At 35.3% G+C, this 71,500-nt stretch overlaps 5 protein-coding genes, 1 long non-coding RNA gene and 1 other non-coding gene across 14 annotated transcripts; 4 read left to right on the forward strand and 3 right to left on the reverse strand.

The window, feature by feature from the left end:
- The first annotated feature begins 5,496 nt into the window (after positions 1–5,496).
- On the forward strand, positions 5,497–6,447 carry LOC149987539 (uncharacterized). Its single transcript, XR_016497904.1, has 2 exons — positions 5,497–5,699; positions 5,832–6,447. It is a non-coding gene; the product is annotated as an uncharacterized LOC149987539 (long non-coding RNA).
- A 3,432-nt stretch (positions 6,448–9,879) lies between these two features.
- LOC112294455 (beta-glucuronosyltransferase GlcAT14B) lies at positions 9,880–13,462 on the forward strand. Its single transcript, XM_024544880.3, has 4 exons — positions 9,880–10,954; positions 11,169–11,244; positions 11,537–11,652; positions 12,210–13,462. The coding sequence occupies exons 1-4, from the start codon at positions 10,303–10,305 to the stop codon at positions 12,719–12,721; spliced, it is 1,356 nt and encodes a 451-aa protein (XP_024400648.1). The 5' UTR covers positions 9,880–10,302; the 3' UTR covers positions 12,722–13,462.
- Positions 13,463–14,123: 661 nt separating this feature from the next.
- Positions 14,124–18,561, reverse strand: LOC112294456 (eukaryotic peptide chain release factor subunit 1-3). Of its 6 annotated transcripts, none has more exons than XM_073540218.2 (7): positions 18,022–18,290; positions 17,420–17,621; positions 16,944–17,289; positions 16,332–16,731; positions 15,723–15,846; positions 15,437–15,559; positions 14,124–14,259 (listed from the first exon to the last, which is right to left on the reverse strand). In XM_073540218.2, the coding sequence occupies exons 1-6, from the start codon at positions 18,144–18,146 to the stop codon at positions 15,437–15,439; spliced, it is 1,320 nt and encodes a 439-aa protein (XP_073396319.1). In that variant the 5' UTR covers positions 18,147–18,290; the 3' UTR covers positions 14,124–14,259. The 6 variants fall into 6 exon arrangements, with proteins under 6 accessions (XP_073396319.1, XP_090099818.1, XP_090099819.1 ...); XM_090243692.1 differs by lacking the exon at positions 14,124–14,259 and adding an exon at positions 17,808–17,940 and having other exon boundaries at positions 15,237–15,559; positions 18,022–18,531; XM_090243693.1 differs by lacking the exon at positions 14,124–14,259 and adding an exon at positions 17,738–17,908 and having other exon boundaries at positions 15,237–15,559; positions 18,022–18,448.
- Positions 18,562–21,278: 2,717 nt separating this feature from the next.
- LOC112294150 (DNA polymerase epsilon subunit C) lies at positions 21,279–24,135 on the forward strand. The gene is made up of 5 exons (XM_024544353.3): positions 21,279–21,919; positions 22,557–22,918; positions 23,160–23,244; positions 23,481–23,522; positions 23,785–24,135. The coding sequence occupies exons 2-5, from the start codon at positions 22,649–22,651 to the stop codon at positions 23,847–23,849; spliced, it is 462 nt and encodes a 153-aa protein (XP_024400121.1). The 5' UTR covers positions 21,279–21,919; positions 22,557–22,648; the 3' UTR covers positions 23,850–24,135.
- A 4,130-nt stretch (positions 24,136–28,265) lies between these two features.
- Positions 28,266–36,404, reverse strand: LOC112294762 (alpha-N-acetylglucosaminidase). 3 transcript variants are annotated; one of them, XM_073540297.2, is made up of 20 exons: positions 36,251–36,404; positions 35,061–35,344; positions 34,757–34,836; positions 34,216–34,427; positions 33,856–33,977; positions 33,230–33,321; positions 32,912–33,006; positions 32,706–32,787; positions 32,313–32,419; positions 32,014–32,044; positions 31,747–31,864; positions 31,481–31,531; positions 31,248–31,357; positions 30,943–31,045; positions 30,535–30,633; positions 30,150–30,260; positions 29,709–29,908; positions 29,299–29,536; positions 28,878–28,956; positions 28,266–28,667 (listed from the first exon to the last, which is right to left on the reverse strand). In XM_073540297.2, the coding sequence occupies exons 2-20, from the start codon at positions 35,274–35,276 to the stop codon at positions 28,393–28,395; spliced, it is 2,421 nt and encodes an 806-aa protein (XP_073396398.1). In that variant the 5' UTR covers positions 35,277–35,344; positions 36,251–36,404; the 3' UTR covers positions 28,266–28,392. The 3 variants fall into 3 exon arrangements, with proteins under 3 accessions (XP_073396398.1, XP_024401341.1, XP_024401342.1); XM_024545573.3 differs by having other exon boundaries at positions 36,215–36,401; XM_024545574.3 differs by having other exon boundaries at positions 36,123–36,351.
- On the reverse strand, positions 30,772–30,843 carry TRNAH-GUG (transfer RNA histidin (anticodon GUG)). The gene has a single exon. It is a non-coding gene; the product is annotated as a tRNA-His (tRNA).
- A 10,688-nt stretch (positions 36,405–47,092) lies between the features above and the next one.
- On the forward strand, positions 47,093–50,338 carry LOC112293995 (gamma-glutamyl hydrolase 1). Its single transcript, XM_024544046.3, has 10 exons — positions 47,093–47,236; positions 47,514–47,890; positions 48,059–48,151; positions 48,375–48,464; positions 48,605–48,699; positions 48,991–49,141; positions 49,280–49,342; positions 49,480–49,568; positions 49,708–49,803; positions 49,913–50,338. The coding sequence occupies exons 2-10, from the start codon at positions 47,555–47,557 to the stop codon at positions 49,947–49,949; spliced, it is 1,050 nt and encodes a 349-aa protein (XP_024399814.1). The 5' UTR covers positions 47,093–47,236; positions 47,514–47,554; the 3' UTR covers positions 49,950–50,338.
- The last annotated feature ends 21,162 nt before the right edge of the window (positions 50,339–71,500 follow it).

A 71,500-nucleotide genomic window follows, 5' to 3' on the forward strand; every position in this document is an offset into this window, starting at 1 on the left:
ACTTTGAATACCTATATCTCCTTCACAAAAACTTGAAATCACACAAACTCTTCACTCAAATTATATCCAAAACCTTGAACTTGTTGATTCTAGTATCCAAAGCTCGAATGAATTCGAAAAAAAAACCCTAATCCCTAATAAGGCCTCAGGCAGCCTCCTTGAAGTCCATTGGGCATGGCCTTCGAACAATAGGAATAAAGTTTCCTATTCTTTGCCTTCATCCAACCATACCTTAATTTCATCCCTTCCAATAAGCCTTCTATTAATTAAGATTTTCTTCTTTAGGTCCCAACCTTCTCTTAAGCTTTATACTAAATATCTAAATCCTACATGATATAAATACTTTAATCAAAATAGATAAATCTCCAAATATATTTTCTTATATCAATTTTCTTTAATTTTATTTACTAACAACTCTAATCTATATCAAGATTTATAAATATATTATATGTCTTAATTAATTTTTACATACCATAAGTAATTATAGTACGACAATGTTCTCATCTTATATCAAAAGAAAGAAAAGCAGCTTTTGACCAACAAAAGATAATTTTATTGAAGCCAAAACAATTTCATCTCCAAGCAATGAAATCAACATTGACTGTTGATTTGACTTTTCTCAAGCAAATTCAAGCAAGTATGTCCTTAGACCTTCTTGTTTATGTTATTAAAAAAAATTCCTCTAAGTCTCAAGATACTTCCAAATTTGAATTTAAAGAGAATCTACTCTATTTTGAAAAATGCTTATATGTTCCAGAAGGAAAAGTACAATTATGTGCTCTTGAAGCTCATTACAATTTCTTTGGATCAAAACATTTTGGATATAATAAGACTTTGGAGCTTATATCTAGAGATTTTTGGTGGCCTCAAATATGAAATGCTATTAAAGAATTTGTATAGATATGTGATGTTTGTTCAAGATCAAAAACTCCTTATCATCGACCTTATCGACTCCTCCAACCATTATAAATACTAAAACAACGATGGTCTTCTGTTTCTATGGATTTTATCTCGAATCTTCCAATTTTAAGTTCATATGATTTCATATTTATAATTGTAGATTATTTCACTAAGATGGTACATTTTGTACCATGTACAAAATCTATTACAGGTGAAGGAACAACTAAACTCTTCTTTGATAACATCTATCACTATCATGGATTACCAAGGGATATTATATCAAACAAAAGTACATAATTTTTATCAAGATTTTCAAGAACTTTTTTTAAGATATTGAAGGTCGATATAAAACTATCTTTCCACCCTCAAACTGATGTGTTCTATGTGTCTTTATTTGAGCCATACAAGACAATGGATATACAAAGTAAGAGACAAATGCCACCACCTTCTATAGAAATGGATAATAATGAAGAATTTGAGGTAGAAGAAATCTTTGATTCAAGGCGGTGCCAAAATAGATTAGAATATCTAATACATTGGAGTAGATACGACATTAATGAATGCACATAAGACCCATCCACGAATCTAACAAATGTAACAACCAAAGTTAAAGCTTTTCATCAATGACATCTATCAAAACAAAATGAAGAGTAAAGAAATTCTTTGTTATAAAGCAAAGCAAGCCCAATGGAGATTTCATTCTATTTTGTATCATTTTTTCTTTAGATTTATTAGTGCTTAGAAGATGAAGAATCAACAACCAGCAGATTCAATTCAAGAGCTATCATTTGTTGAGCTACTAGATAAGATATTTCAACTATCACAACCTTCAAGATAGTGAAATTGAGATGAAGACCCTCAAGAATGACATGTTCTTTTTTGAATAGATGGCAAGATACAATACATTTGGTACCACGACCTTGGGAGGGACTCCCAATATTTAGTGATACTTTTGGAGATAGGAACCACTCTTGATGGAATTATTAATGTTTTATTTGAAGGAAGTTATGAAGGCCTCAATAATGATTAAATATCAGGGTAGTCTTTTTGCCTTGATATGGGATATTATCGATGGTTGAAGGGACCTATCAACTACCTTCGAAGGGAACAAAGATCAGAGTATATGACAAATATAGTTTGATGCATCTTGGACTTCATCTATATGTAATCGCCGCTCTTCGTGGAACTCGTCCCTAGAAGAGAGGATAATGTCACAGACATACATATTTATCCTAATAATTATATAGATAATAAGAATATGTAGAACTAAGTCAAAGTAGATAAATATGATAATATCTTGTAGAAAGCTTCCTAGAAGCTTCATAGACGCTACATTGTCTTTATACATGTCTATAAGTGATTGATAGGTTGAAAACTTGGCCAACAAGGAGGCCACATGTCGACATATTGACCACTTGTAGTATAAGTTGGACATATGGTGCACACTTAAGAAACTTGCCTTGCAAATTAAACATGTGTATTACAAGTTGGACATATATTAGAAATCCTATAGCATGTCGCTATTCCTTAGTTAAGTAGTATATATAAAGACAAGAGTGAGGCCTTCCTCACTCTTATCAACTCCTTTCTTGCTTATTTGTCTAGTTTCAAGAGTCTTATGTTTTCTAGACTTTGGCAATAGCCATTCTAGTTCTTCCTTGAATAGACATACTTTCTTCTATTTTGTCACTTTTCTTTTGATATAGATTCCATGATTTTATGCATCTTCTTCTAGTTTGTATCTTTTACATAGACATAGAAGGTTTTTGATTGGCCATGAAGAAAAAAACTTTAAAAATACATAGAACTTTGGAACTTTGAGGAGAAGAAATTGAAAATGGAAGAATTGTGAAAACTAAAAAGGTGGAACTTGTGAAATATGAACAAGAGAATTGAGATGATGGAGGGAGTAAGAAGGAAGACATAGGATGGAAGAATGAGATGGAGAGATAGTAAGAATAAAATAAAATTATATATATATATATATATATATATATATATATATTTACATCCAACAATATAGTTTTCTTTTGATTTATATTAAATATTAGAAATAATAATATATACAAAATTATGTGCAATCAAAACATTTAATTTTCTTAAAATTCATAGTAACAAATCCAAAGGAATCTTTATCTTAGAAGTTTAATCTTCATTATAAAACAAATTTCTGATGTAAGCTTTTAGAAGAAATTATAGTAGCTATCGGACATTTTTAAAGCTTAATGAATCTTTAATGGAAACTCTTTAAAGAGTATAGAAGGTTTTTAGATCTTAGAGATGGTTTTAAAAAAAAAAAAATACATCCTTAGAATAATACATAAAAAATAATGAGATTATTGAAATTATTTTAAATTATTTTAAAAGGTGTTTAGATGTTTAATACATTATATCTTTGTAAAATTATCTCATCTTTCAATAACAACATCTAAAAAGAATTCTAATAATCTTTGTATTTATATTTTAAAATTAAAATTAAAACCAAAGATAAGTAAAAAATTAATAATTGATAATTTTGGTTTTAATTTTTATATATTAATTAATTTATTATAACTAAATTTATTATTTTAATGTCTTTAAAATGTATTCTAAAATAAATTTTAAAATAATTATTTTATAATGATTAATTTATAGAAAAATTACTAAGACTTAAGTATTTTTTTTAGTATTTTTATATCAAAATTGCTTGTAGCAAAGTTATACTTAGCATTTGATAGAACTTGCTTCATTTTAAGAATGTCTATATGGTGGTGAAAGTTGTTATAATTATTATGGTTGGTCTAGAAATTGCAAAAAATATACCTCAAGTTCAAGATTGTAGGACTTTATAAAGAATTTTAAACTTAATATATTAAAGTTGCAAACATAGTACTTAAGAGCCTTGATTTGCAAGAGAGAAATTAGATCATTATTTTTTGTTTCTATTTTTAAATATTAATGAATAAGAATGTATGTATGTATTTATTCATTTAATTTTAGTTATTAAAAATATGTATTGGATTCCTGATTTTTAAAACTTTATACTTGATTCTATAACTTTTATTAATATAATAATGGTAATAATTTTATCTATTTTTATATTATATTTAAGAAATTATATTAGAAGTAAATTTAAAAATAATTGGTGATTCTAAAGAATAGAAGACTTTTCTTAAAAAAATTCAATACACATCAAAATTATATGTAAATTATGACAACCTTGACGACTTTGAAAACTTCTAAATATTTAAGATTTATTTTCAAGTTTATCTTCTTTAACTATCATTATTTTATTACTAATTACTTTAATTATATAATACTCTTTTTAAGTTATAAATTTAAGAGGGATTAGATAACATTAAAAGAAAACCAAAAAAGAAAACCAAAAATACAATATTACATGATGTTTGATCAATTGTAATCACTTCCAAATGTTGTATTTCTTCAATAGTATTTCTCTGAGCTAAAAGAAATCTTTTAATTAATCAATAGATATTAAAATTTTCTTATTATATATGATAAAAATAATTTATCATAAAATCATATATTGATATCTCAATATGGAGTTTATTATCTATAATTATTTTTTAAAAAATACGTTCATAAAGTATTTTACTGTGTATGAAAACTTTTTAATAAAAATTGAGATTTGAGAGTAAAAGAAATGTGTTTTTAATAACATAATCGCAGTGCTTAGATGTATGGGTCTTTAGATTATTTTTTTTATTGTTTTTCTAGTAAGACAATATTACCACGTAATATTACCAGTTAAGCTCTTAATATTTCTTTTTGAATTTAATACTATGAAATAAAGTTTGATCTACAACAACAAAATATCTGGTTTATCTTGGTTTTTGTCATTATTTTTCTTTTTGAATTAAAGATTTGAACAAATTATCATCAAATTGTATTGTATCATTTTGATGTTGCAAGTGATTACTTGTAGTGTTAGTTGTTGTTGACATTGTGATTTGACATACACTACTAAATTCAAATTGACTCTTTTAAAACTAAAAAACAAAAATTAAAAAAAAATCATTTGAAATTTCTTGCACAATAAATTTATTTAAAATATAAAAATGCAGAATCGTAAAAATATACTTTTAATATTGTCGTCTAACCAAATTTTAATCAATTAATAAATCTGATTTTCGAATTATCAAAAATATATATATATATATATAATTAAATTATTATTATTTTAAAAGTGTACTTCAAAATCTATTCTAAATGTTTTAAAATTTCAAATATTATTATAATCTATCTCTAAATATGATACAAACCAAGTCAACATAGTATATGCAGATATTTTAATTACAAATTTAAACTTCTATTTTTTTATTATCTTATTGCATATAGTAAAGAATCTTATTATCTTAATGCTTTTAGTGGTAATAGATGCACCAACATTAAAAACGAACAACACAAAAAAGAAATCCTCGGCCCATATTTTCATCCACGAGTCTCGTCAGCATTGTCGTTATGAATTATCATTCATGGGTGGCACGACTGCGACCAGAGGTCTGGCAAGCAAGTATGAAGCTTCCGCTGGACGGCGTCCAGTCTCTCTGATACCTCAGTGACCTCGAAGGCTTTCACTTGCTGCTTTGCCAAGGAACTGATTTCCTCTGAGAATATATAGAACTTGAATTATCCAGGTATTCGTAAAATGGGTTGCGATTATTCCAGGCGTGTTCACATGCGCTATGAAGAATTTCACGACTTCGTGGGAAAGTTTAGCCTCTAGTTGAGTTCGCTGTGTTTCTTGGCTATGGAGATGTAGATTCAGGATTTTGCGGATATCCTCGATCGTCTTTATGGTCAGTACGAAGAACTTCCTTTAAATTTTCTTGTATTTCTTCAAGTAGTTTTCTTACTGACTTCACTTTCTGGTTTCTGCCAAAAACTGTGGTCTGAGAGAGCAATATTTATGACTAACACTGGTCGTTCAGTTGCTATTCTCCGCCAGTTGAAACAGCTGAGGCTGCCCCTCTCCAATGATGCTTAAGGTCACCAGTGCATCACTCAAAACTGTGCCGTTGGGAACTACTATCCACTGCCTAATTGGAGAGTGTGCTATGAAAGCGCTATTGATGTTTAGTTGTGTCTTAAACTTCAATGTGCGACCTGTTGAGTCGGGGGTAAAGATTTCTTATATTTAGATAGTTGTAGCAAGGTAATCTTTAGTAATCGAAGCCTGCTTGTTGGGAGGATTATTTTTTTGCAGATTGTTTTGTTTGGACTCGTGATGAATCTAAGGTCTGTAGAAAGAGTTTAGCGTAAACCTTGCGGAATACCCATTACAATTCAGAAGCCTTGCTGTCCGCTGTGACAATGGCCATGACTGTGGGAAGATAACTCCAATGTCACTTTTCATGGACGCCAGCATATGGAACTTGGCATAGTTGCGAAGTGAAGCTGCAGTTTACAGGGACTCCAGAGCTTTGGGCACTTTGTTTTTAGGTATCAATGATATGTTTGGAATCGGCCATTAATCCACCAATATTTGCAAATTTCCTTTCCTTCGGAATTTCAATTTTATAGCTATCCAAAGCATGCGCTTTCCTACGTACACTTTTTAAGCTTCTGTGCATTCTGATTCTATCATGTGGATCAAGTAACAATGACGTAGGGAGTAGCCTAGGATTATCAGTACAAGAGCGAAATAGATTTAAAAGGACACAGTAAAATGGCATTTCGTACACGAAGTGTGAAACGAAGAATATTTGCATGTGTCCATAGCCTCATGAGCTGAAAGACCTAAATTGAGGTCGTGCCTTATGCATGCAGCTAAACAACGTCAGCAAGGATTCGGTGGTATAGAATCAGCACTCCTAGCAATTAGGCTTGGCACTCTCTTGAATACCATAGAAATTTGAATTTTTTGTATGGTAGTCTTTCGAAACTTGGTACATTATAATCTCACACAGTATCCAATCGAGGTCTTAATGTGCAACGCGTGGATCAGCACTCTTTTCTTTCATCTACGTTTTCAACGAATGAAGCAAGTTTTAAACTGGGTGTCGGCGTTTTTGAATTATGAACTTCAGACGTACTTCTGAGTTGGGAGTGCTCTATTATTAGATACGTCTTGTAAAAGTGGAAATCATGGCTCTTTCACAAGCAGGTTAGCCTTGCAAGAGTGCCAGGAATTCATATCCAGATCGTTCCCATTGGAAAGTACCTATGTGGTGGCATTTATTTTACAGATATGTTAAGACCCCTAGGTATATCTCAGGACGTTCTTCTCTGCAAAGACTCAGCATCGCAGCATATCTATCAAAACACACTTCGTCGATCAAGAGGAAGGTTTGGACAACTGGTACCCATCGATGAAGAAACTTGTTAGTAAGTGCCAAGCTATTGTCTTTATGCCCTATACTTCAGCCTCCATTCGACACATTCTTTCACGAGTGATCTTTTATAATACCAGCATCCGTTTTATGTGAACTACATATGATATGAATATGAGTAACAGTCAGAATTGTGTTTATGATTCATTGAACCACTTGGCCGAAGCAATCAAAAGGTCCTGCAGGCGAGAATGAATATTGAGAAAACCACTTACTGCAGGTCTGTGTTCTTACAGACGCCACACTTGCTTTCGCGATCCGCTGCTATTCCCTCACAACAATTATGAGCATAACGTGATACTTTGATGTATCCACACAACAAACCCCAAACCCTAGACTCTGAACCATGAAATCAGTTCCATGCAGTCAAGATCGGACAGTAATAAAACGATGTATTAACTCAGCAGATGTCTTTCCTTGTGAACACCTCCTTCGATACCTAACGCAGTGTTTCTGCGCGTGCCACTTTGGGACCCTCACGCAACCAACTCATTCTTGTCGGTGTCTACAAAATCAATCCAGCGTTCTTGTGTTGGTATAATACCTATTTCCCAATGTGTACACACAAGAAGAAAAATTTGGGGGGCTTCAGTCTATCTGTGCTGCTTACATCTGGTTACCTCAATTACAACATAGCATGCTCATTTCCCTTCACGTTGCTAGACTGGCCTAACCCCCTAAATCCGAGGCAGTGAGATTGTAAAACTGCGGGGCGTGAGAACCTTGCAACTAGCGGTCAACTTCTTCCCTGTTTCCGGATTCACAGAGGGAATGCTGGTCAACTCCGAAAACACGTGGTTTCGCGGCGGATAATTTTATTTCCTTCTTCAAACTTCTTTAAAAAGTTATTCTATTCCACTTTGTTGACAAATATGGGAGCCCAGTTGCATCGCAGACGCTTACCAATGCAACCACCGCAACAATAGACACGATAGACCCAGCTCTCACATTGACGCGACCCCCATCCCAGCCCCTACCCCAGCATAGATTCCCTCCCTATCTAGGCAAAAAATCTCCGTCAAAGGAGATCCTTGAATGCAGTCGGATCTGTGCTTATATACAAATATATGGTGAGAAGCCCCTTTATTTCGGGGATCCCGCTCACTTCCTAATCTAACCCCCGCTGCCTAGCAGACTTGATACACCAGATTCAACGTCATCCATCATAGCAAGCAAAGGATGTCAACTAAGACACATAACGTACCAGGCCAAACGTCTTAGGAGAGAGGTGCAAAAGCTATACGACTCGGCGCTCAATGCGTGCGCATTTAGAATGGAAAATTCGAGGCCTCATCCTCCGAAATGAGAGAGAGAGTAGGGTCCGTGAGGGTGGGGACTGCGGACTAAGACCGACGGCGACCCCTCTTTCCTGGGAGCTCGTCAAGTCAGCGGTCGCCGTCTTCTTCCGTCCATCATCCAACCAACGGGGCCTGGTCCTCCCCTCCCCCCCCCGCGCGGCCCGGCCCGGCCCGGCCCCCGCCCCACAGGGTCATAGGGTCCGTGTCCCAAGACCGCTGGTGCACCATGCTGATACGCGGCCATGGATCTTGTGTTTAATGTGTGATTTGTGGTTCGTATCATTTCGGGGGTCTTCATAACAAATGTATTGAGGCATTGAGATTTTCGTGTAGCTTGAGTGTGGGGTTTTTTTTCAATTATTGTTGGGGTGGATTCATTGTGTCATGCATGCTTGATGGTGGTTCCAATGGGGTGTTTCAGAGCCATCCTAACAAATTACTTTTCATTGATGCTAAAGTGCTTGTATTGAAGATGGTAGTTGGAAAAATAAAAATAAAATAAAAAATAAAAAATTATAGAGAAAGAGAAAGCGATAGTGGAGCTCAGAAGAAGTGTCTGAGGAGGATGAATGTTTGAGTATTTTGTTGATTATCTGAGAAGGACACATATTTAGTACATGTTTGAAGCAAGAGTTTGGACAATAGTAAAAGAATCTATTCAACCAAATTTTGTTATTCCTGCTACAGGTTAGTTTTTCATTTTAAATTATTTTTGTACTGCTTTATTTTTTTATAAATATAATCGTTTTATGTTTCCAAGAATACTCATTTCGTCAATTTTTAAAGACATTCTTAGAACACTTCAAATTATGAGTGGTTGGGTGAATGTGCAATAAAAAGACCGTAAAAAAAATCAATTAAAATGCAAAGAAGTAAAAGTTTAGAAAATGTGGGTTAGGAATAACATTTATATCACATGTAATTTATATCACATGTAAAGCCAATTGATGTTGCAAACTAATTCTCCCACCTTTCATACTTTCTCTTTTCATTTACCATAAAACATCAGTTAAGAAATTTTACCAAATCATACCTTCAAGAACAAACCTAAACAAAAATGGATGTTTATGATATTAATCATACACACACTTGTGTGCAATAGTAACTTATGGCAAAAAAAAAAAAAAAAAAAAAAAAAAAAAACTTACATATGTTATTCTCCAACAATTAACAACATTGTGGAATTATGACAAGCGTAATTTTTACTTTATTTTTATAATTCCTTTCTCCGCTTGGTGCTTCACGCTCCACGCTTGAAGCGGTAATGGAACACCCGACTTGGTACGGTGGTGGTCACCCGATAAGACCGAGAATGGTGGTACCGGGTATGACCGAGACCAGGGCGGAAGCACGGAGCACGAAGGAAGGGAGAAAGGCGCGACCTAGACTTCGACTTTGGTCGCTGGACTTGCGGGTGTATGCGAGACGACTGACTACCTCAGCGTCGACGATTAGATGGTAGCGTCGTTGTCGTTGTTGTTGTCGTCATCGTCGTGGGTCCTGTCTACAATCATTCTTGTCAAAACTCCATCGCCGATCTTTCCTCACAATCCTCATCAAGGTCCTCCTTCTAGTGAAGAAATTGGGTCGCTTTAGCTTGGGTGGTTTCAGTACTGCTCCGATTGACGGGTCTCGCGGCGATTGTAGTAGCCCTAGCACTGGAGCTCGCGTTGGCGGAAACATCCGGCGAGAAGGGTATATGGGTACCCGTAGAGCAGGGATTTGGGGAACATGTTCGAAATCATTTTGGTGAGGGGAAAGAAGTTGTGGTGATGAAGGGAGCTCTCACTCATATCGACTTGCCCATCCGGGCTCGTCTCTCTCGGACGTCGCAGCGCGCTGCGGACGGAATGAAGAAGCTGATGCAGGTGCCGTTCTCCTTGGCCACCATGGAGCGTAAGTGGCTGTCACCACTGTTGGCCAGTACTATGATCTCAATTCTGCTGCTGCTCTTAGCCACGCTCAATTTGGGCTACCGCGGCCACCACCCTAGCATTGGAACCAACCGGATGGATCCTAGCCGGGCCCAGAACGTGCAGGAAATCACGGAGGAGGAGCAGATGGCAGGGCTGCCTCCCCCGCCCAAGCTCGCCTACTTGATCTCAGGCACTAAGGGGGACGGCTTTCGGATGCAGCGGACACTCCAAGCGTTGTACCACCCGCACAATTATTACCTCTTGCACTTGGACCTTGAAGCTCCCGAGAAAGAAAGGATGGATTTGGCGGTGTACGTGAAGCATGAGCCCGTGTTTCAGGAGGCGGGGAACGTGTTTGTGGTTGGAAAAGCCAATTTGGTGACTTACAAGGGGTCTACGATGATTGCTACGACGTTGCACGGGGCTGCTATCTTGCTTCGGAAAGCTAAGGATTGGGATTGGTTTATTAATCTGAGCGCGTCCGATTATCCTCTTATTACTCAAGATGGTGAGCCTGAGCGTGATTTTCTTTATGATCCTGCATTTCTTTGAGTGGTGTGTTGGGATTGTTGTCCGTCGTTGGGTCGGGTGATCGGTGGGACATCTATTCTGAGGTGAATGAAATGGAACGCAATCACGTTTTAACAGCTTATGGAAGTGCTCTGTCCGTAGAGTTAATTTGGAAAATCTCTGATTGAATTTTGCCCACTGGATGAATGCAGATCTTCTCCATGTTTTCTCCTACTTACCGAAGGACCTTAATTTCATTGAGCACACGAGTGACATCGGCTGGAAAGAGTAAGCCCAACATGTTTTTTTCCCCCAAACTTCAGCGAAAAAAGAGTAAAAGAACCGAGGACTCTCGATAAATTAGAATTTGAAGACAGTTTTGTAAGTTGGGGGACGAATCTTCTTTGTAGAATGCGTTGGTGTCCAAAACATATAATACCTTCTTACATTCACTGTTGCTCTCGTTTATGGCATTTTGAAGTCCGTATATTATCAATTCCCTTATTTGAACATCTGATAGAATGTCCCACGAATATGTTGTAAATATGAATGACGATGATGTGGTTAAAATGAATGATAGGGAGCAGCGGGTGAAGCCCATCATCATCGATCCTGGGCTATATCAGAAAACCAAAACTGACATCTATTGGATGACACAGAGGAGAGCTGTGCCTTCTGCATTTCGTTTGTTTACAGGTAATTAACCTCCTCGTTCGGGGCTGATGGTTTTCTTCGTTTGGGATTCCTAGAGCGCCACGACAGTTCCTGATTAACTGACTAGTTTTTGCGTACACAGACTAAAACTTAGATTATCAGTGATACCAGTTCCCGCAAGCCATATCACATCTTCTGCTAGCTAGGTTCTGTTTCATAGAATGTAGTTCACTAGCTTGGAGAGGAGTTCAAGTTTTGTTTTTAGGTTGAGCGAATTAGAGAATCAAGTCTTAGTGCAACCATACTAGGGACCAGATCCTACAGGATCGTCAAACCTCGAAATTCAAGATTATCTTCGTTTGAGATAATGTGGGTGAAACTGATGGAGAAAGGAGTTTGACTTACCTCTTTATTTTTATTTTTATTTTTGTCTATTTGTTTGTTGTTTGGGTTGTAATAAATTTTTTCTTATTTCTTTTTTATACTCATCTTTTGATTCTTTTCTCGAACTGGGGGTTTGAGAGGGCTTGCAGATAGCTTGTCATTCTCCAAGCAACTACCTGACAACCATTCAAATGTTGCTTGTATTGTGAAATCAGGCTCAGCATGGGTTGTGCTCTCTCGCTCTTTCATAGAATACACTATCATGGGCTGGGAAAATCTTCCACGCACGGTACTGATGTACTACGCAAACTTTGTGTCATCACCCGAAGGCTACTTCCACACTGTGCTTTGTAACAGCCAGGAGTTTCGCAACACAACTGTAAACCATGACCTTCACTTTATTGCCTGGGACACCCCTCCCAAGCAACACCCATTGTCTCTCACTGTCAAATTCTTCAAAGACATGAGCAATAGTGGGGCGCCTTTTGCCCGAAAATTTAACAAAGATGATCCGGTGCTGGATAAAATCGACGCTGAACTTTTACACCGGAAGAAGCATGGATTCAGCCCTGGTGGCTGGTGCGTGGGACCAGATGATAATCCGTGTTCAGTTCGGGGAGATTACTCGTTACTGAAACCTGGACCCGGTGCTCGCAGGTTTGAGGATCTTGTTGTCCGCCTTCTGTTACCTGAAAACTTTCGATCCCGCCAATGTGTCGGGGTTTGAAGGTCCAGCATTAGAAGGTGTTAGATGAAGTTCGCGTTTCTCTGGGAAAAGGGGGGTTTCTGGAGGACGTGGACTTTGGAAAGGAGGAGGTATGGTTGCCTAAGCATCTTCAGAGGGCTGTTGCATTCGAGGTGGAATTGAGAAGTTAGAATTCCTCAGGCTCGTGTGGAAGACTCTCTGCCTCCTAGAGAAGAATTTGCACTCTCTCCGGGTTCTATGCACCTTCAATCAACTTCGTCGTCTGATGCCTGCCATGAACAGATTATGTCGCAGATGTTCCAGCACCCTTTGGAGTGCTTGCGGTGATGACTGCATTCGCTTACTACACCTTTACTCTTCACTTCGATGAGCTCTTAGTGACTGCCTCAATAGGCACGAGTTTATGATTGTAGATTCCATTTTCTCGCGTATCTTGCGTAGTTCATTTTCCGCATGAAGTGCCTGCTATGAAGTGAAAGCAGGTGCGAGGAAGAATGCACAAGTACTATGTTCATATTATTATGTAGCGGATAACAGAATATTTCCTGAAGATGTTTCACTTCAGAGTGTCAGGAGCATCAGCTGCAAGCAAGGCAGAAGTATACAAGGAAGTACTTGTGGAGTGGTTATCACATTTGGTCAAGAAATGCAGCAACAATCAACATATTCTAGGTTCCTCCTCCAATTCGCACAGAGCTATAGGTGTTAAATTTTGAAATAGACCTGTAATTCAACATTTTATCAACTTTTATGTTGCACCTACATCTTCTTTGCAAAGTACTCATGAGCTGATGTAGGAGACAGAAGTTAGCTGGTCACTTGGATCTTTGGGTTCTGGAGTTTTTTTGCCAGAGATGCCTTACCTGGATCAGGATATTGATTATGAGCCAGCAGTTAATACTGAAGGTTTCGTAGCAATGTTTTTTCTTGATTGTATTGGAGTTCTTAACTTGTCTGTTGGGCAGGATCAGCAAAGCACAACTACTGTAAAACCTAACACTGAAAACAAGATAACCGCCACAATGAGATGCACCCAACAATTACGAAGAATTCTTGCTCCTAGCAGCACAAGGTCTGTGAGCCTAACTTCTCATGACACAAACGATAGTTCGGTATCTTGGAAACAGGTGAGTCTAAACCCATCAAAGGAGCCAATATCCGAGTACCACCAATAAGTCCAACTTATTTAGAACCACCGACATTTTCCCAACAGTTAGTAGTGCTGTTCATCGACAGATAGCAAGTTTGCGTGTTGTAGATCACAGGCACAAAGAGTCTGGTTGGATTGATGCAGTTCCATTCACTTTATTGGTAACAAAGATGAAATTGGATTTCTATGTTTACCGTGTCATTGTCAGTGGGTAGGCATGAAGGAGCTTTGATTGTACTCGGTGGCTAAAGCCAAGAGAAGAAGGAATAAAAAGAAAATGAAGGTAAATAAGAGGCCACACACTCACATATGACATTCTTAACTTTCCTTGAAATATCACATGTAAATTCCACCCAAAACAAGCTCCGACCTGGTACAGTTGTTGTAAAATGATCTGTTTACTTCTTTCCTGCGCAGCAGAACGTATCTCCGGACTAGGTTGCGATCAGACATGCAAGGCATGATTTGGCAATACAGTGATGAAAATTTGAATATCTTAATTAATTTAATTAATTTGAATTGTAGTAACTAATTTAGTATTTGTTTTTGGTGGTATTACAATTATAAAAAAAGTCTAAAATAAGAGAAATAAAGTTATATTAACCTTAAAGAATTTTTTTTCAAACATGTCATAACTTCAACATTCTCTTACACACAAGTGGGTAGAACTCATGTAAAAGTTGGACAATTGTTAAGGCTATAATGGGAACTCTAACCCATTAAAGAAATGGAATGTTAGAGAGACCCAAGTTTTTACTAATTCAACCTACACATGATGAATGTGGTTGGTTTTCATTGGTTTTAGATCTGGTAGTGGAGAAATAAATCTAGGGTTATTTTATTTTATTTTATTTTTCATTTCATGATGGTTAGGATGGATGGGTCAATTTAGTAAAAAGCTAAGTCAATTTAATATTCCCCTAGAAAAAGCTTACTTGCAAATTTAATATATTTTTAGTCATGATAAAATAATACTATCCTTGCACAAGTTAACAGTATTGTTTTCTTTTGAACAGAATATTCTTGACCTAAATTATGTGAAAACTAACGGTAGGACACAATGGCTAAAAGTCCAGCAGCTAGAGCTACAACCAATAACATTCTACATTCGATTGGAGATTTATAAAAGAAACAAAACAAGTTAAAACAACTCATCACTATCCGTCACAAGTTGGGTGTGTACACAGAGAGAGAGGGCGAGACCTCAAAACAGACTGCGTTCATGGCACTTATTTGTCAACACATTGAGATACATAGAACTACTATCGGCAAGTGGAGTGTGCTGCCAGACTCTCTAACCTGACAATTCCAAAAAACACTCATGTAGAATAGCTCTAGGGTACAAATACAAAAAATCTACGCAGAATTTCATCCATATTAACACCGTTTGATTTTCCATGCATCCCATGCAAAACACCAGGATTTTAGGTGCTTTTAAAGCACATTTAATTTGGCGTGTGATCTCCTACAGCAGAGACTGGCTCTCCGTGATTAACGAACCCAGTAAATCTAAACTATGAATACCCTCCTCTCTCAAATAAGAGAACATGCAAACATAATAGAGACAAACTAACCATCGTGCTCACCTAATAATCCTCGTCACTACCACCATAATCTCCATCTGACAGTTCGTCAAACGTGCGCATATCCAGCTGATAGCGCAAAATACCTCCAATACCTCCGAAACCTCGACAAAACTGGGACCCTTCCTGTAGACCACATACAGAAAAAAAAAAAAAAAAAAAAAAAAAAAAAACTCCCACTCAGATCGACTGTGCATGCTAAATTAGATTCGAAAGATCAAGGTAATAAAAACGGCTACAACTTGTTAACATTTTTAGACTCCTGACATCTTGTCGCATTGTAACGCACCTGTGACTTGTTGGTTACAAACTCTAAAGTGCAGCCAAACCGCTTATACTCGTTTGCAAACCACTCCAAAAGTGACAGCTTCTCTTGAACCTCCAAGTCGGCCTGAGTTTCTGCGTCCTTGAAGCTGAAGCCATCGGAAAGGGAAAAAAATCAGATTGCTGTTTCATTGTTGACATTAAACTAAGAAACCACTGCTAAGCTGATTGCACCATGACCCAAGGGTAACAACTTTAGCACTTCAGATCATACACTAATTGTAAGAGCAAATCTATACAATCCCTATCAAGCAAAGCACTCATTGACAATATGTGTGTGTACACGCGCGCGTGTTTACTGATTGAATTTATTTTAAGTTCTACCAAAACTTCAACAAACTGTATTTTCTGCAAACCATCGCCCACCTACAGCAGTAAACTAATAATCGTATTCAACACGTGCTTATATCATGTTCAGTAAAGCACGCTTTCGAGCTCTCAAATAAACGAGTAACTAGATAAATCCTAATTGTAGGAAACACAATTACACATATCAGCCGTTAAGTATACAAAATCAACATCATTAAACAAATCACCAAAGTTACACAAGAGAAGCTAGTGCAGATTTTGGTACTTCGATTGATCGGCTTCCTGCTCTTTGCTCAAATGTTTGATCACGAGCTCTCCGGTTGCTGCATTTTTCAGAATGTAACGGTTCGTGTCCAGATTCTCCCACACGATCAATGTCTCCACGGCACCCATCTCCAGAGCCTTGAGCGTGTCGTCGATTCCAAACACATACTTCCCTGTATCCTGGCTGATTTCATCAAAGTATTTTCCTATCAACCTCTTCTCCTGAATAAACTTCACGTTCGCAAGAATCTCTGCTGACAACTCGATCGCCTGATTGAACCCATTGTCTCCTCCATAAGACACATCCACCACATTCAGCACCTTCGCTTGCAGCCTAGGGTCGAACATATCGGACTGACTGAGCTCCGTCTTGAAGTCGGCTGAACCGGCAAGGATCAAACCTACATTGAACACATCCAACTGTGTCCTACATTAACTGCACTGTGAGTGATAACTCCAACATCCTCCAACAAAAACTTGCTTGCTTGTCAAGAACACTACTTCACAATCAAAAGCAATCCAATAATCTGATCCAATTAGCTCAAAGCCCACCCTGCTCTCCTCGAAAAGCATGGTGAAAAATTCCCAGAAAATCTGCCGCCAAATATCATACCTGACACATTGGGCTGACTTGTCGCAGGATTAATAAAAAACTGGGTCGCAAGCTCTGCCGTTTTCCGGACATAGTTGTGACGCTTCTCCATTCGCAACCTGGCGAAACGAAGCGCGGACTGTCCTCCACGACCGTGCTTCTTAGGTAAATCCACAGTGAACTTGTGCAGAACCTCTCGCGTGTTCCCGCTCAGGGTTCCGAACAGAGTACCGTTACCGTCCATCACGATGAACCCGAACTTGTCATCTGATTCCAGCAGTTCATTCAAAGCTTCTGTGTGAAATTTGTTGTCACAAAGGTAAAGGGAAGCATTGATGGGCTTGAAGGGCTCGAAATCAATCGTTACCTACATTTAACAGAATCTCGACGTCAAACCATTTTCACAATTCAAGAAACATTTCAATAGACTTCATCAAAATTTCATGTAGCTTTACATTCCCCTTGCTGATTCACGCAGTTCGGAATAGAGAAAGTACCTTCTTCTCCTTGCCATCATTCGTGACAATTGTTCCCGTGTACAACACAAGTCCGTTGGGTGGGACTTTGTTGTAAAGCTTCAATCTCTGCTGCGCAGAAGTGATGGCTCCCAGTACTGACTGCCTGTTCACCCTATTTTTAATGTTGGACGCTGTCCCAAACTCGTCTCCAAGCATCTTAGTCACTCGAGAAATCTGGTCCCTGAAACCACCGCATCATGCCAACTTTCTAAGTAACGAACACAATCCGAAAAAGGCACTGTGTACAACAATTATCATCAAAAATTGTGCTTCCTTCTATGGGAGACGCAGACAAACCTCGTAACCAGATCATCTCAAAGCAACATCTCCGGAACCCTAATTAGGAGGAAATGGAGCACCGACTCACAATCTCTGCGCACATCCTCTTCAATTGAAGCCTATTAACTGCACCAATTCCGAAACCCTAGTTCCACGAAAGCCATTCACCACCACAGCTGAAACTCACACCTGCCACAACTCCCCATACCAACAGACCCACACTGGAAACCATAACTTCCTCAATAAAAATACAAAAAAAAAAAAAAAAAAAAAAAAAAAAATGAACGATCAATCAGACAAACCTGGGCGGCATGATGAGGGAAATCATGGAAGTGCCATTGCCGCGGGCGGACTCCAGCGCCTTGATGAGCTTTTTGATTTTCCATACCTCGATGTTCTTATCGGTTTCCCCACCACTATCCGACATTCCCACTACTCCTCAGAATCCAGACACTGAATTTAAAGCCCACAATCCGTCGACACCAAAAACACACACATGAGAATAATCTACGAGACCCACAAGTTGAGTATCAATCCGCTCGCACGACAATGCTTCGAAGAAAGTTAGAAAACCAAGCCTAGACACCACTGCTCATGACAGAGCCTCCAAAGGAACAATAACAACAAGTGAGTGTTTCCACCGCCCAGGTGAGTTCTTCCTTCCACTTGGTCGATACAAATCCCAATGGAGCAGCAGTGAATGGAGCTCACGACCGACTCCCATTATTCCTGCCAAGTGTACATCACCAAGTATAAACTCTCTCTTATTAGAGGTCATTTCTACATGTTGCTCCTGAATAAATATATGATATAATAGTTCCACTGTCAAATGTTTGAACAACTATGAGCATTCGTTTCGTTGTTCTTCCATCGTATTTGTACAAGTACTATCAGATAGGTATTAATTCTGAAATTGGGGCAACTTTTTATATATATAGATACACAGTTCAGAGTGTGGTGATAGTTCACTTCTGGTGAGAATGACAGTTTTGTTGTCGGTGATGGAGTGGGTGAATTAGACATAGCCTTGTAGATGAATTAGTCAGTGGTAATTCAAATCCTAGTTGTAGAATGCTTAATGGAGCTTGTATACGATTTATTCCTGTTATATTTTATATTTGTTGCTGATTTGCTTGCCTTTAAATGGCCACTATCTCTATGTCCCTATTTTCTTTATTCTTCTTTTATCAAATTAATACAAATATGTTTCTAAAATAGGCATTTGAGATAATGGTTTTTTTAGAGAAACATGTTTATTTAGTTTTGAAGGTTTTAGATAGAGGGACAAATCTTGAAGTTTTAATTTTTCTTGTAATTCTAGAGCAAAAGAGGCATGAGTGAAGACCACATACCTAAAGATAGATAGCAGGTGAGCAATGGACTTGCAAATTCCAACAAGGCGGTTTTTATCTGCAAGTTGAGATTGAAGGCTTGTGTGTCAAAGTGTTTTATTTAGCTTGTTGTCTTTCCTCTCTCTTATAAATTCACTCTTGCTTTTCTCTTGATTGCTATTATAAACTTTTATCTTATTTGTTGTTGCTTTATATCTTTTTATAGTTTTTTTTTTTTTTTTTTTTTTTTTGTTATCATAATTTAGTAATTTTTTACTCACTCTTAATTATTATTCTATGGTTTTTATTTTTAAGTACTTTGATTTTTGTCTATTATTGTGTTCATCACTATTTTTTGTTATCCAGTCTTGTTTTTATTTTTTATTTTTATTGTTGATTATTGAAAATTATATATATTATATGTTCTTTTCCCACTATGTAGTTGCTATTAATGAACTCCTACATTTTATCATTAATTACTTGTAATTACAAAGAATTAAAAACCTCTTTATATTTTAATTATATTTTTATATACTATTAAATTTAAGATAACATTTTCTTTCTCCATTATTTCTTAAAATGGATAATATTTTATTTTTTATAATTTTTAAAAATAATTTAACAAAGATTTGTAAGGACAAGAAGTGAAGGTTGAGATAATATGGAACTATAGAATACAAAAGGATAAGGATATATCAAATTTTGGTATTAACTTTAACAAGAATCACATAATCATATATATATATATATATATATATATATATATATATGTTCAAATTTTATTAACAAAAATTAATGGAAACAATTAGGTGGACACTCTCTTTTAATATCATAGTTCTTTGGTATATATAAAATTTCTTAGTTCTTTAAATATTATTTTATATTATGATTATAATGCTTAAAAATATATATGATTATATAAGACTCAAAATATGTGTAGATTATTTATTCTATATAAATTTTAAAATGTCATTCTTAATATAAAATAAGAGTATAAAATATAAAAACATAAAAAAGCCATTAAGATGCATATGAGAAGCTTGTAGATTGAAATAAGGTCTTGCTTATAACATCTTTTGTTAACAAATAGAAGATATGTGCTAATATAATTTGACATGGTCTTATGTTGATCTTACCAAATTTTTAATTCATACAAACTTTAGATACCTTTAAGTTTTAGATACTAATAAATCTTTGATCATAAGTAACTTATTCTACAAAAGTCTTCAATTTTTAACTAATTTAAAACCATCACTATTTACTGATTATCCATATTTTTTAAAGCATTCTTAAAATTATTAAACAAAATTAGAATTTTGGACAACAAAGATGAACTAATTTCTATGTTTTATAAAAGATATTGTATCAAATAATTTTATTTCTTACATCCTACTTTTAAACATCATAATGAAAGATTTTAAAATAAAAATAATACTATAATAATTTATATTATTTAAAAATTAAAAGTTATATTTTTTTATTGTAATAATCTTTAATTTAATTATAATAATTAGATAGGAATATAGTCCAAAACTAAGTTTTAGTTTTTATATTTTAGATTTGTTAAAATGCATTACAACCCATATATATATATGTTTGTGTGTGTGTGTTATTTACTAATATAGATATTTTATTTTATTTCTAAAATTTTATGTAAAATTTTATAAGTGAAATAAATTTCTAGATCTAACTTTTTTTTTTAAAAAAATACTATACTATTGATATTAATGAGGAATGTCTAAATTATATCGAGATATGTTCTCATACATTTCCAAGCTACTTTATTCTCTTATAGTGTATGTATGTGGTTGAATTAGTTATCTTTTGATCTTGTTTTTTTTAATTGTCAAAGGTTATATATATTTATATAATTTCCTTTAGAGTGCAATCATACAATACATAGTTATATATTCTATATTTTTTGTGACATATACAAAATATTTTGATGCATTTATAGAAAAATCATTAAAGAATTATAACAACATTTATGAAATTATTATATTATGCCCTTCCAAGTGATTAAATAGATATATGAATATATATACACGACTATATATATATATATATATATATACAGAGAGAGAGAGAGAGAGAGAGAGAGAGAGAGAGGGATTTTATGTTTATTAGATTATGTTTATTGAATGAGATGCTTGAAGACTAACCACCCTTGCCCGGGAAAAGATCCAGACGTGCCCGAACGAGGTTTCGGTGCGTGGCTGGCTGGAGTCACGCGATGGCGGCAGACGCCGAGCTGCTGCTCTTCGCTTCGCCTCGCTTCGCCTCGCTACTGCTACTCTCTGCCTGCTGCTTTCCAACTCGCCGCCGCGAGTCCCCTCCTCCTCCTCTCGCTCCCGCTCCTTACCTCCATCGCTGCCTCGTCGATCCTCGCTCTCCCGGCGAAACCTTTTCACCTACCTGCTGCGCTTCTCTCACACCTATTCTTCCGTCGATTTGTAGCTCACATTTCAGGCCCCTTTTGCCCCTTCCCACCTCCCCCTTCATCGCTTCTCTTTCCTTCTCATTCCAGTCTGGTGTGTCAGTTGTTTTGAAGCTCGTCGTTTTACCACGAGTTTATGTTACTGGTCTACTGAAGATCGCTCAGGAAGAGTTGAGAATTTTGGTGTTGTGAGAGCGGTTTCGGGAGTTGGATTGCGAATTCTGGTAGTCTGTGTGGAGTGGGAACTGGGGCTGTGCTTAGAGTTTCTGGAAGGTTTACGTTGCGATGGGTGGTTCTTTAGAAGATTGAGCTGTTTCGGGCGGTGGAATTGATGTCTGGAGCAGTTGGAGAAGACATCCGTCGTGGTTTTTGGGTGCTTTGAATTCGGTTCCTTGGACTTTATTGCGCTTCGAGCGCTTTGACCTGGCCGAGGTATTGTCTTGCTAGGGTTTGGCTTTCAATTCATGTCTATTTTTATTTTTTTATTTTTTACGACTGATCTGGCTGTGGACATTCTTGACGCATTGTCCCGTTGTATGGTGTTGCTGGGTTCTCTTGCTTCATTATGTTTGGTTCTCAACGATGGGTTTCATGTTGCGTTGCTTCCCAAAGTGATCAAATGCATCTGATTTTCACAATCTTTGTGTTAATACTGCCTGGTTTCTTCTATGCTTAAACTCGTGGAGAAATAATTTGAACTTCGTGGTTTACTTATAGCATGTACCGGAGGTGATAATTCAGCGTCTACATATATCATGTTCATCTAGTTCTAAAATGAATTGGGAATTTTGTGGTCTTTCATTATGTACAAAATGTTTCCCAAGCCTTTGTTACGCTGCTTGTGAAACTTTCTGTGAGGCAGCCAATACATATTTTCCTCTTTATTTTGCATGTATTATATTTAATGATTATATTTTGACGATTACGTGTATGATTGGGAACATGGATGGGACCTTGGATTTTGCTGGAGTTTGGAATATGAACTGCCGATTACGGCTTTAGAGGTAGAGCGACCAAGAAGTGTATCCTGATCTTGATCTTGCAATTTTTTCATTGTTTCCCTGATTAGGACGTAATGAAACGAGCCACATAATAGCATTTGAGAAGGGGTGTAATTAAAATCCTCACAACAAAGTGTTGATCTCGGAATTTAATCTAATTATGAGCACCACAAACTCGGAGTCCGAGGTCCAGAGATCATGCGAGGAAGAGGACAAGACGGAGAACGGATACTCGCACGAGGAGAATGGGGACATGACCAACAATGGATTGACTTCAGCATCCTGGCGTGCCTCAAGCAGAGCTAAAAAATCTCAACAATCTCTGCTCACGCTGGCTTTTCCTATTTCAAGAGTACGCAGGCTTGTGAAGAGTGAGGGCGATATTCAGTGGGTGGGTGTGGAGGCTGGCTTTCTCATTGCCAAAGCCACTGTAAGTATTGTTATGACTCACTGAATGTCCCGGTGGCAGATATTGTAAACATAATGTTGTATAGGAGTAGTGTGACCATGCAGTAGTTGATGTTAATAATGAAATTTTATTTTTTGGTATTCGAAGTTCACTCTTGTTTGCATTTGGTTGTGCAGTGGTTCTTGTTTTCTGCAGTCTGCAAATAGAATCAAAGCTGTGGTTGTGATAGTTTGGGACTAAAATTGTCGATTCTGGACGACAGGAAATTTTCTTGGAGAAGCTAGTTGAGGATGCTTTTGAAAGGATGCAAGGCAACGGGCAGGCATCGATCCTTTATCCCCATTTATGTACGTTCGAGTTTCTCAATCATAGTTTCAATTACTGCTGCTTTGCTGGAATGAACTGCCTTTAGTAAATACCAAGTCTTCACCCTTTTCTACAGGAACATTAGTTTAGAAGAATGTTTCTGCAAGTCTAGTGGGAATCCTTTAAGATTTATACATCAAAACTCCTTTAAGATTTATTCTTTCATTTTTTCCAACGGACAATGAATTTACTATTTGTATGTTGAATTGTCGATCAGCATCTCATGTTGCGAGTTCGGAGAGACTGGAATTTCTTTCAGGTTAGCTTCTCGAAGTTCCGCTGTATACATGTTTCTGCTCTTCGTTATCCGAGTTCAGATTTTTGTTGTTTGAACGTTAAGTGTAACAATTTGTATCCTTTCTACTTCTAAAATCAACTGTACTCCGTAGAACCTTTTCTTTTCTTGGACAGTCGATGAATTATTTGTCATCAACTCTTCAAGAAATCTGGCTAGTTGAACCAATTTTTCAGCTAAAAGGGCCGTTCATTAAGCATGTATTTGTTGGCCATGATATGCGTAGATATAGTGCCTGTGAGGATTCCAGCTGCAGCTGCTCTTCGAAACGCTTCAATGACCGACAAGTAGGTCTATTAACACATCCTACTCGGGCGCTAAGTGCCTACTTAAGTCATCACAAACCTTCTCAAGCAGATGTCAACCAGGTAGTGCACCAGGATTTTGGGCTTGATAGTTTAACTTACCGTGAAAGCATGAATCACCGTAGATGCATGTAAATTGTGCAACAAAGTCAACTTGGATTAGTGGTAATTAGGATTTCAGAAAGTCTACTCCAGGATAACCTTATCTAAATATAATTGTATAATGACCAATTGCAAGGCATTTTAACATGTGTTTACTATCTATGATCTTATCTTACTGTGTTCAATTTCGTGTGCATATCTTGTTAGTCTTGATTGTGTTATAACTTTTTTCCATGTGTATTTTTCAACGAATTGTGGATCCATGCATAATTAGGTTTTTGGAACAAAAGATTGTTTTGTTGTTGATGTAATTTGTTGAAAGAATATACTACATATTTGTAAGACATAGTATTTTTGGATATTAGGTATATTTGTAATTAGAATTTTTTGAAGAAAGTTAGACTTTTATTAAAGAATTATTATTGATTGTTGCAAAGATTTACATATTTGTAACCTAAAGAACAAGAGATTGTATTGGTGTTAAGATATCTTGTTGTTGAGAAATTAAAATATACTTGCCAAATTAAAATTTTTCAACAAATATCATATATAAGTATGTTTTTCGAAATGAAATTCATTGAAGGAAAGTCTTGAATACAAAATTTTTTTTAGTATATCTTAAATTTATTTAAAGCAATGAATAGTATTTTGGAATAAAATTATATAATTTTTTAATTTTTGTCTTGAGTATCTCAATATACAAAATATGAAGAATCCTCAAATTATGGTAAGTGGCTTAGATCTAGATTCAATATATATATATATATATATATATACATATATTTTAAAAAGTGTAATAAAAATTAACAATAAAAGACTTTATTTTCAAGTTGTAGAATAATATGTCCTATATACTTAATAGAAATATTACATTTTGATGGATAGTAGTGCAATAATTTAGAAGTACATTCAATAAATGCAAAGTCAACCTTTTAAATAAAATATTAAAAAAAGATATCAATATGGATTTTACAGATTTGCAAAAGATAGAAATAATCACTATATATTTAAATTAAAAAACTTGCTTTATAATCTCAAATAATCACCAAAAATATGTGATCAACACATTTATACTCTTCTTATAAATGAAGATTTCATAAATAACAAAGCAAATCATGTTTATTAAAAACTTAATTTCTTTGCAATAAAACTAAAGCAAAAGTCAAAGGGGTTGTATCTTTGTAAACAAAGAACTTATAAAATAAGTTATTTATGATACTAAAATTTTAGACCTTCAAAATAGAAGATGGAAAGGAGGGGAGGTAGATCAAGTTAAAATTGAAAAATAAGGATGTCAAAAAACCATAAACACTCATATAATCATAAATTCTAATTCTAAACTTTTATATTTCTAAATCTTTAAATTTTTAATATTTAAAATTCTTAATTCTAAATCCTAATCTAATAAACTCTAAACACCAATCCTAAACCTTATAAATTCTAAATCCTATAAGTCCTAAATCACAATGTAAATGATCTATCTTTAAACTATGTATTTTAAATCTAATATAAATATGCATAATTATGAATTAGTGTGAAAAAAACCACTTTAAAATAATTATTTTTATTTATGTTGTGAAAAAAGTCTTAAAAAAATTGATTTAAAAAAATGATAGTGGAAAAAAATTTATTTTGTTGTTTTTAAAACCTTATATTTTATTTATTTATTTATTTTGAAGTTTTTAATCATATATATATATATATATATATATATATGGATTTGATTGCATAAAATAAAGACAAAAGTTTATTTAAAACTTCTACTAGATTTTATATACCAAAAGTCTAAAACCAAAGTCAAAGTGCAATATCTTCTAAACCAAGAACTTTTAAAGCAAGTTATCTATGCCATTAGAAACTTAGACCTTATAATAATAGAGGCAAGTAGAAGAAATATGGAAGTAAGTTAAGTCAAGTCAAGGAAAAAAATAATATAAAATATTAAGTACATCCATATGATTTAAAACTCATAATTTAAATTCTAAATCTTAAATTTATAATATGAAATATGGACAAGTTATGATTAGTTATATATTGATTAAATAAATTATATAATTTTCTATATTTAGCCGAATTATTAAAAACATATCATATACATGAGTATTAGAATTTGATTGTAGTAAAGAGTTATAAATGAAAATAATAATACTACAATATTTATGATATTCTAATCATAACTTAAGTTAGCATATAAATTATACAACATATATATATATCAAAATGACTTATACCTAGTTGCATGGTAGCAAATCATGAGATAATAATGTGAAAAAATAATATATCATGTATTTTTAAAAATGAAATCAAAATTGCATGGAGTATATTCTATATTGATGTGCTTTAATTAAATAGAGCTCTATACTTTGATAGATGTGAAGTAAAATGATTTTTAAATAAATAAAAAAATCCTTTAAAAAATAATATTATTAATTTTGATAGATTTTTATAAATTTTCAGTTTCAAATTTCTTTTGATATTTTTTTGAAATTCTCACATCTAATGTGATTGATAGAATTTTAAGAAGTCTAATTCTATCAATATAATTAGATTTGTAAATCTAATTAGAAAATCTTCTAAAACTAATTATTTTGACATTTTTCTTTTCTTCAAATATGACAAGATTTTAAATCTTCATAATATCTTTACCAATGGATAAAATTTGAAGAAAAATTTCTTCTAAAGCCTCACATTATTGAATTGAATCAAACATATCAAACTTCTAAACTTTCCACAAAACTTCAATAATTTCCAAATATAAAAGGTCCTATTCTTCCAAAGTATTACACTTTTCAATCCAATTCCAATCCCTTCCAATTCATATGACTTTTAGTTTCTTCAAAAATTTCAAGATTTCAAAAGAAAAAAAAAAAAAAAAAAAAAAAAAAACTCTTTCTTCAATTTTAATTCATTTTAAACTATTTAATTCTTCTAATGCAAATAATTTCTCCAATTTATATAGAAATTCTATTAAATTCTCACATTTGAAAAAAAATTAGTATCTTTATATAAATCAAGCTTTCAAACCTTTCTTTCAACTTTTTAAAATTTTAGCTCTTATAGAACCAAAATTCCTCAAATACAACTAAATTCTTTAATCTAACTAAAACTCCTTCAAAGATTCATATTTTCACATGTAGTATATGACCAGACTTGCTCTATAGATTCTTAATTTGCATGATACAGGCACTTTGACCTTGAGTTAAGGTTAATTGCAAATTGTTGAGGTTTTTGTTACAATCCTTTGTGATTAATTTTTAGAAACATAACTTCAAAAGTTAAAGATGGTGAAAGTTCCTACAAATTTTTCTTCATGTAAAACTAGCTGATTTTTTATATGAATTTTTTAAAATATAAAATAAATACCAAATCTAATATTTATACATCAAAACTTTACAAGCAACTTGTTCTTTGTACAAAGTGGTTGCCTAATGTATGAATGCATTACAAAACATATAAGTGTGTTTATTAAATATTATAAAACTAAATCATTTTTTTAAAAAATAGAGAGGTGTTAAAAAGCAAGACAACATATTAATTAAATGTGACAAAAAAATACTTCTCTTATGAATAAATAAAAATAAAAATAAAAGCTAATTGTTTAAATTATGATGTGTCTATAAATATGAGTAACAACAATAATCAAGAATATATGGGAAGACTTAGGGGAAAAAAATTGCATTATAATACATAGGACAAGCCAATAATAATATCCTTATAATCATATGATTAATTCTTGTGAACTAATCCTATAATGGTATGCAAAACCTTTATTGGTCGGGTCATGAACCTTAGCCTTATATGCAAGACCTGTACCAATTTGATGACATGCAATCTTCAAATTATTTTTAAATAATTTTTGTACTGAATGTCATTTTGTGATTTATAAAGCAAGATGCTGACTATGCTCTTTATCATAAACATTATAGTATTTTGTCTTATTTTGATATAATCAACCACTACAATTCTTTTTAGCATTACAAAAGTTTTCATGAAGCATGATGTTTTTAGACAAAATTGTTCACATGTACAATTCTATAAAATCTGTTCTCCATGAACTGCTCTTCAGAGCTAAGTATTGTTCAATATGTGCCTCGAAGTAACTCATATACAAAAAGGACTCACTAATTCTTACACTTTTACAATAAACACAAATTTACTCTACCAATTATTCTTATTGATTCCAACAGTCAGTCGAGTAGTGCTAATGTTACCTCCAGATAAGCTCTGCACTCTTGGTTGTAAATTCTTGATTGTAAATGGTTCTTAGTTGTTGATTGAAAAACCCAAGTGCCGAATCACATTGCTGCTAAATTTGGTAGATTAGATTGCAACTACACGAAACCAGAAAAGTTACAACATTGAACAGGATTAAACATGGCCAATCTATCCATCATGATGGTCCAGAACTATCCACAGGCCCAAAACATCTATCTGATTCCAAGTTCTGGTGTTTGATCATCTACAATAAGGTCCGCATATTTCTCATATAATGTTGTGGCAATCTCCAATGCGTCACCCTTAGCTACAGTAGGATACAAGTTTGATGCAACTTGCCACTCATTCGTCAAAGCAATCCACTCTCGTCTCCATTCTTGAAAAGCGAAAGACGTGTTTTCATGAAGAGATTGCTTCAAGTACTTGATGTAGATTGAAGCTCTTGGAAGGTAGTAGTCACGAGTCAAGCCACTCCACATTTTGTTTGCTGGAAAGTTTCATCACGGATTAGAATAGCTCATATTTCTCAATAATTTACATTAGTTGGTCATTGCGAATATGGAAGGGTCCATGATCATTCAAATACAAAAGAATGATTGCACTCATTCTTGCAACAACTCACATACACATACATACTGCGGTATCCATTAGATCTGTGTATGACCACCACCTAGTCAAACAAGAAATTGTAATTTACCGTAATCATGAAGAGGGCTTGGTTTGTCAAGAGTGTTATCGAACCACATTGTGATCTGCGTTCTGGCATTCCACTCATACTGCAACATCGAGGGCAAATGTTAGAGTTAGTTGACAATATGGTACACAAATGCAATCATGTTATTTAGTGAATAAACAAACTGAGAAACGCCATTGTTCAGTAAGGTCTTGCAGAGTGTTTTACATCAACAATCATGAAACAGTTATGTACAACTACATGTTGAAAAGGTAATCATTGAAAGACCAGAAACTGGATAATATAGCATCATCTAGAGCTGAAATAGTGTTAATCCTTCGAGAACAGGACAGCGAATATTTTCGGCATTTACGAATTCAAAATACTGCCCATGTTACTCTCTCAAGCAACTATCAGTGATTAAAAGACGGTCTAGCAGACTCACGAGCTTCCTTTCTTCGTCAGAAGTAGCAAGATCCTTTGCACTTTCTAGCCAAGTTCCAAGTAAAAACTCCTCGCTAGCACCCAGTAAATCATCCATATCAGAGAGAAGCTCCAAAAGGCGACTGCTTATATTGTCCATTTTCTCAACGTTGAACATTCTGAATTGATCTAGAACTTGTGAATGAAGTTGGTTCGCTAGTTTTGAAAGCACTTGCCGTGTCAGATCCACAACATCGTACCTGCCGATTGAATCCAATGTAATAAAAGTGTGTAGTCAATTCCCCAGTGCACCAAGTCCCTCAGATCACTTAGAACATGACTCATATTGACCAAACACTCTAGTTTGGATGCTTGCCATAGAAACGAAGCAAAGAGTTTAGAGGTCAGGAAGACTTTTGATTGAAAGCTAACCTGTAGGGTTTGCTTAAACCCAACGCATCAGCTGAGGAGAGAAGATACTGTAGAGCCACAGCAGCATCTTGTGGAGAGTACCAAATATGTTGAGGATGACCCAGAATTTGTTGACCTAATGACTGACGAGGTCGGATTTGAAAGAGGGACCGCTTCGGATCGATATCGGGAAACTCAACTATAACATCTCCATTATGATCCTGCCAATATCCAAATGAAAAAAGGGACATGAAGATTTCGGACATATAGAATGCTATAGGTTATTTAATTAATTTTCTATTCAAACAATGAACCTGTTGTTCGAAATGAAGACAGTATATGGTGACTTCTATATGGTTGAGGATTCACTCGCAAATCCAACAGAAGCCCATATATAAAGGCGAGAAAGCAATTGTCATAGAAAACATAGTTGAAGCAGGAGATGGTAATTCCGAGGCCCACCGCAATTCCATCTGAGCAGTTGTATATAGATTCGTGTAGCATCTTCCATGCTATTCGAGCACCAGCTGTTAATTCTCCATATCGTCTCCTTGCATACTCCTCAATCCAATCCTACACAACCTACAAGCCTAAGAACGAGTTTGCACAAGTACTTTGATCCTCAAAGACATGCCTTTTTTTCACACCTCAAGTAAATGACCAAGAAACTGAGTAATCGTGCTTTCCCTTATCTAGTTGATCCCATCATCAGATACGAATCACTAAAACACAACAACATAATCCAACCAAACTGCAAAGAAAAATCACGGTATGTAGTTGGAGAAGAACCCGTACATAAGTAACCAATAGGATTTTACAGTTCAAGTAAGTGGATATAATGACTGACCTCGACAACGACGGTTGCATTGTGAAATGCCATTTCAGCCATCAAGTCATACACAACTGGGTTCTGCTCAATGCCTTCCATACACATGCCAACACCTACCTGCCAGACTCAACACACAGTGAAGAAAGAGACGATTAATACACGCCCCGATAACATTCTTTGCTGTATTACAACCAACCAAAACTTTCACCAATCCTACGCAAGAAGTCAACAACTACGACGACTAAACGAAAAATCTGTGACTGCTGGGATTCGAGCCCAGGTCTCCACGGCCACAACGTGGAATTCTCACCACTAAACTACAGCCACCTGCCACTACTCGATGATTACATCGAGCTCCACAGTTTAAGTAGCTGAAATCAAGGGGCCACAGGCAAATATAGTATCGGAGGGACTTCCGCCTCTTACCATGGTAGAATTGGAGCTGGTTACTGCTTGAATTGGTGCAGTAGCCACCACATCAAGACGTCCATACATCTCCACGTTACCGCCAAAATTATGCAGCATGCACCTGAACTTGAGTGAAGCAAATAGAGATTGCAATGGTTATTCTTTCTCTCGATTACAGCGCATTTCTGTTTCATCTGAAACCCCATAAGATGATGGCACAGTTTCAAGTTGCTTCACTTCGTAACTGAAATGTTCTAGACATCTGCTCCAAGCTCTAAAGACACAGGTTTTACGGTTGGTTATCTGTAAGAAATAGATTTTACCATATATACGGAACGCCATAAAAGTGATCTGACCGCGACCACATAGGTTTCACGTCTGCGAAAAGATCCAGAACTACCATTCTCCCAACCGGGACTGAGTGTAGAAGAGCCTGCAGAGGAAATCATAAAATTTGAGCTGATAAAGAACAAATATCAAAGAAATAGAATCGACGGTAGAGGTTTGTTACAATCAGGGAAATCATAAAGAAGCAAGGTTAGTGATGAAATGAGACCTTCATCTGTGGAGGCTTCCAAAACTTGTCGTCTGAAGCGAACAACCAACCCTGTACAAGTACATATTTAGAAGTTATGCAAATGATGATAGTGAAAGCCTTGTCAAACCAAGCACCGAAAAAAAAAAACAAAACAAAAAAAAACAAAGGATACGACTTTCTTCTGGTTGGCTTCAGGTTATGAATATTTTTACATGTGCACTTATCTACGAGTGAGCCAATCATTTCAAGATGATTTAAGATAGAAAAATAGGGGCTGGACAAGCCTGCATAAGCCAGATTGCATCTTGATCAGCAGCGCTCATGGCTTCATAAACAATTGAACCTAGAGCTGAAATATATGATGGATCATCTGTTGGTGGCTGATTCTCATTGAAGGTATCACTGCAAAATAAAAAGTGGATTCCATTCAACTCAGTCTTCTGGACAAATTAGCGAACTGGTCCATGCATTAAAGCTAAACAAGGAGCGCAGATACGAGTATATGGTTGCACTTGTAAAAACAGGAGTACTAACAAATCAGTAGGGCTCACCAGTTGTAGATGTGTTGAGTTCCACCATACTCTGAAACAACCATTGTAAGTCAGACTAACATATCTGTCATATCAAAATATCATCTCCAAAAAAATATTGATCTAATGAAATCAGGAGCTCCAAAAATTATAAAAATCGGATACAAACAGAACACAGCCGGATAAACAATTGATGAATACGTAATAGCATTGGAAGTGACATCATGCATTGGAACCGAAAATTTGGAATTGCTGCAGATATGTACTACAGAAAAAACACTGAAACTCATCAGGAACTTAGGATCAGTGACTTTATGAACCTTTGATCTGTTGGAGAATAAAAGCCTTTCCAATGTCCACAAATAACGGATCTTTGGGGTCCAAGAGGAAAGTACAGCAATATCGCGTGTCACCATTGACTGTGTTCCTGCTCAGGTAATAGATATAGGTTATTCACTTTTGTCCTGAAATATTACCGCATCCCATCTAACAATCATCAGATGTTTCAATTCTAAAGTGGAAATAAATTGAGATACAAAGTAATCAGCTAGAGAGACGTTCAAGTGCAGCCTACAGCCCCTGTATACGAGAGTGGCATTCTAAGGAACTGACAACTAGATAAGAAGCAGATGCAAAGATGTAAGATGACATCAAAAGGATCATGGAAACCAGTTATGTTTAAACGGCCAAGATTGAAAAAGAATAGGTCTTACCATTCTCCCAAGCGAGTCACTCTTGCGGAAGGATATTTCTTAGTAATGGCAGCGGGAACATTACCCGCAAATGCTGGTAGAACTGCGATATGAGGAAAAAGTACATTGTAATCCAAACAGTCAGATAATACATAATGTGATAGCATTGAGAATGATCATGCAAACAAGAGAAAGATTAAAAAATAAATAAATAAATAAATAAATACCAGGTGTCATCCCAAGCTCCCGCATGCGTGCTAAAATTTTGATTTGTAGCTGCAGTTGTTGATCAAGCCATTTCTGTGGTAACGGACCTCCCCACCTACTAGGCAAAACATACTTATGTGGAAATAGATAGAAGTAAGATAGAACCAGCTCTAAATCTAGATTGGATATGAATTCAGCTCTATGCCTGTCAATAATCATACCAAAACATACTGAATTTGTATAAACCACACCACTAGTTTTGTGGAATGAATATAAAAGAACCAACAGTAATGCCAAACATTTTAAAAAATTAACGAAATTGAGGTGAAATCTCTCACCTCTTCAAGTTGCCCATTCGAGCCCAGGCAAGAAAGCCTGGTCCACCAAAATAATCATCCAATTCAGCCTTGGTTAAGTTGAACGTTTCACTCTGTCAACAACTCCCCCACCACTCATGATAATATAAATAACAAATCAATCAAACAAATCAAAGTCCTTCATGGCAATAGGCTCACCAAATTACTATTCCCAGAATCAGAGGCACACTACCTTGTTCCAACACTTTAAAATGGTTCTCAAGTCGCTTATTTACCCTATTAATGCTTGACGTGTTGACCTGTCTACGGATGATAATGTCTCATGCATCACGTATCCCATTATTAAAGAGAAGGATCTTCCTACCAAAATTTCAATTGGTTGCTAAAGACCTAAGCTTTTTACTCGCAAACATCTCTCTTTGGGCTCTGAATATTAACACAATTGGCATAAAAACCTGTTGTACTTCAGAATACAAAGACATAAATTTCGATTAGTGTTGGTTTTAGCTACTAAACTGCTCGGAACATTAGAAAGGTATTGACTGGTATGTCTGCAAACTCATTAACAAAGCAAGAGTTTCCCTCCGGTAAACTCAATTTACACCGCAAGTAATTCAGTCGGAAACACTTCCAAAAATTCAACCCACCTGGAAGACCTTCTGCCAAACAGCCTCTTGCCCTGTGAATGCAAGAGGCAAATTGATACCTTGCAATGCCATCCAATCTATTTCTTTTTCCCATCGCTCCCAGGTCCACCACACATATGAATCTACAGTAAGAAGGTTAAAGAGTCAGATTCTGAGGCACATAATTTAAGGCAACATTGTTCGGTCTTCTCATTTTCACATATAAAATTGAGTACACTGTAAGTACGCCTATCTTTCATGAGCAGAACTGCAAATATGATGATAAAAACAGATTCCAAAAACACCTAATATACACTTCTCATCATCAACGGCGGAGTTGTCAAAATTTCAACATTATCTCAAGCTGCTCAAGATACATACAGCTTGATGTGACGACGTTTTGGTAGTAGTTCCAATCAACAGGTCGTTGAATTGTAAGGGTATCGCCTTGCAGTCGTGGCAGAAACCCAGGTCTATGCACAGTATGAAGCTGAGCTCCTCCGGTCTTGTCCCAAGAAATATGCCCATTACACCAATGTTTCAAGTACCAATGCAAGCCAGCACATAGCTCAACGCCTGTTGTCCCCGAAATCCTGAATTCGCTTAGTTAGCACATGCACTTACGTACTGGACCGAAACTGCACACACCGAGAAGACTGACGAGAGCATACATACACTGGATTCAGACTTAACCTGGTTAAGGACATCTAGGTTCAAATGCATCCAGTTTAACATCTCAGTATACCAAGCGAAGACTAAATCCTCAAGAAAAACTTCTAAACACCAAGCTGGCAGTCATATCAACCCAAGAATAACACAATAATTGCCCAAAAAGGTAAATCAGTTGTGATTTGTATCTAAAGCAATCTGCATAACACCAGAAAACATACTCAAGTGAATGGTTGTCAGCATGGAAAAAGACCTTATTTCAGGCGCTCCTCCATATACTCCTGCAGATGGATGGTTTTGAAGGAGAAAACAGAATTTACCTCCACATTCCTCCTGTGACAGTACCATGTTTGAGAAATGTTCTTCAAAACCCTAACTTCTAATCTTCAAAATGTCCACTGGACAATCATCATTCCACTAGAATTCAGGCACTTAAACTCTCGAAAACGGTTATGTTTCTCCTAGGGTTCATATTTCAGCAAATGTAGATAGTAGTTATGTAGACTATAAAAAATACACAAGTTAATGCATAGGGCTCCAAAACCCCCAAAGTGTACCTTTGTGATGATACGGAACTCAAAGCTTGATAGATGGCTTGGGAGCAACCGCGCAAGTACATCGTACGAAGCGCGCTCTTGAGTTGAAGCTGGTGCCTTCTCTGACTGTATCTTGTTCAGAACTGTTTCGTACTGGGGTACATGGCAGTCGGAGAAAGTCACAACAACTAAAAGAAAATAAGCGAACCATATCTTCAAAGTAACGAATACTGCCATGGTTTACGGCAAGGTCACTGGATCAATGCGATGCGTGCTTCACCATCCTCATCAGCCCGGTTCTTATCCTGCAAACCCAAAACAGAGCAGCACACCCATCACATCAATCAAATGAACAACTAACGCTGAAATTAGTGACTATCAACAATGACCACGATGAGAAACATAATTGTTGTCGTGGCCTCAAACACTGGTATTGAAAATTAACATGAAGCGAATGAATGAACTTCATATTCATATCCAGAACCTGCTTTGTGCAATGAAACAGTGCAGGAAATTCAAAGACAGCTAAAAAGCAACCAAAACACTTCCAAGCTTTCCTGATGCAAACCGATCGATCAGTCAAAGGCACCAACGGATAAGCTCTTCAATATCCAACCACATGCACAATACCTCATTACCAAAGCAGTCATTCTAATAAAGAACTCCGCCATAAATCATCGCTACACGCCAGCTCCTCGGTCACACACTAAAGCAATCTAATTCCCTCACAGGGCATCCTTACTGCCAAATGGCATATCTAACCAACTTCAAGAAAAAGAAGAACCATATAACATCATTCAATCATCGTTCGCTCTTCTCAAGCTTTCAGGATTCCATTCCGACTCCAAAGGAAAACCCTATAAATTCAACCAGTGTCAGACTCCAAGCTACCAACCAATCCAGAATCTTTGATACCTTCGTCAAATGCAAAGCTATTGGATGGACTAAACACACCAACAAACTAAAGCTTCGATATCAATCCAAATTCCCCAATACCCGCCAACCAATCTAACATTCACGCAATGAATTCCGCCTTAAACCGTCACAACCACAGAAAACTACCAGTCGAATATTCTCACTCACTCGAGCTTCAATCTTGTCCTCCAACGTCAAATTGCGACCATCACATCACCTTCAAAAACAGAGCCAAAGAGTTGAAAGTGTTCAAGACTCACACGTATACTTCCCCTGTTCTCCTCCAGCTCTCATACCTTCATACCGACGTCAAAGAGAACCTCCATAAGCTTGATTATTACAAGGAAAATGAGATATCTGTACAGAAAAAGCGTCCGCAATGCCGTAGCGGTTCTGGAGGATGGATTAATGGCAAGCAAAGCAGCGCAGAATGAGAACAGACTGCACAGTAGAGCAAGGGCGATGGCATCCAGTAAAGGAGAAGTTTTCCATGCCAGTTCTGAGATGGAACAGGGATCCCGCCTCTGCGACCGTTTTGCGTGGAATTCCAAGTCCACGTCACCGTGACTGGATTCTTACCGGGATCCCTGTGGCCTCGCGAAAGTCTAAAAATGTACCTTGATCTTTTAATTACATGTTTACTAATTCTATGTAGAAACAATTCTATAATCAGTTCAAAAATGAAAAGTATGGTTGTTGGTTTTGACTGCTTAGAATGATCTTTATGGAACTAGCTAGTTTTTTGAAAGTTTGCTTCTTCAAATATAAAACGTGTTTGTTGATTTTTCACATAATTGTTTCAATTTACTAATTATTTCTTATATCTGTGCTCCATTTGAAATTATAAGTTGACTTAGGTTATGCTAGATGATTTATTTTGTCTCAAGGTGGCATGAAAATATATATAAATGCACATCCATACATATACGTTTTAAATCTATATGTAGATTATACATGTATAGATTACACATATATGTGCTTTTTACCTTATATACAAAATTTCCATTCTAATTTTGAAACATATATCTTTCTAAACTTTCATTTTTTGTTTCTTACTTATCCGTTTATTGTACTACTTTGTAAAAACATTGTTTAAACTCATGCCCTTGATACCCTCTTTTTTTAATAAATAATGATATTAAATCAAAAATAGAATAGTATCTTGCAACCTTAAATTATATTTATTAGAGTACACAATTTTTTAGGCTAAGTATGGCATATATTTATGTTTCAAAATATAAAAATTCAATTTTTTGTATAATCACTTATTGATTGTCATATATCTTAGTGACAAATCAAAAAAATTTAATTATCTTTGCATAAACGTTTTAGCAAACTTTTTAGGTTTAGAACTTAATTTTTGTATTGTATTGTAGTTACACAATATATTATGTACTACCCTTGCTAACATCTCAAGCTATAGGCAACTTGCATGATAAATATTGTGAGTTAAGAGTTAAGAGTTAAGAGGAATTTTATACAATTATTTTTAAAATAGTAATGATTACATGTGCTATTTTACAATAATTCATGGTCATATTAAACTAGTTAGAATAATTATATTAGATCAAATATAAATATTTTATATATTATGTTTTAAATATTTTAATTTTTAGATTTAGGAATTAAATTTAAATTTTTTTCAAAAATAATTTTTTATATACCTACAAGAGGCTCACTTGAACAATAAATATGGCTTTAAAGCGGTTTTAAGCATAGATTTGTCCAATCTTACACAAAAAAAAGTGAAGATGTAAAAACCACAAATTTTAACATTTGAATGTACTTTACTATTAATTACTAAGAATATACTAAAAAATCTTTAGCTTTGAATGTTGTAAGAAAATCTTTTTTAAAACACAATTCTAAAGCATCAAACTTGGAAGAATATATGTTGGTATAATCAAAAGTAAAGTAGTAAAATTTTTTGTTAAGCAATTAAAGAGGCTAAAATTCTTTTAAAAAAAATACAACTAATTGCATTTTTCTTTGTTTTTTTTTTCTTTGTTTTTTCATGTTTATGAGCCTCAATTTTTCAAAAAATAAAAAATAAAAAAATGATGTATTTATTTTTTAAAATTTTATGATGAAGATTTTGTGTATATTTCAAAATGAAAACAGAAGGGATTTCATAATATAGAATGTGAAAATGGTGAAAAAATTAGGATTATTATATTAAATTCAATACACATGTTAATTATTTTGGAATATAAATGTTGTAGTTATTATAAATGTTTTTGATAAAAAAAAACTTGCTTGGACGAATAATTTTTTATAGATAATAATAATTTTTTCATTATGTGAGAGTTATTAAATAATTGGTAATTTTTAGATAAATTTATTATTTTAAAAAATAGTAATTTAATTGATTGTACAAACATTTTAAAATATGGTGAATTTTTTGGAGTAAAAGAAAAAGAAAAAAAAAACTTAATGAATAAGAATAAATATATATACACATTAATGATTTATAACTTTGAATCTTCTATAATTTTCTGAGAAAGTAGAATATATATTTCAAATTTTTTTTAATTTTTTTAATAAAAAAGATAATTCTGAAATTCTCATGACTGACTTTATCAAAATTATTTTGATTAGTAAAATATTTCTCTTCTTCTTAATTTCAAAAGGTTGGGATTTCTATTCTAATGTTACAAAATATCACTAGAGGTTTATACACTATAATACATTAAATTATAAATAAATAAATAAATATTTAATTTATTTTAAAATTATAATAAATAAAAAATAATAAAAAATAATAAAGAATAACAAAAAATAATTCATTCTTGAAATCAACTTTGCTTTTATAGGATTTTTTTTTTTTTTTTTTTTTTTTTTTTTTCAAATTACATCAAGGATGATTGTAGTTTGTTAATTGTTAATGATTTTTTTTTATTTTATTTTAATAAAAAGAAAATGATGATCTTATTTTAAATCTATTAAACATATATTACATTGATGCATGTAATTATAAATTTATGAAGAAAAAAAAATATGTTTATATAATCAACTCTTATTGTAGTCAACTTTGGATTGTAATCAATCTATTATGCCAATCCTAGTTTGCACTTTCAAAGGTAACTTATACTCTATAGTGAATAATTTCTTTAATTCCAAGTAATTAATTATAAATACGTATGTGTATGTATATCTCTCTCTCTCTCTCTCTCTCTATATATATATATATATATATATATATATATATATACACACAAATGTAAGATGTTTGTATGCAAAATCCACAAAGCAATTTAAATTAAAAGTATTTAAATAAGTATTATTATTAAATAAATATTAAAGAAAATAATTAATATAAAACATATATTCATAGTAATTTTATTAAAAAATAAAAAAATATTTTTCAAATATCCGATTTATCAATATTTTTTATAATATATTTGAAGATTTCAACTTTGATGAATAAAAAAAAAGTAAAAACCGAAATAACTTTCACACACATATACTTAAAAAATAAAAATTGTAGTCCAACAATTGGTAGATTTACCTCAAACATATATTAATAATACACTTAATAGTAAAAAATTAAGTTTTTATGAGCTTCCTAAAACTCTTGAGAAATGCCTTTAAATATTTTTGAATGAATGGTATGTATATATATTTATGTTACTCTAATTTGCATATTAAAAACTAAGTTTTATATGTAGATAAATTTAACCTACATTTAAAAAACATGTTTTGTGATTTTTAAGAATTATACATTAAAAATTCAAAGAATCAAAATAATAAACATAAAACAATCAATTATTCAAACCTCTGTCATTAAAATCAATAGGTTTTATAATTTCAAAACTCTAATAAAGTAAGATGTGAGATGCTACACAATAATAGATCATTAAGTAAAAAGAAAAAATTCAAAAATATCCCTCTAGATTGCTAAAATATCAAGAATATCCTTATATTTTTGAAAATTACAAAATTATCCTTCATATTTGTAATAATATCTAATCTATCCCTAATCTGGATAGCTTCTTATTTACATTCCCTATTTAGTGCAAAGTAACCATTTAGTATATATTGTGTTGTTGTATTGTAATTCGGCTATTATATGAAAATAATGTACATATATATATTTAATGAATAATTTATCATACAATATAATAAAAGCCATGTTATTAGATTTTTATTAGTAATAAAATATGATTAGATTATTACTTTGAAGTAGTTTTTTAAAAGAACTATTATTAAAGTTGATTTTATGTTGATAATGATTTAATATATTTAGAGCCACCTTTATTAGACATTAGTGACTCTTGAAATCTTGTTTTGTTTCTTTTATTTGGTATTTAAGATATATATTATGTAAATCTTATAAGAAAAAATATTGAAGAGGGATTTTGGTAGCAAAAAGATTAGTTAGGATATCCATATGGATGAATGGAGATTGATGATGAAAATCTCCATTACTATTGGCCAAAAAGCATGCCCAATGGACTTCAAGGAGGTTGTCTGAGGCCTTATAAGGAATTAAGGTTACTCTTTCAAGGCCATTTGAACTTGAGAGACTAGAATCCAAGAATTTAGAATTTTAACTATGATTTTGGTATAAATTTTGTGTAATTTGGAGTTTTCATGAAAGAGATATAGGCGCTCAAAGTTAAGGTATTGATTTTGTACCTACAATCACTCATTTGAATACAACGCATCCATACAAAATGCAATGAAGGATTGACAATTGAGGTTAAAGAGAGCACTTTTTTAACAACACTTTTCACAAACTGCTTCATGAATTATAAGTTGGAATAAAGAAGTTATAGGAAGTTAAAACTAGTGCTTACAATCTAAGGGTAGTAAGTAATTTGATTAATTAGTGATTGTATTTTGAGCTATATCTTAAGCAATTTGACAAGATTTTAGCTAAATATTTCCAAGAATGTATGTTATTGTGTTATTAAATTATACTTATAAATTTTGTGGCATTTAAACCTTGGAATTTTGAGATGTAGAAAAAATAGTACTCACATGTTTGTAAATCAAGATTTAAAGTACCTTATAGGGTTTCTAAGATGTTAGATAATTTATAATAGATTTATGGTTCATTTTTTTTTTTTTTTTTTTTTTTTTTTGTAGTAAAGCTTAAGGATAAATTCTACATCATCTAAAAATTTGTAAAAAACTAAATAGTTAGATCAAGAAGTATAAATTTCTTAAGTTTAGGGAGAAAAAATCTTTCATAAGAGAAAAATATTTTAAAAGGATATTGCAACAATTTGGACATTTTATGCAAAGTAAAGGAAATTTTTGGAAGCTGAGATTTTATATATATGTAAAAGATGGAAGTATAGAGCTATAATAAAATTCATAACATAAAGATGAATTTTTATAAAAAGATTATAGATTTTCTTTGAACTTATAGAAAATCAAACTCACAAGCAATTAGTTAGTTATGATTTGGTACAACAAAAGATGTTAGGATATTTTTAGATGCTTTAAAAAGTATTATGTCTAAATCTTCTTAAATATAAAAGAATTTTATTAGTAGAATATCTTTTAATACTATTATATTTATTTGGTCTTTATAATAAGAATACATCACTTATTGAAACTTATCTAATAAGTTAAAGCTAAACTTTCTACAGCTAGGTACTCAATGCATTTCCAAATAGAAAATTATACTATATGATAGTATATACTTTAGTACATTATTGTGCGTGATTTCTTGCAAGGTTCTAATTTCGTCATTGATGATATTGCTACTTATTGCTTGTAATGCTCGCCATGCTGGCTAATAATCTCTTAATATCCATATCATCTCTAAAGAAAAAAATAATGGACTGTAAATTTATATTGCTCCAACCATCTAATTTAGTGTAATAAAATTCTATAGCAATGCAACATAGAATAGGATTTATTAGCCATAATGAAATATAAAAAAAGATGTGGTGGCAACTACTTTTTTTTGCCATTCAAATATCTAGGAGCAAAAATTCCTTCACTAAAATATCTAATTGGCAATACAATTACCACAATTGATGCTTTTCACATTACTTACTATTTGTCACTTGTTACTCATTTGATTGCTCATTGCAAAATTGTTTCCTATAGTAGTAGTAGTAGTAGTAGTAGTAGTAGTGTATATATATATATATATATATATATATAAATTGAAGTTGATATTATAGTTTTTAACACTTATTGGCACAACCTCCTCTTTTTGACATCTTCTAATGACAAGTTCTTCTCCTTACGCACTTTGATTAAGCATGGTGATTGATCTTGGTTTGATTTATGATTATTTTTTTTGGTTGTTTTATTCTTGTTTTTTTTTTCCTTACTTAGATGCACTTGCAAATCTTTGTTATCATTGCCACTTTAAATCTTCCACCTAATTTCTTACTCTAGACATCAATTCTTTTTCTTCTTCCATGTGCTATTGGACATTCAAAGAAAAAACAAGAAAGCAATCATTGTAGATATTGATGAAAGCCCATGCATGATGATTATACTAATAATAATATAAAAAAATAAGCAAGTGCTTGGTAATCAAATCTTATAATAGTAATCTCTTATTATTAAGTTCCATCTATATTTATATAGTGAAGAATGGTGTATGTAATATGACTCCAATTCTTATTTGATGAAGCAATTTAAAGATGATATTTTGATTAATAAAGTTATTTGATTTATTTTCAGTTATACAAGCCTATAAAAATATTGTGATAATACAAGGACAATAAGAAGAGCCTAGAGGATATGACCCTTCTAATGGCAAAGGCAATGTTGTAGAGATTATGATGAAATATGATAATGAATGTATACATTTGTTACAAGCCAAGTACAAGCATAGTAGTATTTGATTCTTAAGTCCTTGTCATGGTGAAAAAAAAGAAGAAGAAGAAGCCAAGTTAAATGTTATAAGATATATTAAATTATTTTATCAAATCTTCAGCTTCAAATTTTATTGAAATGTACAAAGAGCTTCAAATCTTATAATGAATTATGTTTGATGGTAGATACAATTCATCATATTTTGGCTCAAATCTCTAAAGGTTACTAAAAACCTACAACAAATGAGATTAATGACAGTGCCTAGTTTTGCATATTTATTAAAACTCATTAATCATGCTAATGCAATTCTTCACTTTACAATTGCAATTGCTTGCTAATAATGACCCAAATCTTAGAGACTCTAACTCACACCAAGTCACCTTTTCTTTGTTGTTGTTTGTATGATTGGAAGATGACATAGAGTCCTCTAAAAATCTATGTGAGCCATGTTGATTCCCTTCCTTCAGCTTTGCTAGAGCCCTACCTCTATCATGCACCCAAGTCTCAAATTCTTATTGGTGGCACTCAATGGCTAGTTGAACTTACTATGAATTCAATTAATATTCATCTATTTAAAATTTTGACATCATTGTATTTTTTTTACATGTTAATTGATAAGTTTGTTTACCTAAGAACCTTTGGAGCAAAACTTATACTTTAAGATGTCACCTTCTTTGACAATCAATATTATTTTTATTTCTAGTCACAAATTGAAGAAAGCAATATTTCATGATGTGATTAGTGAGTACTATGAGACAACCTTTATCAAATCTAACTAAACAAGGTACAACAATAATTGCAAATAGAGATTGTTTGTGTTACAATTGCAATAGATATGTATAAATGATTTTATCATTTGAATATTTGTCTTTGAATACATGTGTATTAGTGTTGAACACTAAAGCAAGTGATATACTAGTCCAAATTGAATAGCAAACAATATCAAAAATAAGTTGAAAGACACACTAGAGTACATAGCCATAGGTATTTGAAAAGATATTTGATATAATCATGGCATCATAGTATCATATTTGATGACATGGCATAGAAGAAAAAAAACTACTTTTGAGCTAATTGGCTCGTATAAAGTCATCTACACTAATCTTAAAGCATATTGTCACCAAATGAAGACAACAAATTGTAGAAATTATATAGATTTAGAGGTTGAGAAAGAAAATCACTTCTTTTAATTATTTGTCATCTACAATGCAAGTTTGTATGGTTTATAACATTATCAACTCATCATTGGCATTAAAAGCATTCATATGAAAGAAAAATATTGCGGAGTATTTTTTTGTTGCTACAACAATCAATTCAAAGAGGTAACTATTTCCTATTGCATTTGATATTGTCAATGCTAAAAATGATGACAATTAGTTGGATTCTTATAGAAATCAAAGATTATAATTTATGCATCTTGTCTATTAAATAGCAAACTTTTAAAGTTCATTTTTTTGTCTGATCAATAAAAAAGACTTATTTATCTTATCAACTATATATTTTCCATATATAAATATGTATTCTATATGTGCCATTTAGTTGATAATTTACAACAATAATTTAAAAATCCATTGCTTATATGACATCTTTGAGCAACAACTGTTTTTGATTTTAACATTGAATTGTCAAAAGTTTGAGATGTATATGAAGAAGCTACTAAGTACTTCACAACTATTGGATTATAATATTGAATATTATAAAAATTTGATAGAAATTGATTTGGCTACATAACTTTGAATATTGTAAAATCTCTCAATTCTTGGATCTTAGAAGGATGTGAGGTGTTATTAAATGCAATGTTGGAAACAATTTGTTGATAGCTTATGATATGGTACAATGAGAAATGTATTAGTGCCAACTTATGTATGAGACTATTATCAACTAATATACATTAGCAAATTGAATAATCAATAATATTTGCATGTAGCTATTGCATCATACCTTCATCTGATATTATCTTTAAATGCGTGTGAAAGCAATTCTTTGATGCATTATGTATGTATCATTTAGAAGATTGTCTTAGACTTATAAAATGATACATGCACTTACAATCGATGGTAGCTATTTCATATTCTATGTGTATATGCAATTAGTACTAAACTATTCATGCAACAATCAGTTATTGACTACATTTTTTACTTTTATACTATTCAAGTCTAGTAAGCAATTTATGTAGTAGACATCATCTCAATATTATTCATTGAATATTTCTTTATTGAAGCACTTCTTAATATAATGTTTAAGGATGCTATATTTGAGAGAAAGAGTCATTGTAGGACTTGCTTGTAACCTTGTAAAACTTAGGCTTTTAAGAACATGTGCTACAATTTTGACTATGTTTTTAATCTTCTTTAATATCTATATAATTGCAATTCAAGAAAGCTTAATATCATCACAAATATATTAAACTTCACTATTATTATTTATTAAGTCTTACATTTTTATTTATTAAAATATCACTTCTTTTTGTCTTAAATACATTTCAAGGATATATTTAAAAAAAAATCTAATTTGATACATGATTTTGAATTCACACAATACTCAATAAATCAATATATAAATTTCAAAACCTAATTTGATATATAAATATAATGTTTATGATATTATATCATAGATATTTGAACTCAAAAGTTATATACCAAATTGATAGAACTGCAATGGTTTTTTAGGAAAACAAAAATGAATAAAAGATACAATAGTATCATAATAATAAATCTTCAATAAAAAATAATTTACTTTATTTAAAATATTGTGTTAAAAATTTTAAAATATTTATTGATATTAATCATTGAAAAAAATATATATATTTCTTTTTTTTATGAAAATGAAGTTATAAACACTATAAGTTGGATATTTGGTTCTATGATAACAAACTCTACAGCTTAAAATAAGGAGAATGTATTCTGTGTTGTCAAAATGAACACTTTCAAAATTATTGGTTTGAAGTACGAGTTTTATTCTATTTATTCTTAATCACATAATAAGAACATGAACAAAAAGATTGAGGAACTGGTGGCACTGGATGTCCACTACTTGTAGTCAAAACATGAATATTAAAGACAAATGTGTGAGTCCAACAGTATTAACAGTGCCCCTTCAAACTCACAGTTCATGACTTTGTTGCAGACAGTTCACGAGAACAACACTGTTGAGCTTCATTGCAAGAGTCCCATCTGAAAACACCCTGAAATCTAGATGATTTTACACAACAATTCGCAACAAATTGACGCGCCAATCGGGTCCGTCAAAGGTGATCTTTTTTCCTGAAATCTTGTTACATTTCAAACATTGAATCGTCACCTGTTGCTGTAGTGGCTGCAGTTCAATTGTGGGAAACCAGGTTATCAGCGACCATAGCGAGGAACGGCTCCGTCGGCGAAGAAATCGGAACCTCGTGAGAAAACAGGCGCAGTGCCGCCCCGAAGTGTGCGCGGCACGCGCTAAAGGGCCCACTTCGTACTATATGTGGAATGTGAATGAGAGGTTATCAGGGTCATGGATAGGTTAGATATTATCAGGGGTATGAGGGGCACTTTTGCGATTATCGAGAATACAGGGGCTCTTTTGCGATGTATCAGCAGTATGAGGGGGCACTTTTGCGATTATCTAGAGTACAGGGGTATTTCAGCAATCTGCAGGGGCATTTTTTAAATTCTCCGTAAATAAAATTACGATCTTCGATTCGAATGGACGAGAAATTTTCAGGGAATGTCTATTCAATCAGTTTATAGGATTAGAACCTACCAAAGTTACTCTATCTTTATTTAGATAAACCAAATTTATCGATACATTTGTTTGTCAGTTTGCGAATGAATGAAATGGTGCTGAGACTCAACCTGTAGTTGGAATCTTGTGAATCCCGGAGTGTGCATTTTGTGACGAATCCTGGGGAGTTGTCTTCGCGGCGCTGCTAGCCTACCGTCATGGGATCAAGCCTAGTTTATTTAACAACCTCGGCACCAAATCGCAGGCAAGGACGAGTGCAGTTAAAGCCGCAAGGGAATCAAATATTGAACAGCTTTGCGTGTGCTCCAACGGGCCTAGCGATGATCTTAACTTAGATCTAGCTATCAAATCTAATGAAACTAGCTCTAGAATCCACTCTTTGCAACTTGCAGTGCTATCGTTGAATGTTCAGCAAGTGGTTCCCTTGAAATCGTTGCCTACAAGAAGCTTGATTCCGCTTGGTGATCCATACGATACGTTAGCAGGGGAAATGGCTAGTTTTTTTTTTTTTTTTTTTTTTTGGAGAGAGTTTTCAGGCGAGGATTTCGTTAGAGAAGTCTCGTAGCTTCACGTGAGGAATTTTTGGGTTAGTGATGTGTCGATAATAGCCTTTGTGTGTGTGTGGAATCTGGCAAACTATTGGAGGCTCATGCACTTGTGAGATGCCGTTGTAGGGGACGAGGGGAACCTGATGGTTGAGCTCTCAAGGTGGCGGAAGCAGAAGAGGGTGGTGACATTCTCGAATTTTTGGTGGTTTGTTTTGTAAGGTGGAGACTAGGGACTTGAGTGGGTGCTTAGGGGTCGGTTGAAGGGGGTGTTGGTGATTGGTTCGTTGGGTTGAATTTGGCTTCAAGGAAGTTTGAGGGGCAGAGTCAGGGCAAGCCCTGCCTCAGCCGGTTGGGAGTTATGACGTGCAAGGAAAGTTAAATTGCGAAGGAGAAGAAGGTTGTGGGCTTCGTTTTTGCGTTTGTGTGCTAGAATATATACATAAATATTTATTTCTCCATGTGCCTCTTCCTGTGGACGATCCACATTGTTGCCCAGATCCCTGCATTTTTGCGTCGTCTTCACATCGTGGAAACAAGATGAAGACCTCTGTCTGTGCGTCTGCTCTTCTGTGCGTCATTCTTGTACAATGTGTTGCGACGGGTGGGACGCGTATCTCAGGCATCGAGTTGCCGCATCGACGCCACGGAAATCCCCAGGAGGTGCCTTCACAGAACAGACCGTTAATTGGAATTTTGTCGCAGCCCGGTGATGGAATGGGATACTCGCTTACAAGCACGGGTGGCTTGGAGAAGCCAGTGCCTCCTGGATACTCAACATCCTACATCGCTGCTTCTTACGTGAAGTTCGTGGAGATGGGGGGAGCTCGAGCTGTTCCACTAATTTGGAATGAGCCCGAGGAAACTCTGAGAAAGGTCTTACCCTCTACCTTCTTAGATTGTAACTAAATGCCTCTATTCAAGCATGTTGTGGCTTTTTCTCTTCCATGGATCATGCGTGTTTCTCATTTGCTGTCATAGTATTGTTATTTGAGGCGTTGTTAGGAAATAATTGTGTGATCTTGGTGTGCATGGACGTCTCAGAAATTTTCCGCCATCAATGGAATATTGTTCCCTGGAGGTGGCACCAGCTTGAAGGACAGCCCTTTCTTCCGTGTTGCTGACAAGCTCTTCAATGCAAGCATCCATGAACCTTCTGAATGAATTTCGAATCCGCTACACCTTTGTTTTGTTGTGTTTCCCAATTACGGTGACAAGCCGTATCACTTCATGAACGAGAAAATACTCTTCACGGATGAAAGAATCTAACACCGTAACATCTCTTGACGCAGCGTGTCACCTGTGGAAACTTTGGAATCTTGATATTAAATGCTAGCTTTGTCATGGGGTGGTTGTGCAGTGGGCTATTGAAGCAAATGACCGCGGTGACCACTTCCCCATCTATGGCGTCTGCCTTGGATTTGAACTTTTGAGTGTAATTGTGAGCAAGGTGGGTATCCATTCCTCCAATTGTTGTTATCGACTTGAAGAAGTTCAACCAGCTGCAGTTTGAAGCCCTAAATGGAAGGGCATATTCTCTCATTTGAAGGCAATCTTCAGATTTCAAAGACTAATTCGTGGTGTAAGCAGAATCATGATATCTTGGAGCCGTTTCATGCTGAAAACAATCCTGGTCCACTGCTCTTCGTTGGCGACTCTGCTAAGCACGAGGGCATGTTTAAGTGGTAAGATACCACAGCCCTGAGGTCAAGTCCGCCGCTTGCTTGCTACATATTTATTTATTCATTCAAGGATTTCATTGGAAGGAATCTGGTATGCTGAAAGTTTTTCATTTTCATTTTCATTTTCACATTGTTTGTTTGTTTGTTTTTTTAATTTTAATTTTTTAATATTTTCTGCTCGCTGAGCGAGACCTATTTCCAGTGATCGTCGTCCCTCCTCTCGGTTAAAGCACCTCTTGACATTCTATATACATCATAATCTTCCCCTTATTTGGCATTGCTTTTGTTGTTCAGGATTCCACTTAATATCATTGACGAGCTCTATGAGCAGAAGCTTACGATGCAAAATCACAAGTGGGGCCTGTCTCCTGAAAAATGGATTTCTACTCCTGAACTGAACGATTTCTTCCAAATTCTCACTGTCACCCCTGATCTAAACGAAAAAGTAAGTGCTTGTTCAGTTCAGCGCCTTTCCACATCACAGCGCTCTGCTCCTGCGTTGAATAAACCTATTAAAGTCGAACCATCCTATCTTTTTGATTATCATCTGACACAACTTGGTGATTTTGTTCTGATGTTGCAGCTGTACGTTTCTACTGTGGAGGCTCGAGAGTATCCCATTCTAGGCGTGCAGTGGCATCCCGAGGTAACAACTTTCCCTCCTGTTTCTTGCTAGTTCAACTACAGATGTTTCTTCAAGGGACATAGTACATCTTTCGGGCCACCTTGAGATTCGTTTCATCAATTCCTCTGGTTTCCTGACAATGAGGTTTGTATTTACAGAAAAATGCTTTTGAGTGGGGCATTGACAACATCCCTCACAGTGCAGACGCCATTCGGATCACACAAAGCGTTGCCAACTTCCTCATTGCGTATGGAATTCCTTTTTCTTTTCATACTTCTCAATAAGATTTCATTGGGTTTATCACTTTGTGCTTCTCTTTATGTTGACATTTTAAAGTTGCTGTCCTACAATACCTCTGTGATTGAATCAAATAGAATCTGTTGCAGCGAGGCGCGGAAATCGACCCACACACCCAGTTCTTTTAAGGAAGAGCAGGATTTCTTAATTTACAACCACGCTCCTGTTTACACTGGCAAAGAAGGGTGCGTATTAGACCTGCTATGTATCACCAACTAGTTTTACAAAACTGTATGCATATCCATCTTTCAAGCTTTATTGCTGACAGCTTCCATATTCTGAATATGAATGCAGGAAGGGCACTTTCGATCAGGCTTACGTCTTCAACTGAACCAAATCTTCATCAATATTGTGGAACAATTGTATTCTCCTTTGTAATTTGTCGTCATTTTATGGAGTTGGCTCAGCAGCGTAGGGCTCCACCTCATTGTATTTGTTCCGCAGAAAGATAAATTAGTAGTCAATTAGGGATATTGCAGAATGTAATCGTTAGTATCTGTAAATACTAAGAGATATACATTCTCTTCTCTTTAGAGTCATGGCGGATTCAATTAAGAAGTTGGATTTTGAGTATATTTAATAGGTTCGTAAGGTAACGATTAGATTTAATTGGGTTGATGCAATTATTTAGAAGGCTTTACAAACCTTCATGTCTTTATGATTCAATTTCATTCTTTCAATGCGTTGTAAACATTGGAACTTGGAATATTTTTTTCATTACTTGGTAATTTCCCTCTTGTTTGAAATGTCAATAAATGAGATCACAACTTCAACATATCATGATAATTAGTATGTGGTCCTGGTACAGTGGGCTCCAGGATCATGAACAAGAATGGTGGAAGTTTTGTTCCTTTCCATAACAAGCTCAAAAAGTTTGCATATTAGCACTGATACATGTTACACTGATTCTACAGGATAAAAACTAATGTTTTGGTATAATTGTTCTAATTAGTTATCAAATTAAAGTGAGTGGATCAATTATACCATTACACATACAAAAAAGGTTGAAATAAGTAAAGTAATAAATAGATTTTTTTTACTTCAATTATCAGATGGAATAACATTAAAGCATGTGAGCTATTCTGCATTATTTGTCAATTAAGCAGAATCTATAAAAACAAAAAATGTGCACAACTATCTGTACAACTAATTTACATTATTTTAATTCAACAAATAATATTACATATTGCATATATGTGTATGCATGTATATGTGTGTGTGTCTATATATATATATTCTAAAATATAAGATTAATTCATAATAACACATTTACTATTTTAACCTTAAATATATAATCATTAATAAGAATGTGTGCATTTCCACACATGCTTTTGCACACACTCTATATAAGTCTTGACCATTGATAGTAGGCAAATTTATTTGCAATTTGGCTTTAGTAAATGATGTAATTTTTTAAAAGCAGAATATTGATACTAAAGATTATTTTATTTTGAAATTTAAGATCTTAAATTTGATGATTTGATAGTCCAATGTAAGTCTTATTATTGTTTGCTCAAAAGATATTAGTCTTAAATAGACTTTTCTTAAATTATTTAATTAAGGAACTTAAGATATTTAGACTAAAGATATTGGTATTATAGCAATTTCTTTGTCATTAATTATATGCTTTTCATTCTTTTATAATTAAATCAAGTTTTAGAAAAATTTAAATTAAGACATCTTTTATCTCATTTTGAATGTTTTTTTATGTGGAAAAAAAGATAGAATAAAAACATATAAAAGAAGGCTAAAAGATTAAAATTAGAAGAAAGCAAGGTTGTTACTTATAAAATTATTGAAGTCCTTTACATTTAGAGTTCTGTTTCATGTTTTAATTACAAATTATTTTAAGGGTAACATATATATATATAATTTTGTTTGTTACATGTAATTTTAAATAATAATAAAATTTTATCTTTTGACAAGGATGAAAAAAATTACTAGAAAATACTACTTTTTTATGTAAATTTATTTTGGACAGTTTTAATATTTTTAAATTTTTTGAACACTAGTATTAAAGTTGATTATTATTAATTTTCTTCAATAACATGCACAATCACAAATCTTATAATGTATCATTTTTTTTCTTGTGTATCAATTAAAAAGCTTCTTATGCATGAATTGCTTTTATCTATTTGGTTTCATAGGACAATCAAAGTATGTTTGATTTTCAAAAAAAATTGCATTTCTATGACATAAAAAATAAATCCTTAATAAAACATGTAGGTTCCTTTATATATTCTGTGATTATAGTATTGTACATAGCTAACATCAAATATGTGCAAATAGAATCTTTTATTGAAGTACAAAAAAATATTATAGATGTGATATAAATGTAAGCATGAAACTTTTGATTGCTAACATGAAAGACTCTGTAGAACTTTATTTATTTTGGCTAACAATACTAATAATACATCAAATTTTTAATGTGTTAAAAGCTAGACACAAAAGTTCATGCAAGAATCCAATTAACTAAAAGACGCTATTATGGGTGAAACTTGTATGACATGCGTAGTTCTTGACCAGTTTCAACTCTGAGTTCTTAGTATTCGTATTAATAATGCATATCGTCTTTCTTTAAAACAAATCGTCACGAGTTGCTCACATTTATGCCAGCAGAGTTAGTACAATACTAAAAGTTTCATTTTTTCTGCCTACCTTCGACAGCAGCAGGTGGCAATGACGACACTAAACACATTGTTTCTTTCTCTTCACCCTATCTCCTGACGAATTGTAGAAGAGTTAAATCTTTACCAATTTCCATTCGTCACAAACGATTTCTAGGCATTAGCTTTGATGGTTTGATTGCTCATTTTGAGTATCTGAAAATGTGCAACAGCACTCATCTCTTTAAGCGATTTCGCCTTGCTTATTGATGCTATTGAACTGCAGCTGCCATTGTTCATCTGGGAAACTGAGCTGTGTTCTGAAATGCAACCTCAAAGAGCTAAGTTCCAATTCCACACTGGTGTATTTTAATTCAGCGATGAATTCGAAGCACGTTACCTTGTGTCAGACGTTCTATCTCCCTGCTTTGGACTCTTAGAGAAGTTATAAATTGAGAAGAGGAAGCGGTAAAGTCGAGGATTAACTGACTTGGCTTGTGGTGTGGAGTGCTACAAGTTGTTCAAGCTTTCATGAGATGGTTCGCAGGCAGATCCCTTGAAAGTTTTTCGAGCGCAGTGGAGGACGTAGATACTGGTACTCGTGCAAGATGAATCTAATGCTCCAACAAGCGACAGTTTTCTTTGGTTGTATGGCAATGGAGATGGTCCAACCCATTCTATTGGATGTCATTGAGGAGCAGCTTGGAAAGAAGCCACGGGAGGTGCTGGAGCTCTTGCTAAAGAGCTACTCACGCCAGGTTCCTGACAAGGAGGCCGAAAGAATGCAGACGAGCTTTGAAAGAGTTTTCCAGCTTCTGTCCGAGGCTCAGGATGAGCTGGGTGGGTTCTCATGGTTCGACATGTTTTTGACATTACCTGTCGAGGAGAAGAAAGATGTAACAGCGGCTGTGTCAACGAAAGTGATGAAGACAGTCTGTGCGACGAAGGCAGTTGGAGTGAAAAAGACATCTAGGAGTGAAGAAGCCAGTGCGACGAAGGCAGTTGGAGTTAAAAAGATAGCTAGGAGTGAAAAAGCCAGCGCGACGAAGGCAATTGGAGGAAAAAAAACATCTAGGAGTGAAGAAGCCAGTGCGACGAAGGTGGTTGGGGTGAGAAAGACATCTAGGAGTGATGAAGCGTGTGCGACGAAGGCAGTTGGAGTAAAAAAAACAGCTAGGAGTGAAGAAGACAGTGCGACGGAGGCAGTTGGAGTGAAGAAGCCAATCGCTGTGAAGGCGAGGAGAACTGGTGTGAAGAAGACGAAAGTCGACGCGAAGGAAGTCGACGGAGCGAAATCGACGGACAATGCCACAACGACTGTTGTGGCAACGGATGCCGGAGGAGAGTACGATCGTCGTATGCAATTTCTTTTAGACGTTTTCAGCACGCTGTCGCTGTAGAATGTGGACGCTTTCACCTCTGGCGAGACGAGCGAATAGTGTCTCGAAACATTTCCAGCTGCTGTCGTAAGGACGATAGGTGAAAATCGAAACGACACGTTTAGGAAACTAATAACTTGCACTGCAGAGCTGCAAAAATTGCATGATCTGTTTAGCAAGTACTGTCGACTTCATGGCACATTTTCCTACTCAAAGATTGAATATATGCTCACCTTATGATGAGCATCACTATATCTCCGATTCTTTTCAAAAGGATATCCCCGAAGCGCTTGCAATTGCAGGTGGTCAAGAAAGCATAATATATGCTGATACCTTCTTGCTGTAGACTGGAGACTAAATCCTTGGGATCTATGATCTCAATCCGGTCCGAACCTGAGATTCTATGCTCATTCCTTTGTTCTATTTCATGCATTTCTTCCTCCATCGTCACTTCATCTTCTGGGTTTCTACAATGGCTTCGTGAGTGCAGCACCATAGACGTCTTTCCACTCCCACAACATCCCAGAAACTCGTCGAAAATACCAACAATCCCAGTTTCTTTTCTCCTGTTGGATTCCAAAGTTCTAAATTACTTCAAAAACATGGTTTCTCTTAATTGAAAGGATGGCTAATCCTGACTGAAAACCTTATTGGACCGAATGATGGGTAGATTACAGAATTTGCACTATAACGATTTGCAACTACTTGGCTGGCAAAATGTGTTTGTAACAACGCCTCCACAAGGAATATCACATTTCCTCATATCAGCACAATTTTGAGAATTGCATGCGTTTTGCACTTGAAGTAGATGGATGAAGGGTAGGAGAGTTGCAGAGGGGCATGGCAGCCTCTAGACGTGGTTCTCACGTTGCTGAAGTTGTGTTAGCCAACTGAAATGGCTTGCACAGACTAGGGTTCACAACTTCATCATCTATTGGATGGATCAAGTTTCTGTGTAACCACTTCTCTTTGAATATCAGTATGACCTCGTCGTATGTTTCATTCTTATGACTTTTTAATGCTAAGTTGGTTCTTTTTACGGTATCATGTCAATTTTTGAACTTGAGAAATTTCTTTGCAGACCTCAAGTTGTTACAAGAAAAGCTTGCTCTTTGGACAGTTTCTAGGAAAATTTGTAAGTTTGAGTACAATCATAGAATTAAAAACTGATAGTCATAGGTGATTCATTTTAAAAAATGGACATATTCCAATTTTAAAAAACAATCCTCCATTGTATTCTAGAAGAACCTTTTAGAAAAATATAGTACTATGTTTATATATATATATATATATATATATTCATATACCACTGGAAACCTATGTTGTTAGCCACAAAAAAGCTATAAAAGTTTAATTTGTGGTTGCTAAGTCAAAAATTAACTACTCTTAAAGAAATGTTGACCAAGAAAAGAATTAAAAAAAAAAAATATATATTATAGCCAAGTTAAAAAATTCTTTAGTCTATTTAGTTTTTAATTCATGTTTTTCATTCATGTTTTTAATTTTATTGATAGTTGCTTGCATTATGTTAAATGATAATGTTCTTGTGGGATTTGGAGTATGGATCACTTATAATATAGGAATAAGAATATTGAAATATAGAATCAGATTTGGAGTTTTGATTTGAAAGGCTTGACAAGATATAGTCTTAGATTAATTTGGCAACAAGCGTCAATTTATAAGGCAAATTTTGCAGTACAAGAGCAAGCTAAGAGAGAGCATACTATACCTTAGATGTGGCATCAGTAAAGCTATGAATTAGAAATTTCTTATGTAAATGTAGCTTCAAAAGAAGTAAATTATATATATTATGTTAGTATACATATCAAAGATATGAATGTCAAAGAATCATAAGATTAATAAATTCTTGTGTCATTTGAAAAGATTAGATAATCACTCAATGATAATATAATATTAAGCTAAAAAGGCTATTGCTAAAGATAAGAAAATTAGAGTTTTTTAAAAAAAATTAAATACAAGAAAGGCATTGATAAGAGTGAAGAAATCTTTATTCTTGCTTCTATATATATTATTTAATTAGGAGCTATCTGGTGATATTCTATAGGACCTTTGATACATGTCTAATTTGCAAGATATGTGTCTTAACTTGCAAGGCAAGTTTCCAATATGTAGATTATATGATTAACTTGTACATTAAACTATCAATACATGCAACACCTAGCTAATTTGTTGGTGAAGTGTTCAACCTACCAATCACCTATAAATACATATAAAGATGAAACCTTGTTTATCAAGCTTCTAAGAAGCTTATCTATAAGTTATTATTAAATTAATTAATTTTTAGTTTCTTCTATCTATTTATATTATCTATATAATTATTTGGATAGATATATATGTCCCATACTATTACCTCACCTTCTAAAGACAAGTTTGATAAAGAATTGTAATCACATATTGATGAAATACAAGATACAACAAATTGTATTTGCTACATACTTTGATCTTTCTTTCCTTCAAAGATAGTTGATATGTCCTTTCAACTATCAATAATGTACCATTCCAAAGAAAAAAAACCACCTTGATATTGATTATTGTTAAGGCCTTTATAAATTCTTTCAAATAAAAGATTTGTAAGACAATTAAAAGTTACTCCTACCTCTAATAAGTCTCTTCCAAGATTGTAATATCCAAGACATAGTATCTCGCTATCTATTTAAAGGAGAATATGTCATTCTTTAAGATCTTTATGTCTATTATGTCATTTTGAAGGTTGTAACAATTATAATGTTAACAAACAAAAATACTTAAGTTGAATCTTATAATCGTAGTTTGACTCGGACTCAAAACACCAAGATATTTGATCAGTATAGGTGGGTTCGATCTCGGGGAAAGACTCGTTGTATGAATTGGATATGTTATGTCACAATTGATTATGTATTAATTATCTAAAACTTCCAAAGTTCTCTTCTTCATCTCAATTCAATCCCTTCACAATCTCTACAATCGTTCACTGCCCTGCAGCTACTCAATATCACTGACATTCTTGACATCTACAGGATGCTTAATTTCTTTCCACAGTACTTCAATTCTCAATTCCTTTACCTTTACTCAATCTTCCAGTGCTACTATCACAATGCAATAATCTCTATTATTACAATTACACTTTCTTTTTCCAAATTAATTAATTCGAATTCATAATTTTTAATATCTCAATCACAGTTTCAGCAATCCTTTTCTTAAATCCAATACTAAAGAAAAACACAAAAGCAAAGAAAACAAAAAGATAGCTCCAAGCTTTACCCTGGCTCACGACTATCACAGTCTGGCCCCCATTCCTTCTTCCTCAACCTCTTTATCCTACCAAAATATGAATCGTCATTCAACAGATTCCTGTCAAGGACAAGAACTCGATGAAAGCTAAAGAGTAAGTGAGACTTTTCTCAAAGAAATAAGACAAAATAGAAATATGTATATTAAGAAAGAAATTGGAATGGCTATTGCCGAAATACAAGAAAACTAGAGACCCTTGAAACTAGACTAGAAGCAAGAAAGGAGTTGACAAGAGTGAAGAGGGCTTCACTCTTGCTTCTATATATACTATCTAATTAGAAGCCACATGGCGATGTTCTATAAGACCTCCAATATATGTTGACTTTCTAGGCCACATGCCTTTGCTTGCAAGGCAAGTTTTCTATGGATGGACCACGTAGTTAGCTTGTTCTTTAAGCTTCCAACATGTGTGGCACATGGCTAACTTGTTGACCAAGTTTCTAGCCTAAAAGTCAACTATAGACTCCTATAAAGTCAAAGTAGCGTCTATGAAGCTTCTAAGAAGCTACTCTAGAAGATATTACACAATTAACCTACTTTTATCTACTTTTACATACTTTTATCTATTCATATAGGTAATTATATGTATGTCCGTGATATTACCCCCCCTTCTAGGGACGAGTTCTACGAGGAGCGGTGATTATATATTGAGAAAATCTAATATGCGGCGAATTGTATTTGCTACATACTCTGATCTTTGTTCTCTTCGAAGATAGTTGATGGGTCCTCTTAGCCATCGATAGTGTCCCATTCCAGGGCGAGAAGACCACCCTGTTATTTGATCACTGTTGAGGCCTTCATAACTTTCTTCAAATAATACATTTGAAACACCATCAGGAGTCGTTCCTATCTCCAATAATATCACCAAACATCGAGAATCTCTTCCAAGGTCGTGATACCAAATGCGTTGTATCTCACCATCTATTCGAGGAAGAACATGTCGTTCTTGAGGGTCTTCATCTCGGTTGCGTCGTCTTGAAGGTTGTGACAATCGCAATGTCTCATCCGGTAAGTCAGCAAACGAAGGTTCTTGAATTGAATTCGCTGGTTGTTGGCTCTCCATCTAATTAGCGTCACAAATGCAAAGAAGTTACAAACAAGGATAGGAAATTGAATGTTATCTTACCTCAATCTTGTCTCTTTTATAAGAGAGGTTTTCATCTTGGTTTTGATGGATGTCGTTGATGAAAAACTTTGACTTTAGCTGATGCATTTGCTAGATTCCTGGATGGCTCCCATGTGCGCTCACTAATATCATATCCGCGCCAATGAACAAGATATTCCAGCTTATTTCGGCGCCGCCTTGAGTCTAATATCTCTTCTACCTCAAATTCTTCATTATTATCTACTTCTATAGGAGGCGGTGGCATTTGTCTTCTTCCTTGTATATCCACTGTCTTATATGGTTCAAGAAGAGACACGTGGAATACAGGATGGATCTTCATTGACTCCGGTAGATATAACCGATATGCAACTGGGTTGATCTGTTCAGAAACAGAAAAGGGGCCAAGCCTACGATAGTCCAATTTGTCACAAGGTCGAGTGGTCTTGATATTGCGACGAAGTAGCCATACCTTATCACCCACGTTGACTTGTGGTTGCTCTTTACGATATACATCTGCATTTATCTTTTGTCGTTCTTGAGCTTTCTTCAACTGCGCCTTCATTATTGCATGTAACTCTGACAACCGATTTGCCATATCTTCTGCTGCAGGATTATCAACTTTTGAAAAATCAAAAGTATCAAGTCGTGGATGATAGCCATAATTGGCAAAGAAAGGTGTTTGTTGCGTGGAGGAATGTACTGTATTATTATAAGCAAACTCTGCCAATGGCAGAAGGATTGTCCAATCATCTTGTTGGTAGTTGATGGTACACCTTAAATACTGTTCCAAGACTTGGTTTACGCGCTCTGTTTGTCCATCAGTTTGAGGATGAAAAGCTGAAGATAGCTTTATGTCCACTTTTAAAATCTTGAAAAGAGTCCTCCAGAATCTCGATACAAATTGAGTTCCCCTATCCGATATGATATCTTTAGGTAATCCATGATAGCGATAGATATTATCAATGAAAAGCTTAGCTGTTTCTTCACCTGTGATAGATTTTGTACATGGCATAAAATGTGCCATCTTGGTGAAACGATCTACTATCACAAATATAGAATCATAAGATCTTGAGTTTGGAAGATCTGTGATGAAATCCATAGAAACAGAAGACCATGGTTGTTCTGGTATAAGTAATGGCTGAAGAAGTCCGTAAGGTCGATGTCGAGGAATTTTTGATCTTGAACAAATATCACATGATTGTACAAAGTCTTTGACTGACTTCCACATTTGTGGCCACCAAAAATCTCTTGATATGAGTTCCAGAGTCTTATTATATCCAAAGTGACCTGCTGCTAGAAAGTCATGACGTGCTTGAAGAACACGCAAACGTGCTTTTCCTTCTGGAACATATAGGCGTCCTTCAAAATATAATAGATTATTCTTGAACTCGAACTTAGAAGAATCATGAGACTTGGAAGAATTATTCTCGATATCATGAACAAGAGGGTCTGAGGACATACTGGACTGGATTTGCTTGAGAAAAGTTGAATCAACAGTCAGTGTTGATTTCACTGCTCGGAGATGAAATTGCTCCGGTTTCAAGAGGACCGTTCTTTGTTGCTCAAAAGCTGTATCTCCTTCTCTTGGTGCAAAATAAGAACGTCTAGACAGGGCATCGGACAAACCTTGTTGTTTTCCTGGCCGATAAGTGATAATGAAGTCGAATCTTGACAAAGACATACTCCAACGAGCTTGACGACGATTCAACACGCGTGCTGACATGAAATACTCGAGGTTCTTGTGATCTGTATACACAGTGACTGGACTAGAAGCACCTTCTAGATAATGACGCCATTCTTGAAAAGAATCCACGATTGCAAGAAGTTCTTTATCGTGGATCTCATAATTGATCTCGGCTGCTGAGAATTTTCTTGAATGAAAAGCTATAGGATGAAGTTTGTCATCTGTTCCCATTTGTGATAAAACTGCACCCAAGGCAAAATCCGATGCGTCTGTTTCCATAAAAAATACCTTGGAAAAGTCAACACGATATAAGACTGGTGCAGAGACAAACGATGTCTTCAAGGCTTCAAATGCTGCTTCCGCTTCTTGATTCCATTGGAATTTATCTTTACTAGTCAAGCGTGTAAGTGGAGCTGCAACTCGTGAGAAGTCTTTGATGAAGATCCGATAGTAATTGGCAAATCCCAAGAAACATTGGACATCTCTTACAGTCTTTGGAATCTTCCAATCCATGATTGTTTGGACTTTCTTAGAATCTATCATAAGACCATCATTTCAAATGATGTGTCCTAAAAAGTCAACTTGAGTAGTGTGAAATACACACTTTTCCATCTTGGCGTATAATCCTGCATCTCTAAGTTTTTGTAATACTTGACGAACATGTATTTCATGTTCTTCAACATTCTTAGAATAAATCAGGATATCGTCTAGGTAGCAGACGACAAAATTGTCTAAGAATTCACGAAATACATCATTCATGAGATGTTGAAAAGCAGCTGGTGCATTCGTGAGTCCAAAAGGCATGACATTGTATTCAAAGTGTCCGTACCTGGTTCGAAACGCAGTCTTCCATTCATCTCCTTCTTTGATCCGTACTAGATTATATGCTCCTCTTAGATCTATTTTTGTATAGATCTTAGCTTGATTTAACTAGTCAAGGAGTCCTGATATCAAAGGTAATGGATACCTGTTCTTGATTGTGATCTTGTTGAGTCCTCGATAGTCAACACACATTCGTAAAGATCCATCTTTTTTCTTTACGAATAAAATTGGAGCTCCTGCTGGAGATTTTGAATGGCGTATGAAATTCTTCGCTAAATTCTCGTCAATATATGTCTTGAGTTCAGCCAACTCATGTTGCGATAAACTGTAAATTGGTCCAAATGGTGGCTGAGTTCCTTGAGATCGATTGAACAATCGTATGGGCGATGCTCAGGAAGAATATCTGCATTCTTTTTCTCAAAAACATCTTGATAATTCTGATATTGACTTGGAATGCGACTTGAAGTCTTTACGCTTTTAGAAATAGGTGCAGTATAAATAGCAAAAGTTGATCCTTCTTTTGCTGCGTGTATAAATGCTTTTGCACCTATAAGTGCGGGTTTTACTATACTAGACTCATGGTTTTTTACTTAATTAATAGAACTATTACTAATGCTCTGAGGAAAATCAAGTTTATGAGAAATCCAATCTATTCGAGGATTATACTTTTCTAACCATGATAAGCCTAAAATTACTGGATTAGAGGGAGATCTAATTATATTAAAAATTATGCAACTACTATGACCATTTATTACTACATCTACAGGAAGTGTTTCGTGAGTTACATCTCCAAAAGACAACGGACGACCATCTATGACTTCTACGTGTACAGGTTTATTTTTTTGTATTAATGATATTCTATGACATCTAGCAAATTCTTCATCTAAAAAACAAGCTGAGGCTCTTGAATCTATCAAGGCAGAGGCTTTGTAATTATTAGGTCCTAAACGCACATCTATTATAAAACAAGGAGATGGTTCTGAGGAGAGGATAGGACCTTCATTAGAAGTTGTACAAGATTCCAGCCGCACGGTCCCTATTGTAGCTGGACGTACTCGTTTTTCGACATACTGTCTTCTTTGACAGCTGTACTCCTCATTTTGTAGTTACGTCGCTTCTTTTGACAATGTTGAGCAGTGTGCTTAGGTTCTCCACAATATAAGCACAATCCTTCTTGTCGACGACGAGACTTTTCTTGCTCAGTAAGAGGTTTGAAACGTACCGCATCAATTTGCATATCCTCTACTTCTGAAGGTATGTGTTGAGGAGACGTCGGTGTTGCCATTGAATTGTAGTAACGTTGAGGCCTACTTGTGCGACTCTTGGATCGAAATTCAAAAAGTCGATTGTCGCACTTCACAACAAAGTCAATTGCTTGACTCAATGTTTGAGGATCAGGTAAATTAAGCATCAATTTCTTTACCTCATATTGTAATCCGTAGAGAAATTGACTCACAAGTGCGGCATCATCCCACTTGATATCAGTTGCAAGTTGTCGAAATTGTGAAGCATATAGTATTACTGATCGATTGCCTTGTCGCAAAATACGGATCTTGTTGGTTGCAACACGAATTGCATCATGTTCTCCAAACATGGATCGAAACTCCGCCAAAAAAGCCTCCAGATTATCCAATATTGGATCTCGTCGTTCAAGAAAAGATGAAAACCATGACAATGCTGAACCTGAAAGAAGTGTACCAATGAATCTAACTTGTGACCCTGGAGTTGGATAGCTCTGGGGTTGAAGTTCAATCACTAGTTGGACCTGATTGATGAATCCTCGAAACTTGGATCTGGTACCATCAAACTTCTCGGGCAAGGCCACTCTCGGTTCTCTAACACTCGAAGGGTGTTCCATTCTGGGAGAAGGGACATGGTTTGGTGCAGATGTTGAAGCAGCCCCAATCATCTCTATATCTTCACTTCCTACCATTCTTGTTACTCCTTGTGGTGGTAAATTGAGTTGATGCATCGCAAGCATTAACTCCCTCAATTGTTCTTGCATCTGTGCCATTGCACTCTTCATTTCAACAAGCTCTGCCATAGTAGCACTTAGAAAAGAGAAGATGTCTAATAACGCTCAAAACAAATAGAAGAGAGGAATTGATAACAAAGAAAATACTAAGAACAATATCAGTTTAAAAGAGGGTAATCCGCAACTTCTAATGCGCTTATGTCTTATCAAGAAAAAGGGGTAATCCACTCTTAATCAAGAAAAGACAAAGCTCTCATATTGTAAGTGTACTCTTGTCAATCTGTCAAGGATAAGAACTCGATGAAAGCTAAAGAGTAAGTGAGACTTTTTTCAAAGAAATAAGACAAAATAGAAATATGTATATTAAGAAAGAAATTAGAATGGCTATTGCCGAAATACAAGAAAACTAGAGACCCTTGAAACTAGACTAGAAGCAAGAAAGGAGTTGACAAGAGTGAAGAGGGCTTCACTCTTGCCTCTATATATACTATCTAACTAGAAGCCACATGGCGATGTTCTATAAGACCTCCAATATATGTTGACTTTCTAGGCCACATGCCTTTGCTTGCAAGGCAAGTTTTCTATGGATGGACCACGTAGTTAGCTTGTTCTTTAAGCTTCCAACATGTGTGGCACATGGCTAACTTGTTGACCAAGTTTCTAGCCTAAAAGTCAACTATAGACTCCTATAAAGTCAAAGCAGCATCTATGAAGCTTCTAAGAAGCTTCTCTAGAAGATATTACACAATTAACCTACTTTTATCTACTTTTATATACTTTTATCTATTCATATAGGTAATTATATGTATGTCCGTGACAATTCCACAGGTTGTGAAATTTTGGCTTCTTAACTGCATATGTTCCTAACTTCCTACTATTAACAACTAATCGAACTAACCATTCATCTAAATCCCAACATTACTACTATTTAACCGATAACGAACCAGAAAAGTCATTTATACATTTTACATAGCCCCACTCCTTACTGTGCAGCGTCCTCGCAAATCACCTTGTACTACGTTTTACAATAACACCACATCATTGGCTTCCTCCAATGTCTGAACCTCTAGTCCGCCTTGGTCCGTTTCATCATTTCCATAAGTGAGATTGGTTTTGACTTCTTGAGCTTCTTCTCCAACTCCCTCTCCTACTTGCTCTCTGTTCAATAAAGCTGTCAAGTCCTCGTTAAGTGCTCCCAATTCCCGAACCTGAGACTCCAAAAGCACAATTTGGGTGTCTCGCTCTTTCAGCTGCTCCTCCACGGCATGCACCTGTTTTTCTAATTTCCGTAAAGATGTACTTGCTGGATTGACCTCTCCTTGCTGCGTGGTAACTGTAATCATTTCTGCCTCCAATTCGGCAATCCTTCTCTTCAATTGCTTGTTCTCCAACTTCGAGCTCTCCGATTGTCTCCAAAAATCGTCCTTCAATTTGGATCTCTCGGCTTCCAATTCCGCCACCCTATTCTTCTCCTCCTGGTATTGGTTCCGCAACTCCATACACTCCTGCTTGGTAAGCTCCATCAGACTCTTTGCCAACTTGTTCTCCTTGGCCCATTCCGCTAGGGTCTCCTTGAATTGGTGCTCTAATCTTGAATATTTGAGAGTGTCCGTTACTGAAGCACGTTGTAAATCCCCAATCTTCTTCTTCTGATCCTCAATGATCTTGTCCTTCTCCTCCAGTACTTGTCTAAGGCTGAATTCATTGTCCATTTTTTCAACGGCAATCTGTAATTGAGTAATTTGTGCTGAGATTAACTCCTTGAGTTCTCTTGCCTGCTGGCCAGCTCCTGATAAACCTACCCGTTGATAATACTCTACCAGTACTCGTGGAGTAATGGCCATATTGGTACTGGGACGACCCAATTCTCTAGATGACGAGCTGACATTGATCCGTTCGCAATTTCTAGCTTGGTTGCACTCTACTATCGCCACTTCCTCGACTTGTTTTGATGGCAATGGCGTTGACTCTACTCTTGTCTCTGTTGCTACAGCGTCTAGTCTCTCCACCATTGAAGGTTGCTTCAGTTGATATCTAATTGCTTCACACACGTAGTTGGAGCATAACATCGTGGTAACCTTCCCTGTTTTTCTTTTCACGTCCAATTCCGCATGGATTTTGGTCGCAACATATGCTGCCCAGTTGAAGACCATCCCCTCCAGCGTCGCAATTACTGAAAACAATAAACTCCTTGCCATATACGTCGAATGTCGGTTCAGCCTTAATCGCTTCTGCACAAACCGCATCCATTCTCTTAGCTCCAGCATAAGTGCATCCGCTGTCTTCCACCCTTGATTTTTCTCGAACGCTTCATTTTCCGACTTAAAGTACTTGCTTGGAACAAAATCAGACTCCAAGTCTCCCGATACCGGTAGCTCACCCATGAGAAGATATAGAACCTTGTTCAACGTCACCTCATCTATACCAATAATTCTCCCATGAACCACATTGGATCCGTCTTCCGGATCATAATTCATCACATATTTTGTTAACAATGCTATATCTATTGGTGGTAGCCTCTGCGAAAACTTCAGAAATCCATACATCTGCGCCGTGCGAAACTCTCTCTATCTCCTTTGCGACCAAAAAATATCCATAGCGACTGGCTCCATGCTGGTCACTATCACATACTTCATTGGTGGCAATGCTCCCTTCGTCTTGACATTACGCTGTCACTCCTCTCTCGTAGCTGTCCTCTTCTTACGCTCAATCACCATCTTCGCTACTCACGATAATCCTCTAAAACTTGTGCTTAGCAACGTGAATCAAGAAATTGCAATGTAAACAATGCCAGCCAAGAGCCCCACTCCTAACTTCTACTCTGGTTGTCCTCCTGATATGACTTAACCTAACAGGCCTATAACAACCTATCCTATTAGTGTCTTCCTGACGGCTCACCTTCACTCAACCCGTCCATAATCTCATCATCACACGCTCTTCCCTTCCTATCACAACTCTTGCGTTGTCACTTCAATACTAAATTGGCTTTCTCTCTCCCTCCCCACCGATATAAAACCCGTCCCGAGTTTATGTAGCATATAGATGTAGCCGATTCTCATTTATACGCGTGGTAAATTTAGCACCCATAAAGTCTTCCAATTGGACTGAGCCATTGGAAAAACCCTAAATGACTCTGTACGGCCCATGCCACCGAATATGAAATTTTCCTGGAAAATTTTGAAAACGACTGTCATAAAGCAGTACCAAATCATTGGGCATAAAAAATTTTGGTTTTAATTTACTATCATAATAACTTTTCCGTCGCCTTTGAGTGGCCTCCTGTCTCAATAGGGCATTGGTTCGAGTTTCATCCAATTGCTCCAATTGTGCAAAACGAACTTGTAACGACTCCGTATCCCCCAATCGTTCCTCTAGTGCAATGCGCAAACTTTGAACTTCGAATTCGATAGGAAATATTACTTCCTGACCATAAACTAATTGAAAGGGTGTGGCATTAGTCGTAACTTTATATGCAGTACGGTATGCCCACAAAGCGACAAACAATTTAGTGTCCCAATCTGTGCCTGCACCAGATATTGTCTTGGTGATAATTGTACATAATATGCCGTTGGTCTTTTCTGTTTGGCCATTTGCTCTGGAATGATACGGTGTCGTCTTGCGGTGTTTAATCTCATATTTAGCAGTCAATACTTCAATTGTACTATTAATGAAATGGGTTCCTCGATCACTGACCAATTCTTTTGGACAGCCAAACCATCTAATAATATTTTCATATAAGAATGTGGCTACATTACTAGCACTATCAGATTTTCTTGCCTTCGCTTCAGCCCATTTGGTAACACAGTCCGTGGCAACCAATATATACCGTTTTTATCCATGGCGAGAGGCAGGTGCAATTGGGCCCACGAAATCAATACCCCATTTTTCAAAAGGTGCCTGTGCCAAAATTGGAACTAACGGCATCGCGGATGTACCCGTAGGACAACCAATTCGCTAGCACGGGTCACAACGACGTACAAACTGGTGAGCATCCACAAATATTGTCGGCCACCAATATCTCGCCTATAAAACTTTGCGTTCTGTGCTGTCGCCTGCAAAATGTCCACCACAACTATCCAAATGACATCCTTCCAATATAGTGCGTGCTTCATTCTGATAAATGCAATGGCGTAAAATTCCGTCTTTCCCTTGTTTATATAAAGTTTCTCCAATCATAGTATAAGGTGCGCTTTTCAAAACCAATCTTCTCTTAAGCTTCTCCGTAAAATGGAAAGGAAAAGTTTGAAAAGTCAAATATTATATCAATTTGCTATATTTCGGCATAATTAGGTCGACAAGAAATAACTTAGCATCAGATAATGCATCAAGAATGGGTTCATTTTCCAATATATTCGACAGTTGCGATAGATGGTCCGCATTGGCATGCAACTTCTCCGACCGTACATTAATAGTAAAATCAAATTTTTGTAAAAGCAATACCCATCTTGCGATGCGGCCACTCAACTGGGGCTTGTTAATCATATATTTTAAAGCGTCATGATCGACGTGGAAGACAAATTTATATCCAAGAAGATAATGCCGAAACTTTTGGACAGAATAAATCATTCCCAAAGCCTCTCACTCAGTTGTAGTGTAATTCCGTTCGGCAGCCACCAACTGACGGCTTGCATAATAAATAGGATGATCGTGGCCCTTGTCATCCTTTTGGCTCAATACCGAACCAATCGCAACATTAGAGGCATCAACATAAACCTCAAAAGATTTTGTCCAACAAGGGGCAACCAATATTGGTGCAAAAACCAATTTTTGTTTTAATGTTTCAAACGCAACTGTACATTCCTTGGTCCAAATTGGTTCGAGAGTGTTCGGTAGTTGCTTTTTCAACAAATTTGTCAATGAAATACAGATAATAGTAAATAGATAAATAAAACGTCGATAATAGCTAACATGCCCAATAAAGGTGTGAACACCTGTCACTGTATCGGGTATTTGGAGTTCTAGTATAATTTTTATTTTATCCGGATCGGTGGCGATACCTGTTTCCGATATGATATGACCCAATAATTTTCCTGAGGATATCCCAAATTTATATTTTTCTGAATTCAAAGAAATTCCAAATTTAGTACATTTATCTAAACACCGGCCCAATTTGTCTAAGTGTTCTTCTCTGGTGCTGAATGTGCAGAAATCATCTAAAAAGATTTCCATTGAAATCCGTAGCTCATCTTGGAATGCTTGCATCATCACCCTCTGAAATGTAGCTGGCGCATTACAAAGTCCAAAAGGCATGACCTTATAAGCAAAAGTTCCCCAATCCGTAGTAAACGTAGTCTTTAATTGATCCTCCTTTGCAATTTGTACCTGATTATATCCGGAAAAACCATCAAGAAACGAATAACATTTGTGGCCTGCTATTGCGTCTAAGATACTATCCGTAAATGGTAAAGAAAAGTAATCCTTCTTTGTAGCAGCATTCAACTTTCGAAAATCTTGGCAAATTCGGACTTTCCCGTTCTTCTTGGGAACCATAACTATCGGTGAAACCCATTCACTATGTGGTACAGGATATATAAATTCCACCTCCAGAAGCTTATCCAATTCCTCCTTTACCATCAACGAATATTTAAGATTCAGCCGATGTTACCTTTGTCGTACTGGTGTAGCTGTGTCCTCCAATTTTATTCGATGCTCACAAACTTCAGTTGGAATACCCTTCAAATCTTTATAAGACCAAGCAAAAGTTGATTTATGTTTTATAAAATAATCTGTCTAAAGCTCTTTAGTTTTACCCGTTATACCATCATAAATTTGAATCAATTTGGGATTATCCTTTGTGCCTAGATTTATTGATTGACACTTTGGTCCATTAAGAGCTTCAGCGGTAATCTTCTGCTCTATTTTGGGATCTTTCATAAACTCCGACAAATTGGAGCTTTCCAATTCAGGATCTATAGCACCAACTTGATTAACATCTCTTCATTGCATCCAGTGTGCAATCATATGATCTAAATCATCAATAACGTCTGGAGGAACAAAATATTCTCCTGGTCCTCCACAATGGTAAATATTCCTATTTTGTACTGCAACTTCCCGTGCCTCAACAGCCTTTGATTTTGAAACAACCAGTTCTTCTTCCATATACTCCTGTTCGCAGTCCGATGAATATTCTGGACTGGTAATTTGAGTTTCTCCGTGATACTGGACAAGATACATTTGGAGCACTATTTTATCCTTACCCTTTCCAATTGTTAGCGTTCCACGACCCCAATCATTCCGAGCTTCAGCTTGATATAGCCACGGTCGACCCAACAAAATTGAATATGACAATACTGTGCTTTACAATCGGAATACAATATAATCAATTGTGTATGTAATTCCCACAACAACTGTATCAATTCTTCATAAAATACCCATAGGTCGGACTTGACTTGAATCTGCCATTCGTAAAACAACCGTAGTTGGCATTAATTGGTCCAATCCCAATTCTTCCATTGTATCCACATTCATGAGGTTAACGCTAGCCTCGCCATCCACTTGTACACCCTGAATTAATACTCCATCAATTGATACATCAATAGTCGACCCGCCTGGATCCGGATTCAAACTTACTTCACGAATTTCTTTTTGACGAGTTCTTTGTCGAATCAAAGAAGAGTTTAAGGTGTTACGGCATTCTGGTGCTACTGCCAATAATTTCTTTATTGTGATTGTTGGTTGAATTGAACCTAAATCCTTCAGAATATCATAGGGTTCCATATTGGTCATGATTCCCAATGTCTTTTTTTTCTTACGGATTTCGGATCCCGGTCCCCGTATATTGGTACTTCCAATATTAGAAATTGGTACTTCTTCGATTTTTGGTTGTAATTGCTCCTTGAAAATTGGATCCTTTAAATGGTGCGACTGTCCACCGTATTGGTGTAATATTGGTACTTGTGAAATTGGTGGACGCACCAATATATTGGTCGAATTGGGTTGTGACGGTGACGCTTCGTCCAATAATGGAGCAGATTTTGGTATTGGTCTGTTGACCGGGGCTGGTATCGATTTCTCCAATATTTGAATTGGTTCTTTACCTTTTTGCTGATTTCTTGTCAATACTGCGTGAATCGCTTCCACCCGATGTATCGGTGATTCATGTGGTTTGTTTGTTTCTTCTATTATTTGCACTGTTGATGTCATGTGCTGGTCCCTACTATTTGGATTAAAAGGCACATTACATTGGTAGTGGTAATGACTAGATTGCTTACAATTTGCGCAAAGAGGTGCGTATTCTTTGACAAATCTTGGGTTGTTGCAATCACTTGCATAATGACCCAATTGGCGGCATCGAAAACAACGAACTAGTTTTCTTCCTGTCCCGTCAGGTAAATTGGGAGTCTCCGTCGAGACATACCTTCCAGGTTGGTTCCATGTTGGTGCAGTAAAGGATCCAGGTTGACTAGTTGTCGCCATTGCTGAATTGGTCTGTTGTATTGGCATCGATGGTTGATTTCCCATTTGATTTTGGCCACCATTCTGCATATTGGTCTCGTAGGGCTGATTTTAGTTAGGATTTTGGAAATTTCCGAAACCACGATTCACTCTATTATTTCTATTTCCATTCCATCCACCCATATTTCCTGTTTGCACTTGATTTACATCCCATACAGTTGGTTGTATGATTGTTTGTTGTCTTGGTAAGTACCAACAATTGGCAGTGTTATGCTTTCCTCCACAATACATACACTGTCCCATCTTCTGATGAGGCGAGGGGCATTCCGTATCAAAGTGTCCTTGCCCTTTACAGTTGTTACACCATACATTAGGTCTCATATTAGAAGGTTTATGCCTTTTCTCTTTATCTTTAGTCATATGCACGGCTAATTCTTTCATTTTCTTCGTTAGATTTAACAATAGAGCTTTGTTAGAATCGTTAATTGTTGCATTCATCTGTACTTCAGATTGTCGATATGCCATCGGAGAAGGATAAGTTGCCACGGGTGGTAACGCCTGCAAAGGAGTGGCATTAACTACTCCTTGAGAATTGGGATTTCCCATACTAAGCGCAATCATTCGTGGGTAGCTCCCTATCATTGTATTAGTTGTTGGAACTTGATTTCCTACACTAGGAATCATTGTGGTTCCTACTATCAATAGTTGATCATAATGGCACTTCTCCCACAACTTTGCACATGCTAAGGAGGCAGCTACCATAACTGGTTGAGACTCCTTAACAAACATCTTCAATTCTGGGGAATGCAACCCATTCACTATTATTGACAATATAAACACGTCTGGCATTTGATTGTTTGGCCATTTACGTAATATATCTACAACTCGGCCATAATACGACTGCATCAATTCTCCCACAAACATTTTACTGTTCAGCAAATTTTCTCGAAGACGATCTTCGAATCCTATTGGTCGAAAATGAGTTAAGAAAGTATTTTTCAATGCTTTCTAATTATGAAATTGTCCCACTGGTTGTCGAATATACCATTCAAACGCTGTATCCTTTAAAGTCGCTGGCAGCCATCGCAGCCAGACATCTTCAGTTCTGCCATTATTGGCTATACACGCTGTCAAAAATTGGGACAGGTGTTGATCGGGATTAGAACCCGGCCATCCATTAAACGTGAGTAATGGAGCCACGCTGGTGGTGCGATCTCCAATTGCTCCCATCTGTACTGCTATTGGCACTGCGGGTGCTTCTTTTGCCATTGGTGCTTGCGCTGGTCTTCTTGCTATATTAATATGAATTCTTCTTTTTGTTCCAATTTGATATTTGTTCACTCTTCTTTCTTGTAAACTATCGCTATTATTCAATTCTTCTGTACTTAAACTTCCTATAATTACTGAACTTGACTCTGATGCTTCGTTACTCACGGTATCCCCTACAAGAGCTCGCGGTAATTTCTCCAATGGTATATAATGGTGTAATATTTTACTTCTTTCAGAACTTGGATATGCTCGAATATTCGTACATGTATGTAGCCACGGCTTTATCCAACTCCATCGACGTTTCTTACGTTGAATCCCTTCTTGTTGTTGTCGTAATAAATTTCTGAAATAAAATC

The sequence above is a fragment of the Physcomitrium patens genome, chromosome 17 (genome assembly GCF_059467195.1).
Source record: "Physcomitrium patens ecotype Gransden chromosome 17, ASM5946719v1, whole genome shotgun sequence".
Classification (NCBI taxonomy): Eukaryota; Viridiplantae; Streptophyta; class Bryopsida; order Funariales; family Funariaceae; genus Physcomitrium; species Physcomitrium patens.

Bases quoted from the DNA above. Each gene is read 5' to 3' on its own strand.
- LOC112294455 (XM_024544880.3), top strand. From the start codon at position 10,303: ATGAAGGGAGCTCTCACTCATATCGACTTGCCCATCCGGGCTCGTCTC. The intron at 10,955-11,168 runs GTGAGCCTGAGC...GGATGAATGCAG, and splicing joins TCCTCTTATTACTCAAGATG to ATCTTCTCCATGTTTTCTCC. The intron at 11,245-11,536 runs GTAAGCCCAACA...AATGAATGATAG, and splicing joins AGTGACATCGGCTGGAAAGA to GGAGCAGCGGGTGAAGCCCA.
- LOC112294456 (XM_073540218.2), bottom strand. From the start codon at position 18,146: ATGTCGGATAGTGGTGGGGAAACCGATAAGAACATCGAGGTATGGAAA. The intron at 17,622-18,021 runs GTTTGTCTGATT...CGGTGGTTTCAG, and splicing joins TCCCTCATCATGCCGCCCAG to GGACCAGATTTCTCGAGTGA. The intron at 15,560-15,722 runs GTGCGTTACAAT...TGTGGTCTACAG, and splicing joins TTGTAACCAACAAGTCACAG to GAAGGGTCCCAGTTTTGTCG.
- LOC112294150 (XM_024544353.3), top strand. From the start codon at position 22,649: ATGAGCACCACAAACTCGGAGTCCGAGGTCCAGAGATCATGCGAGGAA. The intron at 23,245-23,480 runs GTACGTTCGAGT...ATTGTCGATCAG, and splicing joins GATCCTTTATCCCCATTTAT to CATCTCATGTTGCGAGTTCG. The intron at 23,523-23,784 runs GTTAGCTTCTCG...TGATATGCGTAG, and splicing joins GAGACTGGAATTTCTTTCAG to ATATAGTGCCTGTGAGGATT.
- LOC112294762 (XM_073540297.2), bottom strand. From the start codon at position 35,276: ATGGCAGTATTCGTTACTTTGAAGATATGGTTCGCTTATTTTCTTTTA. The intron at 31,532-31,746 runs GCTTGTCCAGCC...GTACTTGTACAG, and splicing joins ATGCAATCTGGCTTATGCAG to GGTTGGTTGTTCGCTTCAGA. The intron at 30,261-30,534 runs GTCAGTCATTAT...TAGGTTGTGTAG, and splicing joins ATGCAACCGTCGTTGTCGAG to GATTGGATTGAGGAGTATGC.
- LOC112293995 (XM_024544046.3), top strand. From the start codon at position 47,555: ATGAAGACCTCTGTCTGTGCGTCTGCTCTTCTGTGCGTCATTCTTGTA. The intron at 48,152-48,374 runs GCAAGCATCCAT...GTGGTTGTGCAG, and splicing joins TTGCTGACAAGCTCTTCAAT to TGGGCTATTGAAGCAAATGA. The intron at 48,700-48,990 runs GTAAGATACCAC...TTTGTTGTTCAG, and splicing joins CACGAGGGCATGTTTAAGTG to GATTCCACTTAATATCATTG.